At 48.6% G+C, this 71,739-nt stretch overlaps 1 protein-coding gene and 1 long non-coding RNA gene across 2 annotated transcripts; one reads left to right on the top strand and one right to left on the bottom strand.

Annotated features, from left to right (window-relative positions):
- Nucleotides 1-17,435: 17,435 nt before the first annotated feature.
- LOC112125479 lies at nt 17,436-30,341 on the bottom strand. Its single transcript, XR_002909737.2, has 3 exons — nt 30,226-30,341; nt 27,993-28,069; nt 17,436-17,596 (listed from the first exon to the last, which is right to left on the bottom strand). It is a non-coding gene; the product is annotated as an uncharacterized LOC112125479 (long non-coding RNA).
- Nucleotides 30,342-36,863: 6,522 nt separating this feature from the next.
- Nucleotides 36,864-41,331, top strand: LOC112125481 (phospholipase A2 inhibitor subunit gamma B-like). The gene is made up of 3 exons (XM_026662818.2): nt 36,864-36,993; nt 39,198-39,338; nt 41,117-41,331. The coding sequence occupies exons 1-3, from the start codon at nt 36,864-36,866 to the stop codon at nt 41,329-41,331; spliced, it is 486 nt and encodes a 161-aa protein (XP_026518603.2).
- Nucleotides 41,332-71,739: the final 30,408 nt, after the last annotated feature.

Here is a 71,739-nt window from a genome sequence, read left to right as displayed (position 1 = left end):
ATAATGATACAGTTTTCAGGCCATCAGCACAGCTGCATCTACACATTGCTATGCTAGTGGTGTGTGTGTGTGGCTTTTTCACATCCCTGACTGAAAGCTAGTCTATATTACAGAGCATAGGACTGGAAGGGACTCTAGAGGTCATCCAGTCTAGTCCCCTGTACTCATGGCAGAACTAAGTATTATCTAGAATATCCCTGACAGGTGTTTGTCTAACTTGCTCTAAAAACTTCCAATGATGGAGATTCCACAACCTCCGTGGGCAATTTATTCCAGTGCTTAACCACCCTGACAGTTAGGAAGTTTTTCCTAATGTCCAACCTAAACCTCCCTTGCTGCAATTTAAGCCCATTGCTTCTTGTCCTATCCTTAGAGGTTAAGAACATTTTTTCTCCTTCCTCCTTGTAACAACCTTTTATGTACTTGAAAACTGTTATCATGTCCCCTCTCAGTCTTCTCTTTTCCAGACTAAACAAACCCAGTTCTTTCAATCTTCCCTCATAGGTCATGTTTTCTAGACCTTTAATCATTTTTGTTGCTCTTCTCTGGACTCTCTCCAATTTGTCCACATCTTTCCTGAAATGTGGCACCCAGAACTGGACACAATACTCCAGTTGAGGCCTAATCAGCACGGAGTAGAGCGGAAGAATTACTTCTCGTGTCTTGCTTACAACACTCCTGCTAATACAGCCCAGAATGATGTTTGCTTTTTGCAACAGTGTTACACTGTTGATTCATATTTAGCTTGTGATAACTGTGAGCCCCAGATCCCTTTCGGCAGTACTCCTTCCTAGGCAGTCATTGCCATGTTGTTTGTGTGCAACTGATTGTTCCTTCCTAACTGGAGTATTTTGCATTTGTCCTGATTGAAGTTCATCGTATTTACTTCAGACCATTTCTCCAGTTTGTCCAGATCAGTACAGTATATCCCTGAATCAAAATGATGAAGATGTGAAGTCATTCCTCTTTTGTCACCACAGCAGCTCGACATCAGTCGAGTTAAACTGATGTAGTGGCAACATGGACACCTGTTTATAAGTTCTCCCACTGATATCCCCCACTGCACTGCTGCATGAAGAACTGACCTGTCTGGTAACCTTTCTGATTGACACTGGCCAGGCAATGCAGGCGATCCTAAAATCCTGCCCATAGGGTATGTCTACACTGCAATCAGAGGGGTGACTGAAGTAAGTGCAGACATACCTGAGCCGACTTGTACAGCCCGGGCTGCTACCCTGGCTGCTACGGCTACACGGCTATTGTTATTCAAGCTATGTAGATCAAAGCTAGCTCAGGTATGGCTATACATGATGCAGTCACGCCTCTGATTGTAGTGTAGACATACCCACAGTGCACCATATTTATATGGATGCAGCAGGTTGCTGTGTGGAATGGATACATGTTGCAACATGCACTGATGCAAATACAACAGGGTGAATGCACTCAATTGAAACAGTTGTATCAATATAACTAAGCCAGTATAACTTATACTGGCGTGAATTCTGTGTATACAGGTGTCTGGGTGCGTTTGGTGTGTTGATCCTGGGCAAAATGCTGCCTCTCTCAAATGCAGAAGAGAACGGTGCCTCTTGGGCTAAACCTGGAAGGGGGTGTATGGGCCTTGCATCATTTATTTATTTATTAGGTGCATTACTCTAGCTCCAGGGCACTCTAATCATGGGTCAGTACCCACACTGTGCTAGGTGCTGTACACCATTATTGCTATTTATTAGGTGTATTATGTTAGCACCCGGGACCCCCTGCTATGGACCATGCCATTACCCCATTGTGCAAGGCGCTGTACATAATTATTGCTATATATTAGGTGTATTACAGTAGTACACAGGCACCCCAGTGCTGGACCCAGACCTCACTGCACCAGGCATTGTACAGACACAGAATAAAGTCAGTCCTTGCCCCAAAGACCCTCCAGTCTAAGAGAAGAGATGCCAGCTGGACAGAAAGGGAAATCACAAGCCAGTATAGCCCAGCAGGATGTTTATGGGGAGATCCCCCAAGTGTGAAGGAGAGCGGGGCAGAAGGATCACGGAGGGCCTTGTCTGGAAATGTACCCAATGGGCGATGGCGGCTGGCAGCAAGGGCCAACCTGAGGTGGGAGTGTGAACGAGAGAGGAAAGGTCGGGAAGGGATTGACCATGAAGGCCCGTCAGAGTGAAGAGAAGCAGCTGACATTTGAGGAGCTGGAGAAGGGGGAGCCAGTGCGGGGCTGCAAAGCAAAGAGAGGGGTGATGCAGACAAAATGGTGGGCTCGGGAGTGATCTCTGCAGCAGCTTTATGAATGCCAGTATGAGCAGGGATGGTGTCCCTAGCCTCTCTTTGCCAGGAGCTGGGAATGGGCGACAGGGGATGGATCACTTGGTGATTCCCTGTTCTGTTCATTCCCTCTGGGACACCTGGCACTGGCCGCTGTTGGCAGACAGGACACTGGGCTAGATGGACCTTTGGTCTGACCCAGTACGGACGTTCTTATGTTCTTATGTATCTGAGCATGGCGGGATTGCATTTGTCAAGGTTGGAGAAGGGGATGTCACAGCAATCGAGATGTGAGCCAGGAGGAGTTTTAACTCCGTGGATGGATGGGAAAGGCCATTTCTAGGGCCTCTATTTTGGGGGGTTTGTTTTTCTCAGGGTTTATTTTTTAGCAATTTTGGAGTTCTATGTTGAGGTCCAAAAATTGGAATTTGATTTTGTATATACTCTATTGTCTGCATTGCTCATTACAATAGTATATATTTGGACTTGGCAGAATTCAACTAATAATATTGATGTTTATTTTTAAGCCTTTTGTTCGATTTGTATCTATTTAAATTTTCACAGTTGCGGGAAAGTATGAAGGGGGGATCAGATACTAAGTGTTTAATGACAGTCGATGCTGAGATTCAAAAAGTGGAAGCTTTATAACCATTAAAACACAAATTGTCAACATTCCGTGTCAAAATACACCCAGTAAATATCTTAAGTCAAACTCTGATAAGTTCTCAAGCAGTGTTTCTCTGACTCTGCCTGTCTGTACATTTCAGTTATTATCAATGGAAATATTTTTTTCCTCCCTTTGTGGGTGTCTGGTGAAATTTACGCTTACCAACATTTACCAATAAATGCGAATCCTTCCATGCAACAATCTCTCTTTGTAATGTCTCCTGGTGCGTGATTACTGTAGTACTGTTTCAAACAGCACGATGACAAAGAACACTAGCGAGCCTCTAGTGCACACTAGCAGCGTCTACACAGAGAAATTAACATGCCACATTACCGAGCGGTTTAGAAACCACACCCCTGCAGTCAACGTTACCGCTCGGTGCGTTACCACTTGGTGAGATACAAGTAAACGTTTCTGGTGTTCTGGCGGGATGTGCTGGATAAACACCATTTTGGTTTTTATCAGTTCAAAGAGCGCAGTGATTGTCTCGGTTCACCCACATAGTTTTATTGCTCAATATGCTACACAATCTGTCCCCACTTGCATTAAGCTGTGATATTCTGATACCTTTCCCAGACCTGAAGAAGAGCTCTGTGTCAGCTCCGAAGCTTGTCTCTCTCCCCAACAGAGGTGGGTTCAATAAAAGCTATTCCCTCCCCCACCTTGTCTCTCTAATATCCTGGAACCAACACGGCTACAACAACGCTGCAAACAACACCGTTGTGTTGTCATTTTCTAAGATAGTGCAGTGTATTCTCGTTAGCTTTACAAATGGCCAATCCCTCTTTGAATCTTGCTCAACTGTTTGCCTTCACGACATCATGGGGTGGGGAGTTCCACACGCTGTGTGAAAAAGAAGCGCCTTTCCTCGATTTTGAATTCCCAACCTTTACTTTTATTAAATGCCCCCTTGCTCTTGTGTTAGGAGACAGGGAGGACAGAAGCTCCTGATCTCACTTTTCTGTGCCAGTCATTATTTTATAGACTTTTATCCTGTCCCCTCTTATTCGTCTCCTTTCTAAGGGAACCAGGGGTGAAAGTAAAGCCGAAGTCTTGCCAGTACGGGGGCTGGCTCCAGCCCGGGGAAGGGGTGTGGCCTCAGGCAGAAGGGGCGGGGCTGGGGGGTCAGCATCCCCCAGCCAGCCCTTCCATGCTGCCCGGGGCTTCAGCGGCGATTTAAAGGGCCCGGGGCTCCAGCCGTTGTCGCGGTAGCAGCAGTGGTGGCCGGAGCCCTGGGCTCTTTTAAATCGCCATCCCCCGGGCAGCTGCTCCTTCCCCCGCCCCATGTCGGTGGCTGGGTGGGGTGGGATGGGGGAAAGGGGCAACAACATTAAAGCACTGCCGTGGCAGCGCTTTAAAGTTAGCTGGGTACGGGCCAGTACTGGTGGCCACTTTTTACCAGTAAGCCGTACCAGCCCGTACCAGCTTACTTTCACCCCTGAAGGGAACCCCACATTTTTTCAATCTCTCGTCATAGACAAGTTTTTCTCGTCCTTTGATCATTCTCATCATCTTTCTCTAAATTCCATGTCAGGGTTCCCTCCCCACTCTGAACATTAGGGTACAGACTTGGGGACCCGCATGAAGACCCCCTAAGCTTATTTCTACCAGCTTAGGTTAAAAACTCCCCTATTCCTTGGATTAAGTAACGCTGCCACCACCAAGTGATTTAAACAAACATTTAGGGAGGGCCACTTGGAGCCGTACCTCCCCCAAATATCCCCCCAAGCCCCTACACCCCTTTTTCTGGGGCGGCTTGAGAATAATATCCTCACAAATTGGTACAGGTGAACCCAGACCCAAACCCTTGGATCTTAAAACAATGAAAAATCAATCAGGTTCTTAAAAGAAGAATTTTAATTAAAGAAAAGGTAAAGGAATCACCTATATAAAATTGGGATGGTAAGTACTTTACAGAATAACAAAAGACTCAAGAACATAGAGAATCTACCCTCTAGGCAAAATCTTAAAGTTACAAAACCCGAGATAAACCTCCCTCTTCTTACAAAGGAAATCACAAGCCAAAATAAAAGTAAACTAACACATTCCTTCGCTAGTACTTACTAATGGAGTTGGATTGCTTGCTTTCTTGATCTGTCTCCGGCAAGCACACAGAACAGAAAGACAAAGAACAGACAAAACAAAGGCTTTTCCCCCTTCCCAGATTTGAAAGTATCTTGTCCCCTTATTGGTCCTTTTCGTCAGGTGCCAGCTGGGTTACCTGAGCTTCTGAACCCTTTACAGGTAAAAGGATTTTGTGCCTCTGGCCAGGAGGGATTTTATAGTACTGTATACAGGAAGGTGATTACCCTTTGCTTTATATTTCTGACACCCTGTCTAGTTCTCCCAGGTCCTTTTGGAGATTTATATGAATATTTTCGGTATTATAACTTGAAGCAAGGGCTGGTTTCTGACTCTGCATGGCTGCTTTTTCCTTGTGCAGGATTTTTGGGGAACAAGAGCTCAGCCAGGGAAATGACTCCCAAATTCTCGCTGTAACATTTCCTCTAGGAGAGGAAAGTCGTGCCGGCCATATTCAAAGTTAGACAGGAGAAAGACCTGTGGGGAAGTCACCCCTTCTCTCTGCAAGTCTTTCACGCAGGTGTCTCTGATTCCCTGCAGAATTCGCTCTTCATTATAGGTAGAAGGCCAATTCTTCCGGGCACGAAGCAACTCCTGGTCCACCTTGGAGCGCACAAAATAAACCTTCTTCCCTGCTTGCTGGATCTTCCGGGCCAGGCCAGCGTTTGTGACTCTGAAGTGACGGGAGGAGAAGATGAGGAACGCATCGTATTGGCTCAAACTGAAGAGTGATTTAAACAAGGTTCATGTCTGATTGACGCGTCATCGACCCGAACCCTGGCAGGTCCCATATTGTAACATTGGGCTGTTTGGGAAGCTGGTAAGAAGTTGGTACCATTGTCGTTTCCACCACCCCGGTTTTAGCAGCAGCTTCCTCTTCGTCACCCAGGCCTCTAATGGCATTGACAAAGGATGATTTCCCAGCGCCAGTCTGCCCCAGGAGAGCGACACTTCGCCTGGTGTTTTGTGATGACCCCCCATCCTCCCACCATGCAGAATCTGTTTCAGAAAGGTCACTTGCATCAGAACTAAACTTGGAGATACAGGAATTGGCACTATCCCTGTGAGAGCCCAGCAGCTGGCCTTTGAAAAGGAAAAGAAACATTTCAATTACAATTGGCTTTAAAATTCCCTGTCAAACATGAAACTCTCAACTCTTATTTCAGCTTTCAGTGACATTCTGTAGAAGGCTGGCTGGCCTGATCCCCACGCATGGCTGGGACACGACTGTGGGCTGCCAATTTGTGATTCCCTGGGGGGCATTGCCAGCCTCTGTCATTTACAGCATCCATTAGGCAGGGCTTGGAAACATCCAGTACATGCCCATATCCGTACCTGCACCTACCTGAAGCTGCTCGCTTGTTCCCCAGAATCACGGCTTTCCTTTCCCTTTTTTAAAATAACTCTCTAGCTGGTTTGCTTGTGCGTTACTCCCCGTCAGAAATCAGGAACTGGGGCTACGGGTCAGAGCCAGGTACCTGGAGAGGAGCAAGGCTGGAGCAGGGCAGGATCCAAGGCTGGAAACAAGCAGGCACCATCACAGCCAGAGCCGATGTCAGTGTGTTGCGGCCAGGATCCCCACTGACACAACAGCAGGCTGCCTGTCGCTGTTAGGGCCCCGGGCTGGGACGCAGTGGAGTGGACGTGCCTGCGTCCCCCCCTGCCACCCCACTCACGGGTGGCCGTCTCCCCCTCTTCCCAGACGCCCTGACCCAGGAGCCTGGGTTTTTGTTCTGGAACTATTTGCTCAGCCCCTGCTTGAGGGCCTGAGTCCTTGACTGTTTCCTGCCCCACCAGGCTAATTCCCCAACTCCCTGGACCTAAGTAGTGAGGCGGCCTGGCTCCCAGCTGCCCCAGAGAGGGGTGACCCACAACCGAACCCTTCTACACCCACCCATCTCTAACGGCCTCTCCCCCAGTTCCTGGCGGGACAAGAAAGTTACAAATGGAACCAAGAGCCAGAACCTGGTCTCCGGGTGTCTCCTGCCTGTTCAGCTGGATGGGATGGTCGGGAATCGGGGCCTGTAGCAGAGCTGGTCTCCGGGCAACCTAACGAGCGCAGCCTGGAGTAGACTTCCTAATTGGCTACTCCACCTGATTAGCCAGAAGAGTCAGCAGACCGGCTCTGAAGAAGCAGCAGTCTGGGGGCTGCTCAAAGCATTTGCCCACGGCTGTGATGGTGCCTGCTTGTTCCCAGCCTTGGATCCTGCCCTGCTCCAGCCTTGCTCCTCTCCAGGTACCTGGCTCTGACCCGTAGCCCCAGTCCCTGATTTCTGACATGGAGTAACGCACAAGCAAACCAGCCCCTGGCCTTGTATTAGAGTCCAAATACAGAGCGGGGGCCCCTGTAACACTGGGCACTGCCACACCCTGACCGAAATCAGGGCTGCATGGTGCTGGGTACTGCACAGATCCCAACCAGGATCTGGGGCCCCGTGGTGCCGGGCACTGCACAAACCCAGTGAGAGAGATTCCCCTGCCCCTAAGAGTGCCCGATGTATTTAACATCTTCATTCTGATCTGGAAGAAGGGAGCAGCTTGTTAGTTACATGCCTAGATATGAAATTGGGAAGAAGGCAAACACATGTGAGAAATAATACACAGAGACCTAGAGAGTTAAGAAATAATGAGAGGTCTATGAAATAAACATGCCAAACTAGGGTGACCAGACAGCAACTGTGAAAAAAACGGGATGGGGGTGTGGGGTAATAGGCACCTATATAAGAAAAAGTCCCAAAAAAATGGGACATCTAGTCACCCTATGCCTAACTCATTCTTTTGAATTAGTTTTCCTTCTTCTGTGAAAATAGCGCTGCTTACAAGTGGGACTTTACCTTTTCTGCTAGGCTTCCAGGAAATATTTCTGGGAAGCTTTTCCCTTGCAGGAGACTTTCCATGGGAGAACTTTGGCTGTTCAGGCTTCTCCTGTCTTTCATTCCAGGCTGGCGTCTAGAAAAGATTCACATTGGAGTGAATAGAAAGGGTGCATTTACACTGCAATCAGCACAACTCTGATTGAACTAGCTCATTAAAAATAGCAGCATGGCTGCAGGGTACAGGCGGCGGCTCAAGCTAGCTGCCCCAGGACGTGTCTAGGATCTCGGACAGGATTGTACAGGGGGACTACGGCTTGCATCTCCATGGCCCCGCTGCTAGGGGCTAGCTGGATCGGAGCTGGCATGTGCACCATGGGAGCGGTGCTCAAGGCAGGCTGAGGCAGCTGCTGCTGTGCCTGCAGAGGTAGGAGGCGCATGGCAGCCCCCCCACAACAGGTGACTCTGAGGGGGGCCTTATCCTGGCTGGACCTCCTGAGTAGCAGCCTGGGGGGGCTTGAGTGAGTGTCATGCTGGGGGGGCTGGGCGGAGAGGGCTGGGGGAGTCCTCCTCTCTGGCCCCCAACCACAGCCCCAGGGCAGCCTGCCTCCTGCACTCCAAACTCCTCATCTCCGGCCTAGTCCCATGCCCTGCACCCCCTCCCACACCCAAACCCTCGGTCCCAGTCCAGAGCCTGCACCCAGCACCCCCAACTCCCTCCTGCACCCCAACCCTGTGCCCCAGCTCACAGCCTGCACCAAAACTCTGTTCCAGAGCCTTAGGCAGGTGTGTGTGTGTGTGGAAAAGACTTAGACCCATTCTGGGCACCAGCAAAAATTATACAAACCTGCTGTCCCTGATTACTGCAGTGGCTGTAAATCAACCTAATATAGGTCAACTTAAGTTTTTAATGTAGACTTATCCTAAGAGGTTAAGGCCAGAAGGGACCACCAGATCATCTAGTCTGATCTCCTGTATGTCACAGACCACCAGCACCCACACACTAAACCCAACAACCCAAATTAGATCAAAGTATTGCAGCCCCCAGAACTGGACTGTTCTGTGCCACAGGCAGGGAATAGGAGGGACCGAGGTGCACCAATACGTGAGGCCCCTGCAGTGGCAGGGAAATAGTTTACTGAGACACACCCAGATAATCCCGGCAAAAGACCTGCACCCACACGCTGCAGAGGGAGGTGAAAACCCACCAGGGTCACTGCCCATCAGACCTGGGGGGGGAAATTCCTTCCCCCACCCCACCTATGACGATCAGTTAGACCTGCACATGAACAAGAACCAGCCATCCAAGCACTGAGAGAGACAACGCTCGGTGCCACCTCAGAGCACTGGCTCGCTCTGACCATTGTACCGTCTCCAGCCGGGGCCATCCCTGATGCTTCAGAGGAAGGAGATTAAAAAAACCAACAACAACAACAACTCAGAATACATTGCCAGGAAGGGGGAGAGGAGGGAGGAATCCCTTCCTGTCCTAATCCCTGCAGGTAGCCAGCTTTTATGAGCTTTTAGGGGTATAAACATATCCTGAAAGGATTTAAAACTTAAACTCAAATTTACATTTGAAGATGGCTTGACTCCAGATAAAATTAGAGAAAGACACCTATTAACATACAATCATATATTCGTAGAATCGTAGGGCTGGAAGGGACCTCGCGAGGTATCTAGCCCCGTCCCCTGCACTCACGGCAGGACTAAATATTATCTAGAACAGGGGTCTCAAACTCAAATGACCATGAGGGCCACATGAGGACTAGTTCATTGGCCCGAGGGCCGCATTACTGACACCCCCCCTTGCTGCCCCTGGCCCTGCCTCCCCTCCACCCCTTCCATGAGGCCCCGCCCCACCCCACCTCTTCCCACTCCTTCCCTGCCCCCATTCCAACCCCTTCCCCGAAGTCCCCACCCCAACTCCACCCTCTCCCTGCCCCCAGAGGGGGCAGGAGGGGTGTGGCGGGGGCTCAGGGTAGGGAGTTCGGGTGCAGGGTGCGGCAGGGGGCTTAGGGCAGGGAGTTGGGGTGTGGGGTGCAGGAGGGGTGCGGGGTGAGGCAGGGGGTCGGGGTGCAGGGTGCAGCGGGGGCTCAGGGCAGGGAGTTGGGGTGCGGGGTGCAGGAGGGAGTGCGGGGTGTGGCACAGGGTTGGGGCTCAGGGCAGGGAGTTGGGGTGCAGCAGGTGGTTGGGAAGGGGGTTGGGGTGTAGGAGGGGTGTGGGATGTGGCAGGGGGCTCAGGGCAGGGGGTTGGGGTTCAGGCAGGGGGCTCAGGTCAGGGAGTTGGGGTGCAGGAGGGGTGTGGGATGCAGCAGGGAGCTCAGGGCAGGGGGTTGGGGTGTGGGATGCGGTAGGTGGCTTAGGGCAGGGGGTTGGGGTTCAGGGGGCTCAGGGTAGGGAGTTGGGGTGCAGCAGGGGGTTGAGGTGCAGGCAGGAGGCTCAGGGCAGGGGGTTGGGGTGCAGAAGGGGTGTGGGATGCAGCAGGGAGCTCAGGGCAGGGGGTTGGGGTGCAGGAGGGAGTGCAGGGTGTGGGAGGGGGTGCAGGAGGAGTGCGGCAGGAGGCTCAGGGCAGGGGGTTGGGAGGCAGGGTGAAGGAGGGCTTTGGGCTCTGGCCCACAGCTGCTTACCTAGAGCGGCTCCGGGGTGGCAGCGGTGCACACCGGGGACAGGGCAGGCTGCCTGCCTGCCCTGGCCCCTGGCCCCTGGCCCCTGGCCCCCGGCCCTGCACCACTCTGTGAAGCAGCTGGAACCATGTCCCTGTGGCCCCTGGGGGAGGGGGAGTGGAGGGCTCAGCACGCTGCTTGTTGCTCCTCCAGGTAGCTCCCATTGGCCGCGGTTCCCCGTTCCTGGCCAATGGGAGCTGCGGGGGGGGGGGGGGGGGGCGGTGCCTGGAAGCCAGGGCAACACATGGAGCCCTCTGCTTTCCCCCCGACACCCTGGCCTCAGGGACATGATGACAGCCACTTCAGGGAGTAGTGCAGGGCTTGAGGGGGGCTGTAGTTTGCCTACCCTTGGCCTGGAGGTAGGCCGGTGTGTGTGTATGTGCGTGGGCCACGTGTTTGACACCCCTGATCTAGACCATCCCTGACAGATGTTTGTCCAACCTGCTCTTAAAAATCTCCAATGATGGAGATTCCACAACCTCCCTGGGCAATTTATTCCAGTGCTTAACCACCCTGGCAGTTAGGAAGTTTTTCCTAACGTCCAACTTAAACCGCCCTTGCTGTCATTTAAGGCCATTGCTTCTTGTCCTGTCCTCAGAGTTTCACAAGTATAATTTTTCTCCCTCCGCCATGTAACAACCTTTTATCTACTTGAAAAATGTTATCATGTCCCCTCTCAGTCTTCTCTTCCCCAAACTAAACAAATCCTATTTCAATCTTCCCTCATAGGTCATGTTTTCTAGACCTTTAATAATTTTTGTTGCTCTTCTCTGGACTTTCTCCAATTTCTCCACATCTGTCCTGAAATGTGGTGCCCAGAATTGGACACAATACTCTAGTTGAGGCCTAATCAGTGTGGAGTAGACGGGAAGAATTACTTCTCGTGTCTTGCTTACAATACTCCCGCTAATGATCCCAGAATGATGTTTGCTTTTTTTGCAACACTGTTGACTCATCTTTAGCTTGTGATCCACTATGACCCCCAGATCCCTTTCCGCAGGACTCCTTCCTAAGCAGTCATTTCCCATTTTGTATGTATGGGCAACTGATTGTTCCTTCCTAAGTGGAGTACTTTGCATTTGACCTTATTGAATTTCATCCTATTTACTTCAGACCATTTCTCCAGTTTGTCCAGACCATTTTGAATTTTCATCCTATCCTCCAAAGCACTTGCAACCCCTCCCAGCTCGGTATCATCTGCTGACTTTATAAGTGCAGTCTCTATGCCATGATCTAAATCACTGATGAAGATATTGAACAGAACCGGACCCAGAACTAATCCCTGCGGGACCCCACTTGTTATGTCCTTCCAGCATGACTGTGAGCCATTGAAAACTACTCTCTGGGAATGATTTTCCAACCAATTATGCGCTCACCTTATAGTCGCTCCATCTAGGTTGCATTTCCCTAGTTTGTTTATGAGAAGGTCACGCAAAACAGTATCAAAAGCCTTACTAAAGTCAAGATATACCACGTACACCACTTCCCCCTCCTCCCCACCCACAAGGCTTGTTACCCTGTCAAGGAACGCTATCAGGTTGGTTTGACACGATTTGTTCTTGACAAATCCATGCTGACTGTTACTTATCACCTTATTATTTTCTAGGTGTTTGCTGATTGATTGCTTAATTATTTGCTCCATTATCTTTCTGGGTACTGAAATGAAGCTGACTGGTCTGTAATTCCTCGGGTTGTCTTCACATGGAGACTTTAAAACATATATTTTAGTCTAGTTTAAATGCTTCCTTCAAGTTTGCTGTTTTTTTCCCTCCCCACACATGCACTTAGGACAACAGGAGTTTGGGATATGCAAGAAATACAGGACTGGTCTGATTGTTAAAGTGATCTCAATCTCTTGTCAATTAGTGTTTGCTAGGATTAGTGATATGAAATTATAGTAATGCATCATTTCCCCAGCAGGGGGGCGGAACTATCCCCCTTTTAGGAAGAACAATTAATCCCTAGTTCCTTGCTGTACCTAACCATTAAAACAGAAACTGACCATTTTGAGACCAAATACTGCATCCGTTTTTAGGAGACCAAGTTTTCCAGTATTAGACTGTATGCCAAAATTATTATTTTTTGCCATGGATAGTATTACCTTCACCTGGAGGTCATGCTTGACAGTTCAGACAGTATCTCAGGCCAAAGAGATTAACCATCTCACTGCCCAGCCCTGTGCAGGACATGTACCTCGGAACCCAGAGTAGCTCCCTGGAAGCCAATTAAGCCTGATCTGCACTCAAGAGTTGCACCAGTCTAACTTTGGTGGAAGCTGGCATGTATACAGGGCCGTCCTTACCCATACACAAACTATGCAGATGCATAGGGCAACAGGAAATTTGGGGCACCAGCCCCTGCTCCGGCTCTTCCCCAGGGCCCCTGCCTCTTCCGCGCCCCTGCCCAGCCCCGCCTCTTCCTGCCCCTGCCCAGCCCCGCCCCCACTCCCCTAAGGACTGCATCAGGGCCGGGGCTGCACTCACCGGCGGCGGGAGTGCAGTGACCTGGCCCCAGCCGCACAGCTGGTGAGTGCTGGGGGGCGGTTCTCCCCTGCCCCCCAAGCCAGCCCCGCCCCCCCCGTGGAGGCCTAGGGCCAGCCCCCCCGCTCCCTGACGCAGAGGCCTGCCCCCCAACAGGGGGCTGCGTAGGGCCCCAGAATAGCTAGGGATGGCCCTGCATGTATCCACACACATCTCTCTCCAGTCAATATATCCCTGAATCAAATTGGTGTAGTCATTCCTCTTTCATTGCCACTGCAGCTCTACATCAGAGGAGTTAAATTGATGTAATGGCTACATGGACTCCTACTTATAAGTTCTCCCACTGATATCCCACACTGCACTGCTCCATGAAGAACTGTCCTGTCTGGTAACCTCTCTGAATGACACTGGCCAGGCAATGCAGGTGATCCTGAAATCCTACCTGTAGGGTATGTCTACTGCAATCAGAGGGGTGACTGAAGTAAGTGCAGACATACCTGAGCCGGCTTGTACAGCCCGGGCTGCTACCCTGGCTGCTACGGCTACACGGCTATTGTTATTCAAGCTATGTAGATCAAAGCTAGCTCAGGTATGGCTATACATGATGCAGTCACGCCTCTGATTGTAGTGTAGACATACCCACAGTGCACCATATTTATATGGATGCAGCAGGTTGCTGTGTGGAATGGATACATGTTGCAACATGCACTGATGGAAATGCAACAGGGTGAATGCACTCAATTGAAACAGTTGTATCAATATAACTAAGCCAGTATAACTTATACTGGTGTGAATTCTAAGTGTAGACAAGCTCTTGGTCTTCAAGGTATGAGGTCCTGATTCTCAGCTGCGCTGAGACCTTTTTACACTGCTTTGCTGGTGTAAAGGTGCATTTACACCAAAGCTCCTTCACTCTGCAAGAGTGGTATAAATGACCCTGAGCATGAATGAGAATCTAAGTCAAAATGTCTGGCCCCTTACCTTGGGGGAGTCTGCAGATGGACTCTGGCATCCATTCTTTCTGAATTCCTCTAACCTCTTTTCATTCAGTAGAGTTTCCTTGCTGGGCTCAGATTTGGGTAACCGTTTAGATGATTGCCATCTCCGCAGTGGGAAAGAACAACACTTCCAGATGAGAAAGAGTAATAACGGAATAGCTAACAATGAACAGAGCCAGATCCATGGTGACGGGACACTCGGAGACTCTGTAAAAGATAAACAAGCAGAGAAATCCTGTGAGTACAGAAAGGAGAACTCCCCAGGGATTTTAGGCTGCTTCCAGCTGAGGTAAGTCATAGGTCAGGTTATTTGCCCAGGTTCAAATCATCCCTCCCACTGAACAATAAAAATAGGAGGATGGGGGAGAATAGAAAATTGTCAAGATCATTCTGTCAAGGAAAGGTTGAACAAGCCTCTCTTTCATGCCTAATCCTGGGTGGAATTCTCTGGCCTGTGTTATAAAGATGGTCAGACCAAATGATGACAATGGTCCCTTCTGGCCTTGGAATCTAGGAATCTATTGAATGAATAGTGTTCTGCCTTCAAACCCCCTTGAGATCCATACAGGTCCTGGGGAGCTGCTGGGAGCACATCTCCATGGCTATTGTGTGCTTCTGGACCAGTTCCAGAGTCCCTGACACCTTCCTCCTACCCCACAACTTCCCTCTCAGTTACCTCTAGGATCCTCCCACCCACTGAGTCCCACAAGCTAATTCTCGGTTGTGCAAAGAAAATGTCCTTCCTTTCATTTGATGTTAATTTTTCTGTCTTTCCATTTCACTGAATCTCCCCTTGTCCTTCTGCTATGACAAAGGATGACCAGAAGTTCTCAATCCACCTCTATTCCACTCATTATCTTGTGGAACCATAGAAATGTAGGGCTGGAAGGGACCCCGAGAGATCATCTCGTCCATCCCCCCTGTGCTGAGGCAGGACCAAGTAAACCTAGACCACCCCGACAGGTGTTTGTCCAACCTGTTCTTAAAACCCTCCAAGGATGGGAATTCTGCAGTTTCCCTTGGAAGCCGATTCCACAGTTTAACTCTCCTGAGAATTGAGAGTTTTTTTCCTAAAATCTAATCTAAATCTCCCTTGCTGCAGATTAAGCCCATTGCTTCTTGTCCTACCTCCAGTGAACACGGAGAACAATTGATCCCCATCTTGTTTATAACAAGGCTTCATATATGTAAAAGTTATCATGTCTCCTCTCAGCCTTCTCTTCTCTAAACATGTCCAATTCTTTCAACCTTTCCCCATAGGTCATGTTTTCTAAACTTAACATTTTTGTTGCTCTCAACTCTTAATTAAATCATTACAATTTTATTAGAGACCAAGTGGGTGAGGGAATATCTTTTATTGGAGAAAGTTCTGTTGGTGAGTGAGACAAGTTTTCAAGCTTACACGAAGCTTTTCTTCAGGGCTGGCTGCTGTATAAACTTAGAAGATTGTCTCTCTTACCAACAGAAGTTTCTCCAATAAAAGATATTCCCTCACCCACCTGGTCTGTCTAATATCCTAGAACTGACACAGCTACACCACCACTGCATACTACAGTTTTATTCTGCAGACAAACTCTTTGGAGTTTGTGGGAGGCTCATAAGAAGGCACCTAAAATAGAAGAGTCTTGGGGGAAAAGTAGACCCAAGAGTTTTGGACTGAACTGGCCAATTAAAATTGGCAATGCAAAAAAACCTAAAGAGAAAAGAACAAACAAATACTGAAATAATGCCAAACAAACATACAGCATATCAGGTAACCAGTCCTTGCAACAACCATCAAGTGAAAAAACCCCAAGCGACGATAAAGAACAAAAATGCTAAATTTTTCATCAAAAATTTCCAATTAAAAACTTTGGGGGGAGGGGATAGAAGTTTTGGGAAAAAAACAAATGACTTTGTGAACACTTCTGATTTTGAAAAGAGACCATTTCTCTGTGGAAACCAACTCTCTAGATAGATCCTAGCAGTGGGTATGACTCATTCAAATTGTCCCTACTACCCAACTCAGGCTGGTACTACACCATCTGTGAGGAAACATACCCTCCACAATAACTTGCATCTGCGTAGTAAACCTCCCCAGTTGGGGTGTGACATGGCAAGTGTAGACTCCCCCATCCGCCAAGCAAATACTCCTCAGTCTGAGAGATGCATTTCCCTTTGAGAACGCATCTGGATACAGCTGTGTCCGGCCCCTGTAAGCCTCATCTTGTATCTCCAGTTGGTCCTTCCCATTGTAGTAACTATGAACCAGGAGATCTGGTCCCTTGGCTTCTTTCTTCTGCCACGTGATAGTCAGCAGCTGGAGGTTTGAACCAGGTTCAAAGGAGCAGTTCAGGGTGATGTCCTCACCATACTGAGTTATGATGGGCAACTTTGCTGTAGAATCTTAAAGAGAAAGAAGAATTATTCATCCCAGCTAAATTTCAGTTTTGCAAAAACCTACTAACCATGTATACATGCAAACCACATGCATTGGCTGGGGCCAGAATGGGCAGGTTTGGTAACCTTTCGCTGGTATCTACCATCTAGTCCCTAGCATGGAACAATATCTCTCAGAAGTGGGAACTATCTTTGTTTATCTCAAGGGCTGTTGACTCTGTGTCAGCATTGTTAATTATTTTGCTGCTGATCAGAGCACACAATAAAGGAGAGGGACCATAATACTATGAAGATCTCAGTGTTGGAAAGTCTTGCAATTTTTATCATGAGTTTTGCAAAGTTTGGTATTTTTCTGAAGGTCCCAGCTCCTGGAATCATGTTTACACAAGAAACTCAGTTTTCATTTTAAAAAAAATCAGTAAGTTTCTAGCTATTAGAGCTGCAGAAAAAAGCTTGAAAAGTGAAGCGAGTGCAACCTAAATACCCTGAAATTAGAAAGAAAAGGAAAAGAACCCAGAATTTCCCTTTTTATTTGTAAATTGCATGCTTTTGGGGGGGCTGATTCATGCATAAGGCTAAATAGCATCTTAAAGACAGAGCCATCTACAGTGTGGGATCTAAAGGAGCCGCTCTGCCGTTGCAGCTTACTATGGCTAGAGAAGTGGGCAGAGAAGATGCAGTTACAGAAGAGTGTGGCATATTGTTTGCTTTGTGCAGCACCAATAGGGAATTGCACTGTGGCTTTGCAAAGAGGAGAATTACACAGCCACTTGTGCGGCCCTGTAACCCCATTGGCTATGGAGCCTTGATGGTATTCGTCTACAGAGGAGAATGGAAGCACAGCAGATGCCAGAAAAATGCACAGGAAGAGGAGTCGTACTCAGCAGCACTGTGAGGAGTGTTGTCTCAGACCATTCGCCCAGCTCAGAGGTGACGTAGCAGATGTAGGATCCCTCATCCTGGATGCGGACACCCCTGAGTTTCAGGGAGGCATTTCCCTTGGCAAATCCCTCTGGATACAGCTGTGTCCGGCCCCTGTAAGCCTTGTCCTGTCCTTGTAGCTGGTCCATCTCTGCATAGTAGCTGTGAACCAGGAGATCCACCCCCTCAGCATTTTGCATCTTCCAGGTGATGTTCAATCGATGGAGTTTTATCCCATGTATATGGCGGAAGGTGCATCCCAGGATGACATCCTCTGCACACTGAGCTGTGACAGGTGACTGCGCTCCAGTGACCCCTTAAAAAGAAGCAAACGTCAGTGTGAGAGCCTGTCAAGGGCTGTTTCCCCACTCTGACACTTTGAGTGCAGAAGGTGGGGGCCTGCAAAAGACCTTAAAAGTACTTGCCAGTGACTAAAGACTTGCATTAAAGCTCCAAGGTTACAGATTCCCTGGCCTTGGATGGGTATCGCTGCCACCACCCAAATGCAAAAACCAATTTGAGAACCCAGGAAGTCGCACTTGGGAATTCCTTCCCGTGAGGTGCCCTCAAGCTCTTTTAACCCTCCCGCTGAAGAGAACCTGGGAAAAAAATGGCTGCTGCTATCAGCTGAAAATAGATCTTTAATTTCTTAATTATTCTTCGTAGCTGGCTGTGCAGCCTTAGACACGTGCACACAGAACCTCCACCTTCTAGGACACAGGACTCAGATCATGTTCTTAAAAGAGTGATTTTTATTAAGCAAAAAGAAAACAGGTCTGGCAAAACATTGCTTGCTTGCCAGGTGTTCTAGAGCAACTAAAGAAGAAGGTTTAAAAAACACAGAGAATTGCTTCCCTGGGATTCAGCTTGAAAAGTTACAGAACAAGTTACATGTGCTCAGCACAGAGAATCCAACAAATTCAAAATAAAGAAATAAACCTGATCGCGTCTGACTAAACATTCCCTGTTCTACTCACATATCTGTAGTTCCAAGATTTAGTACTTTCCTAGGCATGGATGTCACTGGATTTCCATGCCTGGCCTTTGGGCTTATTTCATGCCCTTTCAGCAGCTCTGCCTCCCAAACACAGGAAAAGAAAGGGCTGCTGCTTCCAATTCAAAATCCCATGCTTTGTTTTCATTGGCTCTCCTGGCCTCCGGCCAACTCACCTCCTGCTTCTCTAAGCATTCCTGGGAGTCTGGGACTCTCTAGGACTCACTCTCTAAGGCAATTAAAAGTTAGGCCTAAAAAGTTAATCACTGACAAAGATTCTAGCTAACTGAATGGCTGGAACATCCAGAAAATGGTGCCCCCCGCCCCTCATTCACCACAGAGCCTTTCAACTTGCGTCCACATTTCCACTCCCTCCCCATTGCATTGACCAGCTGAAAAACCTGATACTGGAGGACATGCACATCCGTAAAAGATGCACCCCATTCCTAGAGACACACAGCCAGTGCAGAGTTACTATTTAATGAGGGCCCTACTTATAGGATGGGGGATTCTCTCCTGGGAAGCAGTGACAAAAAAGATTTGGGGGTCATGGTAGGTAATTAGTTGAACATGAGCTCCCAGTGCAAGGCTGTGGCCAAACGGACTAAGGAGATCCTGGCATGCATCAACAGGGGAATCTCGAGTAGGAGCAGAGAGGTGATTTTACCTCTGGGTTTTGCCCAGGTGCGAGGGCTGCTGGAATCCTGTGTCCAGTTCTGGGGCCCACAATTCAAGAAGGACATTGATAAATTGGAGAAGAATCAGAGAAGAGCTCCGAGAATGCTTAAAGGGTTAGAAAACCTGCCCTAGAGGAGAGACTCCAGGAGCTCCAGCTGTTTAGCTGAACAAAAAGAAGATTATGGGGTGGCTTGATCACAGGCTAAGTACCTAGATGGGGAACAAATATTTGATAATGGGCTCTTCGATCTAGCACGGAAAGGTCTAACAAGATCCAATGGCTAAAAATTGAAGCTAGAAAAATTCAGACTGGAAATAAGATGTAAATGTTTAACAGTGAGAGTAACTGACCATTGGAACAATTTACCAAGACTCAGGGTGGAGTTTCCATTGTCAACAATTTTTAAATCAACATCGGATGTTTTTTCTAAGAGATCTGCTCTAAATGTTGTTTGGGGGAAGTTCTCTGGCCTGGAGGTAAGACTAGATGATCTCAGTGGACCCTTCTGGGCTGGGAATCTATGAATTAATAACAAAAGCATCACAAAATCACAACGTAACATTCCTCTACTAAAACAGCTGAGTGAGTTGCACCTCAGCTCACTGTCCTGGTAACTAGTAATGGCCTTGTCTCCGCTAAAAAATTTATCCTCTAACTCTAGTGGTCTATTTAAAGCATTATAACCCCCAGTAGAGACACAGGCCATGTTTACTCTAGCAGCGCTTTGCCAGTCTAGGCTGTGTCTACACTGCAGGAGCTATAGTGGCATAGATACGGTGTTGTGGTTATGCTGCTATAGGGTGACCAGATCACACCAACAGTAAAATATCGGGACACGTTGGGGTGCCGTCGGCCCTGCCCACAGTCCACCCCCACTCCTCCCACGTTCTGCCCCTACTCTGCCCCAGGTCCCGCCCCCTCCCCGCTCGGCCCCGCCACCGTGCCCCTCCTCACCCCCTGGTCTGCTGCTGGCTTCCTGCGTCCCTCCTCAGTCCCCCACCCACCACTCGCCTCCTCTCACCCCCTCCCACCTGCCACTCACCTCCTCACTCCCCTGCCAGAAACCCCCATGCCCACCCTGAGATTAACCCCCGCTGGCTCACCGCTTCCTTCCTCACCCACCCCCACCCACCTGCCACTCACCTCCTCACCCCCCCTGCCGCTGGCTCGCTGCTCGCATCTTCACCCCTCCTCCCCGCCGCTGGCTTGCTGCTCACGTCTTCACCCCACTCTGCCCACCGGCCGGCCAGCCGCTGGCTTGCCCCACCCCACCACTCGCCTCTTCACCCCTGCCCCCTGCTCACCTACTCACCCCTTCTGCTCACCTGCTTACCTGATTATCGGGACAATTGGCACCCTGATCATACATCGGTCAGGACATGGGACAAAGGATTAAATATCGGGACAATCCCGATTGTATCAGGACAATCCCGATTTTATCGGGACGTCTGGTCACCCTATGCTGCTATAATCCCATAGTATAGATGCAAACTACAGCAATGGAAGGGGTTTTCCCACTGCTGTAGAGCTGGGTATATTGGTTGATCACAGGATGACTATGAGCCATCAATGTGATGTGGCCATGAAAAGGGCTAATGATAAAGTCCTAGGATGCATCAGGCAAGGTATTTCCAGTAGAGACAGGGAAGTGTTAGTACCATTAAACAAGGCACTGGGGAGACCTCATCTGGAATACTGTGTGCAATTCTGGTCTCCCACATTTAAGAAAGATGAATTCAAACTGGAACAGGTGCAGAGAAGGGCTACTAGGATGATCTGAGGAATGGAAAACCTGTCATGAGAAGAGACTCAAAGACTTGTTTAGTCTAACCAATAGAAGGCCGAGGGGAGATCGGATTGCTCTCTCTAAATACATCAGAGGGAAAATACCAGGGAGAGAGAGAAGTTATTTAAATTAAGCATCAATGTGGACCTCAGAACAAATACATATAAACTGGCCATCAACAAGTTGAGGCTTGAAATTAGTTGAAGGTTTCTAACCATCAGAGGAGTGAAGTTCTGGAGCAACCTCCCAAGAGGAACAGTGGGGTGATACCAGTCAGCTCTGTGTTTTTGGGGAACCAGGGTGCAGTATTTAGCCTGTCTGACTCATGAAAGACACCCGCCCAGTCTCTGTTTGAACCAAAACCAATCAAGAAAAGGCTTGCAGAGAGCAGTAAAGGGTGTTGGGAGACATACCTAGACCCCTCCTTCCAAGGGTGACAAGATTAAGACATCTCCATTAGCATACAGAATGAAGAAGAGAGACAACTCCCCTAGCCTCATCTGCGTGAAAGATGGGCCAGGGATTAGCATAGAATGAAGAACAGAGAACTGCACTGAACTCTGGGACCAGAAAAGCAGGGAAGCACTGCATCCTGGGGGATCTCTGCTCCAGATGTTAATGAACACGCACCTGCACACACCCAGCTCAGTAGTTATCAGACCAATTCTAGTAATAAATCTTTGATTGGTATCCAAAATACTGAAGCTGCCTAGTTGCATTGTGAGCTCCCTGGAAGAAAACACCACCCCATAGCCAAGAGTGATCAGCTCCTATTGTCTAGCCTAAAGAAAACCCTTGAGTCATCAGTTTACCCATAAACAAATCTAGTGTTCTCCCTTGAACCACTGTATCTTCTCTACAAAAACCCCTACCTATGCCCAAGTCAGTGTTCTGAGGCATAGACCCAAAACTCTGCAGCAGTTCTACTGGGACTCCATCTCCTGACTGATTGTGCTGGGGGCTCTGCCTGTCTCCATCACTCAGGACCCTGAGCTACCACCATCACCTGGGAACCCCGACCAGTTCAAGCTCTGTGGAGTGGGTGAGATCCCTCTCTCTCTCTCTCTCTGTTTTCTTTTCTACCTCAGGTATTAACATTCAGTACTGTATGTTATGTTTATTTAGGCTCTCCTTGTGTAGTTATCACTATTATTCAATAAATAACTTTTATGGTTCAGCTGGTTGCTTCCCTCCCTCTCTCTCTCTCTGAACTTTACTCTTTTGTGTTTTCAGCTTCCCCCATTCACTCTACAGCAATGCTTCTTTTACCTAAGCTAAAGATCCCTGCAGCGCCCAAAGTACTGTGGGATTTGCTCATCAAGTGGGTTACTGCCAGTACAATTGTAACGTGAAAGTGGGATAGGGACATGTTAAACTTGGGGCACATAAGGGCATGGGGGACAGCTCAAAATGCTGCTCAACCCAGCCTCTTGAGACCAGGGACATATGAGGGGATCAGTTGGACAGTGCTGATTGACTCGGTCTGCTCAGACTTGCTCTGCTAGTGTGTGCGTGTGCGTGTGTGTGTGTTTGTCTGATTCTAGGGCTGGAAGAATCAGCCCTGGGGAACCGAGGTCCTGCAGGATAGCTCCATTGGGAGGGGACTTGCAGCAGGGAGAAGTAGAGCTCCGTATGAAAACACAAGTGACATAAGCATCACATTGATAGAATTACAGAACCACCCCCTCGCCCCCCCAGAAGAGTAACCCTAATTGGATTGCTCTCTCTAAATACATCAGAGGGATAAATACCAGGGAGGGAGAGGAGTTATTTAAATTAACCATCAATGTGGACCTCAGAATAAATACATATAATTGGCCATCAACAAGTTTAGGCTTGAAATTAGTTGAAGGTTTCTAACCATCAGAGGAGTGAAGTTCTGGAGCAACATCCCAAGGGGAACAGTGGGTGCAAAAAACCTACCTGGTTTCACGACTGAGCATGAGAAGTTTATGGCCAGGATGGTACAACAGGACTGCCTACCATGGAGTGTTGCCCATCGGCGACTGCCCGTAGCAAAAATCCCCAACGGCTGGAGACGGGACACTAGGTGGGGAGGGCTCTAAGTTACGACAGAGAATTCCTTCTCACGTGTCTGGCTGATTTGTCTAATCGATCGCCATATTTGGAGTCAGGAAGGGATTTTCCTCAAGGTCAGATTGCCAGAGACCTTGGGAAGGTTTTCGCCTTCCTCTGCAGCATGGGGCAGGGGTCACTTGCAGGTTTAAACTAGTGTAAATGCTGGATTCTCTGTAACTCAGTCTTTAAACCATGATTTGAGGACTTCAATAGCTCAGACATGCATTAGGGGTGTATTACAGGAGTGGGTGGGTGAGGTTCTGTGGCCTGCAATGTGCAGGAGGTCAGACTAGATCATCACAATGGTCCCTTCTGACTTCAGTAAGAGTATCTGAGTAAGAATATATATTACAATTTTAAGCCTAACCAGTGTCCCATTAGTGACTTGTCACAAGATGTCAGAACATATTAGTATTAGAGCCGAGTGGGACTAATATTTATTTAATTTTCTTTCTTAAGATAGAAATTAGATACAATGCTCCTGTCAGAAATTACTAAGTTATTACCTGCAAAAAACACTAGAGATTTCAATTGCCTAAGTGGCCCCTGGAATCACTGTTTAAGTAGCCTCCCCATTTGAAATCACGCCCCTGTGCAGGCACAGAATTCCCCCACCATGCGTGGCCCCATTGGCCTGACTGGAGTCGCCCCCATCCCAATATAGAAGTCAAACTATGCCTATGGTTTAAACCTGCATGTCCCATACTGCTGAAGAAGGTGAAAAAAAAAACCACCGTCTCTGCCATTGCAGGCAGTCCTGTCCATACTATCCCCTCCATAAACGTATCATGCTCAGTCTTGAAGCAAGTTAGGTTTTTTGCCCCCACTGCTCCACTTGGGAGCTTGCTCCAGAACTTCACTTCTTCTCCACTGTCACTTCCAACTAATAAATCCTCAGCTTAAATGCATGGCCTTGCATTTTGCACTACAACAATATCATCCCATTTCTATTATTGCAGTTTACAAAGTCATCCAGATCTTCTTGTATGGTCCTCCGGTCCTCCTCGGTATTGGCAATACCTCCCCAGTTCATATCATCTGCAAATTTTATGAGCACACTCCCACTTTCTGTGCCAAGGTCAGTAATAAAAATGTAAATAAGGTTGGTCCCAAGACGGATCCCTGAAGAACTCCACTAGTAACCTCCCTCCAGCCTGACAGTTCCCTTTCAATAGGACTTGTTGTAATCTTCCCTTCAACCAGATTCTTATCCACCTTTCAGTTTTCCCCATTAATCTCCATCTTTTCCAATGTAACTAATAATTCCTCATGTGGAACTGTATCAAGTGCCTTTCTGACATTCAGGTAGATTAGATCGACAACTGCATTTCCTTTGTCTAAAAATTCAGTTCTTATCTCAAGAAAGGTATTAGTAACTTTGTTACACCTCTTGAACACAACAATTGAAACAACTGTAGAAAAATCTACAATTACTTTCTATCATTTAGGCTAAGCCTACACTGGGAAGTACAAAGTGCTGCCATGGGAGTGCTCTCGCGGCAGCACTTTGAAGTGTGAGTGTGGTCAGGCGCGAGCGCTGGGAGAAGTTCTCCCAGCGTTCCTGGTAATCCACCTCCACGAGGACTTCAGCAACTCAGCCAGAGGTTAGGGGTCTGTTACTGGAGTGGGTGGGTGAGGTTCTGTGGCCTGTGATGTGCAGGAGGTCAGACTGGATGATCACGATGGTCCCTTCTGACTTTAGTAAGAGTATCTGAATCAAGTTATTATGTGCAAAAACACTAGAGTTTTCACTTGCCTAAGTAGCCCCTGGAATCATGGTTTAAGGTGAACCCCCTCCATCCCCATCTGAAATCGCGTCCCTGTGGGGCAGGCATGGAATTTATTCCCCACCCCCACCCCTACGCACGGCCCCCTTGGCCTGACTGGAGCCATTCCCCCAAATATAGACGTCAAACTATGCCTATTGACTCCTAGCTCTGAGAAAGTTAAAGCAATTTGAGAATTGAATGCACCTATGAATGTACCAGAACTCAGATCCATACTGGGGATGGTAAATTACTTTGGGCAATTCCTGTGAGACCTTTCTACAGTGACAAAACCACTGAATGAACTGTTAATGTCCAATGCATCTTTTTGCTAAGGAGCCAAATGAAGAAATTTCCTTCAAAAAGGTAAAAAACAATCTCAACAGCACCAGTTGTCCAGTGCTATGATGTGAACAAAACCAAAACGGCCAGGGTGGAGACAAGCAGTGACAGCTTAGCAGGTGCATTGTTGCAACAACATTGTTCTGAGTGAAAGCCATTTGCATTTTGCTCTCGCTCACTTACAGAAGCAGAAAAACAACATGCACAGATTGAAAAGGGTGCTGAGCAAACGTATGGGCATGTGAGAACTTTTACAGATATCTGTGGGATTGGATTCATTTGCACTGATAACAGACCATAAATTGCCTGTAACCCTCATCAATGGAAAAGATCTGGATGAAATACCCCTGCGATGCCAATGTCTATTGCTAAAGTTAATGCAATTTAACCCAATTGCTAAATATGTTTCTGGGAAAAATCTGGTAGTAGCAGAAACTCTGTCACAGAGACCAGGTTTGCACCCAACTACCCGTGAGCATGACGATGACATAAAGGCAAATGTGGTTGCTGTGGTCACATACAGTCCAATGTCTGAAAAAAAGAGTACATTAGTTGCAAAAAGCAATCTCGACAGACACAAAACTTCAGGCAGATCTAAGGGTACTTCTACACTACCCGCCAGATCGACGGGTAGTGATCGATCTATCGGGGATCGATTTATCGTGTCTAGTGTAGACGTGAAAAATCGATCCCTGATCACTCTGCCGTCGACTCTTGTACTCCACCGCGGCGAGAGGCGGAAGCGGAGTCGACGAGGGAGTGGCGTCAGTTGACCCCGCGCTGTGAGGACGCAAGGTAAGTCGACCTAAGATATGTCAACTTCAGCTACGCTATTCTCATAGCTGAAGTTGCGTATCTTAGGTCGATTCCCCCTCCCCCCCAGTGTAGACCAGGCCTTCGTTACATTGGGGCATCTGACCCAAGTATCTAAAGGACACTAAAGAAGTGACAAGAGATTACTTTGTAGTAATTAAGTGAATCAAGTGGACTCATGATTAAAGGCAAGTACATCGTAATTCCAAATGAAATGCGAGGAGAAATCCTAAACCTTATCCAGAAAGGACGTCCAGAATTAACTAAATGCCATAAATGGGCCAACCAGTTAGTGTGGTGGCTGGACATCACCAAGGACATAAGGAATAAAGTATCTGCATGTCATGGTCATGTTGGACAGTTGACCACAAAGATGTAGAATACCAAGTAGGGAAAGAAGTTATTTAAGTTAAGTGACAGTGTGGACACAAGAACGAATGGATATAAATAGGCCCTACCAAATTCATGGTCCATTTTGGTCAATGTCACAGTTATAGGATTTAAAAAATCATAAATTTCATGATTTCAGCTATTGAAATCTGAAATTTCACAGTGTTGTAATTGTAGGGGTCCTGACCCAAAAAGGAGATGTGGGGGGGGGGGGGCGAGTGTCACAATATTATTGTAGGGGGTGTGTGTCTGGTGTTGCTACACTTGCTTTTGTGGCACTGCCTTCAGAGCTCGGTGGCCAGAGAGCAGCGGCTGCTGGCTGGGAGCCCAGCTCGGAAGGCAGAGCCGCCACTAGCAGCAGTGCGGAAGTAAGGATGGCCTGGTATGGTATTGCCACCCTTACTTCTGCGCTGCGGCCTGCACAGCTGGGCCCTCAGCCAGCAGTCACCACTCTCCAGCAGCCCAGAGGTAATGGTGGCATGGGCCTTCAGAGCTGGGTGTCCGGGCTACAGCCACCACTCTCCAGCCGCCCAGCTCTGAAGGCAGCACAGAAGTAAGGGTGGCTACAATGGCGTGTGGCTGATCTGCGACTGCTAACAGCAAATATCTCCAGTGGCTGGTGATGGGACACTGGGTGGGGAGGGCTCTGACTTATGACAGAATTCTTTCCCACGTGTCTCACTGATGGGTCTCACACACATGCTCAGGGTCTAACTGATCATAAGACTTGGGGTCAGGAAGGAATTTTCCCCTGGGTGAGATTGGCAAAGACCCTGGGGGATTTTCGCCTTCCTCTGCAGCACGGGGCACTTGCTGGTTTAAACTAGAGTAAATGGTGGATTCTCTGTAACCTGAATCTTTGAATCATGATTTGAGGACTTCAGTAACACTCCCAGAGGTGAAGTATGTGGCCTGCGATGTGCAGGAAGTCAGAGTGGATGATCATGACGGTCCTTAAAGTCTATGAGTCTACGAGAGCTGCTGTGTGCATGCTAAGCTGGGCAATCAGGAAAAGGCATTTCAAAACTATGCAGGGTTTTTAAAGTGGGGGAAATGGCTTCCAGTCTCTGTGACCCCTGAGCAGTGGAGTTCAAGAGAGATCAGCATCAGGCATTGTGGGACAACTGCTGGAGAACTGTTAGGGTGGACATAGATCACGCACCATCCACACTTGCACTGTGTTAACCACACTCTGTCGACATACGCGCAACTAGGTCAATGCAAGGTGGCTTATGTCAATCAAACGTGGTAGCGTAGCCCAGGCCTACAGGAATTCTGATACCAGTATAAAGCACAGTTACATTGGTCTAAGGTGTAGTGAGTGTAAACAACTTAACTAGTCCGAAGATGGAATTTGATAAATTTACAAATGGGATTTTATGACAGACCTGCCTACAATAGCAGGGACTGGACATGAGGACCTGTCCAGTGCTGTGTTCCTATAACTGTGTCCACGTGACAGGATTGTACTGCTTTCTCTGGAGCAATTTCAAACTGAGCTAGCGGAAGCAGTATAAAACTCTGTGTCGATCAGCCCTTGGTGTAACTGGGAATCAGGCCCTGGAAATAAGCTGAATAATTTTTTTTTAACTGTGTTAGCGTAGCAGTTTCAGCAGCGAGAGGACTGAGTGGGCCACAGAGACTGATCTCAGGTTTTCTCTGCACAGGGTGCCTACAGGATAGGGGGAAGAAGAACATCACCATGTGATGTGTGTGGGGGCTGGGGGTGGGTGGGAATTCTCCCTGCTGCATTAGGGGAGGCACCTTCCCCAGTGCTAAATTCATTAGGGAAATGGACAATTAAAGTGACTCCAGATGGCACAAAAGAAGCAGGAGAGCAAAGCGGGAACAGGCAGTACCTACCATAGAGAGTCCACAGAGCTGTCAAAAGCAGCGACCAGCCAGGGCTCGTTCCCATCCTGCCTCTAACCATTTTGCATCTGCAAGAGAAGGAGAGAAAATGCTCCGATTAGCTGCATTCCAGACACCAGCCCCTGGGAACAACATTCACACTGGCCCTGCAGCCCCGGGTTCCCTGCAGCCCCACTCACCCCAGCACAAACCGGGAGTCACTCCGCTGAAGGCCGCTTAACTGGGCCTGATTCTCTGTCGCGTCCTGACTCCTTCACCGGGGTCGTGCAGTGACCCAGAGGTTTATAAAGGGGACTTAGGGTGACTGAGAGGCAGGATGAACAGCTTTACACCAGGATTGGAATGGGGCTTGTTTGAGGGTGGGAGTGGGGGCTACTGCCCTCTCCTCACATGGCCGAGGGGGTACGGGCCAACACCGGCCAGCACTGGTCGCAGGAGGCAAATAGTATGCGAAAGCCTGATCCCTGACTGCAGCCTCGTGGTGGGGCAGGGGGAACAGGTGGGGTTGGGATGAGGGAGGTGATGGGGCCCCAGAAAAGGGGTATTGATCATCCCGGCCCATGTGCATGAACAGCCCCAGCCCCACAGTGCTGGGTGAGCTTGTTTCTGTGACCCATCACAGCCCCAGGCCCTCTCCCATCCTAGCCCCAGACAGGAACATGCCCCAGCCCCTCTCCTACGCAACCCCCTAGAGAGCAACAGCCCCCGCCACCCCCTCACAGACAGCAACACCCCCATAGCCCCTTCTTCCACTGAGACTGCTCCCCCATGCCAGACAGCCTGTTCCCGACCCTGGCCTTCAGCGCAGCCCCAGGGACCTGTCCAATCGCCCTGCCAGACAGAGCCGGCACAGGGAAAGCAGACGGGGCCACGCTCGAGGGCTGGAGTCAGTGGGGGGCCCTGACCAGCAGAGACCAGGACTCACGGGGGCATCTTTTCACTCCCTTCCCGACCCTGACCCTTGAGCCCGGCCCCGTCTGCGTTCCCAGCACAGCACTGAAGGAGCAGAGTCGGGTGGGGGTGGGGGTAGGAAAGACGCACCCAGGAATACTGGCCCCCTGCTGCTGAAATACGGGATAAAAAGCATCTCGCACTGATTGAGTATGGGACAGGCCATTTTCTATTTAAATAAGGGACGTCCCATGTAATACAGGACTGTTGGCAACCCTAATGGGGTCAGATCCCCAGCTGGGGTCAATGGGCCGTAGCACCATTGGAATGAATGTGATTATGCCAATCTCCACCTAACCCTTAATGGGGGTCTATAGAAATTACACTCACAGCTCTAGAATCGAATAGAAACTCAAGGCCCCTTTAAAACTCTCTGGCAGCGTCAGTGAGAATAACATTTGCTCCCACTTTCAGTTCCTCGTCCACTGCTACAGCAGAGCAATAGGCCTTCAGCATAAATGAAATCACATCCCCAGATCATTTCTGCAGTTTTTTTTAAACCACCCTATAAACACCGTCAGCTGGAATATAATTCTCTATTGCATTCTATAGGATGCTTTAACAAAAGCATTCTGCTGTTGTGCATTCTGCTCTACTCTGCGCTGATTCAGCCTCAGCTGGAGTCTTGTGCCCAGTTCTGGGTTCCACATTTCAGGAAAGATGTGGACAAACTGGAGAAAGTCCAGAGGAGAACAACAAAAATGATGAAAGGTCTAGAAAACATGAGCTATGTGGGAAGATTGAAAAAACTGGGTTTGTTTAGTCTGGAGAAGAGAAGGCTGAGGGGCAACATGATCTAAGTTTTCAAGTACTGTACATAAAAGGTTGTTATAAAGAGGAGGAGGATCGATTGTTCTCTTTAACCAGTGAGGGCAGAACAAGAAGCAATGGGCTTAAATTGGAGCAAGGGAAATTTCAGTTAGACATTAGGAAAAACTTTCTCACTGCCAGGGCACTTAAACACTGGAACAAATTACCCCAGTGAGTCTCCCTCATTGGAGATTTTTAAGAGCAGGTTGGACAAACGCCTGTCAGGGATGGTCTAGATAATACTTAGTCCTGCCCTGAGTGCCGGGGACTGGACTAGATGACCTCTCGAGGTCCCTTCCAGTCCTACGATTCTATGATTCTACGATCGCCAGTCATTGCTCAGCAGCCATTTTAATGGTCATTTTGCAGCTGCCATTTTAAATGTCTCCTGTATCTGGAAGCAAAAGGCAGCAGCGGCAGCAGCGGCAGCAAATGAGAGCCAGTCTGGAGAAGAGTCTCTTACCTTCCACCCCAAGTGCACCAGACCCTCCGACCTCCTCGATGAACTCAGAAAAGCAGAATAATCCCTGCATGTTCCTCCATCTCCCTCCCTTCCTGTGTCTCTCGGCGTCGCTGAGCTCTGACTCTGAGTAACACGGAAAGTGAAAGTAAATAATGCAACGATCTACAGCAGGAGCAGGTAGCAAAGTCCAGATCTCTCAGGGCTTTCAGGGGAGTAGAGAATCAGAACCGTACATCTGCAGCTTGTCACTTGTGTGTCACCAAACGCATGAGCCTCATGACCAGGGATAAACCCCAGCCCAAATGTGCTGGTGATGTTTGGAATTTACGGCTAGTAATTTCACGAGTGTCCACTTCACCTTTTCAAAAGGGCTTCCTGGCATGTGACACCTGTAAGCATCTCAGGCCCCGTCCGCACTGCTGCTGCGTGGTGTGACTCCAGCCTGGGCAGATGGACTCACACTAGTGCTTGAGCCAGTGTGCTAGAAATAGCAGTATGAACAATGTGGCACAGAGGGGGTGGGGAGAAGGAGCTCACGCTTCAGCTATCTGAGCTTGGATCCAGGGAGTTGGGCGGAGTTGGACTTGGGTGGCTAACGAAGCCACCGTCAGTGCCCCAACATTGACTCTTTTCAGCGTGCTAGATGGAGCAAAGTTAGTGTCTGTCTATCCATGCTGAGAATCCCAGCTGCAGTGGAGACAGACCTCTCCTCAGGCCTGGTCTGCCCTTAGAAGTTAACAGGATCTCTATTTCGGTGAGGGATGTGATTTTTATCTGGCTAGTGGGTCCTTCTACACTGGAGGGGTGATTTGCAGCTCGAGGAAACACCCGAGTTAGCTCTGATAGCCCGTTGGGCGATCGTGGCCACACTTCTGTTTTTAGCGAGGTCGCTTGATCAGAGCTAGTGTGACTAGATCCCAGGAGCGGGAATCACATAGTCTGTTTCCAGTGTAGACCTACCCATAGAGACACCAGTACAACTACGAGTGTGGACGTGGTTATATGGGTAAAAGGTGGCTTATCCCAATATGGCTTATTCCCCTGCTCATACAGGAATAATCTGTCCCAGGATAAAGCACGTTCATACCGATCTAACTACATGTAGACTGAAGAAGCTGCTCCACTTTAAGTACACTTGTATCTTTAACGCAGGGTACATCTACACTTACCGGGGGGTCCGGCGGCAGGCAATCGATGTTCTGGGATCGACTTATCGCGTCTAGTGAAGACGCGATAAAATCGATCCCTGATCGCTCTGCCGTCGACTCCGGAAATCCACCGCGGCAAGAGGCGGCAGCGGAGTCGGCGGCAGCGCGGCAACGGTCGACTATCCCTCGTCCTCACAGCCAGGTAAGCCGACCTAAAATACGCAACTTCAGCTACGGTATTCACGTAGCTGAAGTTGCGTATCTTAGGTCGGACCCCTGCTGTAGTGTAGACCCAGCCGCAGTCTAACTTTCTAGTGCAGACAAGCCCTCAGACGTGGGTCAGATCTCAAGAAAAGCAGAGTTTGGTGCTGTCAACGCTTAGATAGGAGAGAGCCAGAAAAGATCAGGGTGATGTAGGGAACAGGGCGAGGGGCTCAGCAGTCTTGTCTAAACGTGAAAATGAATCTGGTATAAGGTTGGGTGTGAATTTAAAGTGAATTACCTATTCCTGATTAGCTTCAGGTGAGTCCACATGTGGAGTTCCTCAAGAGTATTTAATCAGGATTAGTTAATCCAGAATAACTCCCTGTGTAGACAAGATGTTATACTAAAGCCCCTTACACTGCTCTGACAGTGCAAAAGAGCCCTAAAATACCCCAGTACTAGCACCATAACAAACAAATTTCATTATTATTTATTAGACATATTATGGTAGAGCCTAGGAGCTCCTGTCATGGCCCAGGACCCGATAGAGCTAGATGCTGTACATTATAATTGCTATTTAGTAGGTGTATTACGGTAGCACCCATAAGCCCCAGTCCCACCCAGGCCTCCATCGCGCTAGGTGCTGCACAATACAACGGTCCCTGATCCAAAGTCTTTGCAGTCTAATTCCAGGAGCACCCATGTTAAAGCCCCTTGGGGAAGCTAGCAGGACCTGCGTCCAGAGGAGGGACCAGAGAAGATTCTAGTTCGTGTTGGCAGCTCACAGGAAGCAGAAGAACTGTGTCTGGCAAAAGCAAAAGGACCAAATTCTGCTCCCAGACTGGTGTAAATCAGGAGTAAGGGAGGTTAGGAGGGGAGGGCACTGCAGCGTGGGGGCGCTCTAGGGGTGAAATACTAGTTTGGCCCAGGAGGGGTTATCTCCTGCCCATCAGGAAGGCCTATTGAATCCAAATGGGCCATTGTGGGACATCATAGATCAATGGTTCTCAACCAGGGGTACGTGTCTTCCAGGGGGTGCATCAACTCATCTAGATATTTGCCTAGTTTTAAAACAGGCTACCGTAAAAGCACTAGCATAGTCAGTACAAACTAAAATTTCATACAGACAATGACTTGTTTATACTGCTCTAGGTACTGTGACAAAGCTCTGTCCTTGTCTCCGTGGATCCCGTGATTCCTGGCGGATTTCGCTAGCCTCAGAGGCTCACTGTGGCCCTCCACGTAGCCCTTCTCTCTCTAGAAACAAGGGTCACAGCCTACTGAGCCCTTTTCATCATCAGCCAGCGAGGGAGGTGAGGAGAAGCATCCTTCCCTCGCACAGTCTCTGTTGTCTCCCAATCTCAGAGATTAACTGGAGGGGGGGGGGAGCCCGGGCCCACCCTCTACTCTGGGCTCCAGCCCAGAGACCCTAATAATAGCAGCTATGGTAGCTGACTTTTTGGAAATAGGACGTGTATAATTCCCTGGGGCACTTCCCCACAGCAGCCCCCCACTCAATATCTCCTTCACCATTACCTCAGGGCCTCCTTCCTTGCACCTGATATGGATTTGTACTGCTTCATTCCTTCAACAGCACAGCTCCCTCCTATAGCTCCTGACACCCACACCTCACTGACTAACTGGGAGGCTTTTAACTAGTTTCAGCCCGTCCTTGATTGGCTTCAGGTGTCCCAATCAACCTAGCTATCGCCAAAGCTTTCTAGAAGGATCTTAATTGGCCCCAGTTGTCTTGATTAACCTGGAGCAACTGCCATTTGGTTACCATGGTACCAGGGATTTGTTTAGCCTGAGGCTAACATATCTGTTCCTCACCACTTTACTATAACCATCTGGCCTTGCCCCGTCACAGTACCATACACTAAAATGTAAGTACAATATTTATATCCCAGTTGATTTATTTTATTATTATATGGTAAAAAGAAGAAAGTCGGCAATTGTTCAATAACAGTGTCCCATGACACGTGTGTATGTTTATGTCTGAGATTGTAAGCAAGTAGATTTTAAGTGAGGTGAAATTTGGGGGCACACAAAACAAATCAGACTTTCTGGTAGTCTGGAAAGTTTGAGAGCCGCTGGCCTAGACCAAAGACTTTGTTGCTTGCTCCCCTGCACATCCATGAAGAGGGGGAGGAGCAGAAACGCTCGTCCCATCAGCTTAAACTTGGGGGGAAGGGTCTAAAACTGCCTGACAACAAAAATTAAGGCATCTTATGTCAACCTAACAGTGGAAGTGTCTACACTTCATTTTGCTCCTGCCGACATAACTGTCCTGCTACACCGACTAATAACTCCACCGTTGTGAGCGGCGTAGAGTCAAAGTCGGTGTAGTTAGGTTGACGTAGCATCAGTGTAGACACTGTGTTATGCTTATAAGGAACACACGGGATCTTTTTCTGGGGAAAAGGCAATACGCCACGTTTATTGGAGATATAACAATTAGTATATGCATTCAACCACAGCGCACACACACACACACTGTTCCGCCAGTCAATGTTATAGTTACCACTCCAGAGTCCGGATCAATCTAGTGGCAAGCTAGGTTGATCACTAGTAGGGAGGAACCAAGTTCCGTCCATTGCGACACGATGCTCCGGGGAAGTTTTGTCAGGATGAACCCAAAGTTTCATGGCAAGGTCCCCTGTTTGTATAGTGATTTTCCTTCATTGGGACCAATGAGTTTTGCACCATCATGCTGTAATTAATTGTTGTTTGACAAGTGCTTGTTTTCTTAAATTGTCCTTCTCATTCTTTATCACAGCTATCTCGTCCCCATTGACAGGTGCTTGTCTCATCTTTAGAGTCGTCAATCTGCCCTCCTCTGACATTTCAATAGGGGCGTGTTGCAGCATCCTGGCGCCCTTGCATCTGTCTCTGGTTCCTCCCTCGTACATCTGGTTCAGCGATGGCCTTCACACTTATCTCTATACACACACATTCCTCATTCACACTCAAAACAGAATCAATTTACACAGAACATTTTGAACAGGAACATCAAGTTGCAATGCAGGAGAAAAACAATCCTTGCATTCTTTTACTTACTTTAAAATGCTAAACCTACAACAAAATAGTGACCTTAAAATGTCTGTTACTGCCTTGAAATCAGCCCAGACACAGATTCCGGCTGATGCATCTTTACCAAATGGCCCATTAGGCCATTCCTTTCTCCTATTCAGAAAGGGTGGCTGGCAGGATATGATCAAATCATACACCAATACATTTAATACATGCTACATTATTATCTCATTATTCTTTATCCTTCATTCTAAATCATACAAAATGCAAACATAAAATCCTACTACTACAACTGTGTTGCTTACATCAACTGGCTTTCAGAAGCCATCTCACAATGCCACATGCTGATAGTACAGTCGATAGACACGCTCCTGGCAAAGGCGCGCACCGCCGACACAAGGAGCAAAGTGTAGACACTCACAAGCGATGTAATTACTGCAGCACCTGTATGCCAATCTAAGGTAGGTTGAGTTTATTTTGTAATGCAGACATGGCGGTGCATAGCTGAGTTTTAAGTGTAGATCAAGCGCAAGGTTACAGAGAGCCTGAAATAATCACTTTGAGGTGTGAATTGCCCCGTTCATTCCAGTGGACACCATCATAGGACCTAACCATATCAGCCACACCATCCGGGGCTCGTTCACCTGCACATGTACCAATGTGATATGTGCCATCATGTGCCAGCAATGCCCCTTTGCCACGTACATTGGCCAAACCGGACAGTTTCTATGCAAAAGAATAAATGGACACAAATCTGACATCAGGAATCATAACATTCAAAAACCAGGAGGAGAACACTTCAATCTCTGTGTTCACTCAATAACAGACCTAAAAGTGGCAATTCTTAGAACAAAAAAACTTCAAAAACAGACTCCAATGTGAAACTGCAGAACTGAAATTAATTTGCAAACTAGATACCATCAGATTAGGCCTGAATAAAGACTGGGTGTGGTTGGGTCATTACAAAACCTAAACTTAATTTCCCCAATACTAATTTCTCCCTCCTGTTACTCACACCTCATTGTCAACTGTCTGTAGTGGGCCACTCTGTTACCACTTCAGAAGTTATTTCTCCTCCCTTTGTTTCCTGCTGTTAATTGATTTATCTCGTTAGACTGACCTCACACTTGGTAAAGCAACCCCCATCCTTTCGTGTATTTATACCTGCTCCTGTATCTTTTACTTCATAGATCTGATGAAGTGGGTTCTAGCCCACGAAAGCGTATGCCCAAATAAATTCTTTATGAGTCAGAACTTACGGGTAGCAGCCATTGCTCACATGCTACCTGGAACGTCCTCCTGTAGACTTCTTTTGTGGATTGGAGCCTTCCAAGATCCATGGTGTGTTAAGTGCTTCTTGATTGGGCAATTAACTTGCAAATTCCTTTCTAAAGAAGCTGACCAAGGCTACTTAAAAATGAAATTAGTACACAGCCAATATTCATAACTTTGAATACAACAATGACACATGCATACAAATAGGATGAATATATTCAGTAGATCGTAACCTTTGCAGAGATATGTTACATGGCATCTGTAGCATAAAACATATTCCAGTTATGTCATATTTACATTCATAAGCATATTTCCATGAAGCCCTCTGGGGTGCACTGTCACACTGGGGCATATAAGGGTGGCAGCCTGGAAGTGCTGCTCGACCCAGCCTGCTCAGGCTTACTCCATTCCGGTGCGGTTCCTTTGGCACATAAGGTTGGCAGCTTCAAAGTGCTGCTTGACCCAGCCTGTGAGTTCAGGGGCATATAAGGGGTCAGCTTGAGAGTGCTTATTGACCTGGTCCGCTCAGACTTGCTCTGTTTGTGTGTGTGTGTGTTCATCGGATTCTGCGGCTAGAGGAACCCAGCCCTGGGAAACCTAGGTCCTGCAGGATAGCTCCATTGGGAGGGGACATGCAGCAGGGAGAAGTAGAGCTGTGTATGAAAACACAAGTGACACAAGCAGTACATTGATAGAATTACAGACACCTCCCCCCCGAAGAGTAACCCTAATAAATCAGTGTATCCCAAAGTAATGGGCACATCTGGTAACAAGGCCCTACATGACTTGCTCAGGGGTCTATAGAGTGAGACTACATCAGAGCAGAGGAGGGGAGACTGTTGGGGGCGGGTCTAGATGGGCAGCAGGGAATGGCGCAGAGGAGAAGGGGGAGGGTGTTGTATAGGGTCAGAGCCGTAAGAGACTAGAGGTCCCCAGACACTGACCCCCCCTGTTTTGCCCCCCACAGGTGGGACAAACATGCACACCACCATGAAAGGCTGCGCCACTGAGTCTGCTGAGTTACCGTCCTGCTGGCGAACGTCCTCTCCTGAGCCCCACTCCCGTGGCACAGCCACGCGGCCCTGGATAACCACACCGCAGGTGGCAGGCAGGCGCACCCCCACCAAAGGCTCCCACGCCCAGCTCGGATTCACTTCCCCTTTAGTGGGATTAACAGAATAAAACAGACAGGAGAAAATTGTCGTGTGTGTGTGTGTGTCTGTCTATCTGTAATCACGAATCTCAGATACCGTGTGTCTGTCTGTGTGTCATTGTCAGCGTTGGACTCTGGGTGTATGCAATCATGAGTTTAATATTGTGTGTGTGTGCGAGTGTATGTGATCAGGAGTCTTGGAACGTGTGTGTGCATCTATGTGTGTGATAGCAAATCTTGGATTATGTGTGTAATCATGTCTTGGACTGTGTGTGTATAAGTCTTGGACTCTGTGTCTGTGTCTGTGTGTATGGTGTGTGTGTGTGTATAGTCCTGAGTCCTGGATTGTGTGTGTAACCGTGAGTCTTGGATCATGGATCTGTGTGTGAGATAGTGTCTCTGTGTGTGTGTTGGTGTGTGTCTGGGATTATGTGGGGGTGTTTGTGATGATTGGGCTGATTTCCCCGTGTTTATTTCTAGTGGGGGTCGTGGGGCTATCAGAAGCCTGGTTCTGTAGCTGTTTGGATCTAGGACAACTTCCAGTGGTGGAATCAGAAGAGCGCGCACACACACACACACACACACACACACACACACACTAACTAACTATAGGGACACAGCCATCTCTCATGCCACACCCACCCTCCTACAGATCCTAGAGCCTGTTGGAAAATGGGGTTTGTTTACTGGAGGGGGGTATTTCTTAGAATATTGCAGTGTTTTTGTCATAAAACAGAAAAATGTTCAGCCAAAAAACCCAATTTTTTTTAATTGTAAATATTTTTTTTGTGTGGCAGGACCCACCGAGCAGGGCTGGAGACCCTAAAGGGTTAAAGCGGCTTCCCCTGCCCCCTACGCCGGGGGATGCCAGAGCAGCTCTGCTTCCTGCACAGAGCAGGTGTTGGAAAGATACTGGGCACCAGGATTGAACCTTGGACTTGGAGGGTGGGGGGAGAAATAAACACAGGAGTGTTTAACATTGGAATTAAAGGAGACGCATCTGTAGCTGTGTGTGTGGCATCACAGCTCCCTAAACCACTTTACAGGATCCAGCCACTAGAGGGAGCGAAAGACACACACTGGTATGGATCTGGGTTACATCGGTGCTACAGTAAACCATCCCACCGAGAGGGTGGGGGGAAAGCGAGAGAGCCCTCTAGGATCAACAGAGACTCACCCACCTGGGATAATGTGGACGACTCCTTAGATTTAAGAGGATAAATTATAACTTTTTTCTGTTGAGATGCCGTTAACCTGTGGAACTCCCTGCCATTGGAAACTGCCAGCCCCAGGATTCAGACATGATTGTCCATTTGGACAGACAATGAGATGATCCACAGCCTCATTAGAGAGATGAGCATAAAAGGGACACACGCCTACCTGTTTCTGAGCCCATCGATCTCTGATTGAGGAGGTAGGAAAAAGCCCTCCCCTACGGCCCAGATTATTCCATCAGTGACCACTAGGGGGCATCATGCACCATCCCATGGAGCAGCTGGACCTGGCTTCCCATCAGAGCTGGGACTGGACTAGTGTCTTCCATTCACTTGCTCTGCTCTGGGATTACTCAGGAGGGGGCAGGTATGTAAAATATAGACAGATCCCAGCTGGGGTCAATTGGCCATGGCTCCAGTGGAGTCAATGGGAATGAAGAGAGTGGAGTGAGGGCTGTGCAGAGATGAATTGTGTTGCCTTTCCTATCACAGGGACCTGTGTTTCGTGTGAGGTTCTATACTGACCTTGGGTGAGTCATTCCTCCTGTACGCCCTGCCTCAGTTTCCCCATCTTTAACTTTATCCTGATCTGTCATGTGAAGAGTTGTGATGGGGAGACAACACTGAGTCCCTGGGAATAGTCCTCCGGCCATGCAGGAGGTGCCCCACTGAATAAAACTGAGCCCCTGGCGGGGAGGAGTTTAGTGGGTGGGGCTCTAGCCTGCCCCCAGGTGTGAACCCAGCTGACCCCACTGGGGCGGGATCCAGGGCTCCCTGCTGCAACCCCCTCCCCTGCCCCTGCTTCCTCCAGTGACCCCAGAGCTACAGCTCCCCCTGCAGGGGGCGCCCAGGGCTGAGCTGTGCAGCCCCCAGCTGCTCTTCCTGCCCCGACGCCTCCTGGGGCTCGTCCCCCGAGCTGACTGCGTTTGCTCCGCTTCTTCCCAGTGCCCCCGGCTAACACCACCCTGAACGGCCTGCACTGCCCAGCCTGCTACTCTGTGTTTACCCATCACTGCAGTGAAGAGATCATCGACTGCACAGGAGCCCAGACCCAGTGCATCCATATCAGCGGCACCGTGAAAACCGGTAATTGCCATTTGGCTGTTTCTCTGTTCAGGTTTCCCCATCCAGGAGGGAGCCACGCACACAGGCAATCCCCTGCCATGGGAAGAATTGGGCAGAGTCTCAGCACACCTGGATTCTGTCCCCGTGATTTCTCCTCACTGTGCCTCTGTTTCCCCTATGCACCCCTTGGGGTTTTATTTTAGAATTCACAAGAGTGTGGAGACAGGTGACAAGGAAGGTCTGGAAAAGCCTGCAGAGAGAAGGGAAACAACTGGGGCTATTTTTCCTTGGGAATAAGAGAGGCGACGTGATAGAACATATGAAATTATGATTGTGATAGAGAAGCAGAGAGCTGAACAAATAAGGGAGATAGCTAGATAGATAGATCTTTAGTTCTATGCCAACACCAAAAAAATTGGGAGAAAATAGTTGTTTCGGGTTTAATAGATTTTTTTTTTGGCACTTTCAACCAACTGAAAAGTAAGAAAAAGTTTCATTTTGGGTCAAACGAAACATCTGGTTTTGATTTTGAGGGATTGTTAGTGTTGTTTAAAGTTTTTTTTTTTTTAAATAAAATGTTGTAAGGAAAGGCGGTTTTGTACCAAAATAGTGAAAGGTTTCGATTTTCTTTCCAGAGTTTGTTTTATGGGGTTTCTTCTGACTGAAACCATTCAGCGACTTTGAATTCACAAAACGTTTCCTGGTGGTCAAATTTGCATTTTTCATTGAAAATTTTCACTGAGCACTAAAGCAGGGAGATGGCAAACTTCTGAACACCCTCTGTCATAAGATGGGGCATAAGAGAACATTCAATGAAATTGAAAAGGGACAAGTTCATTATGAAACTGGAAACACTATTCCCAGTCGATAAACCATTAGTCCGTGGAACTCCCCACCAAAGAAATTGCTGTGGTCAAGAGCTGAGCAAGGTTCAAAAAGGGATTGTATGCTTAGCGGAGAGATCATAATAAATGATTGTAAAAATGTTGGCAGGGATATTAAACCTCCTCTTTCAGGTCTTAAGGTGATCTCTAGCTATTAGCAATCAGGACAAGACCTAGAGTAGGAGGAGATTATCCCACATATTGGGCGGTTTTGATCCCTTTCTCTGCAGAATCTAGTGCTGGCCACTGATGGAGACGGGATACTGTCCTATGCACAGCACCCTGCACAATGGGCCCCCAAACTGCCGTGGTGTCTCAAGAGTCTGCTATTCTACAAATCAAAAGTACTACAGAAAAAGTGATGGCACAAACACACCATCCCTGGGACTGCTGCAGAAATCCCCCAGCTGGTTTGACCTGGCAGTCCCAGAGATATTTCTTTCTTACTGGTGGTAGAATGGTACAATAGATGCCCCAACTGAGATCAGACCCTTTTTGATCCGGATGTTGCACAGACCCCTTGGCTGAGATGGGGATCCCTGCTGTGCAAGGTGCTGCATGCCCCCACCTGGCTGAAATTGGGAGTCCCAACATGCCAGGGACTGTACAGACCCCTTGACTGAGAGCTTCTTAGGGATCTCACTCTGCCACCATCGGTGAGCTACACCATTGCCAGGTAAATGGTGGAACTAACGCAGGCCTGTTCCAACGTTCGTTAGGGATCAGGGCCCTACATGACTCATTCAGGGATCCACAGAGTGACACTGCATCAGAGCAGGGGAGGGGAGACTGTTGGTGGGTCTAGATGGGTAGCAGGGAGTGGTGCAGAGGAGGAGGGGGGGGTGTTGTATAGGGTCAGAGCCGTAAGAGGCCAGAGGTCCCTAGACACTGACCCTGCTGTTTTGTCCCCCACAGGTGAGACAACCGTGCACACCACCATGAAACGCTGCGCCACCGAGTCTGCCTGCACTAATATACAACAGTTCAAAGGGGCCTTCGGGGGGTTCAGGGCAGATCTCACCACAGCCGAATGTAGACCAGCCTCCCGTGCGGCCAGCATGGCTCCAGAACCATCTGGACTCATCCTCCCAGCCCTTGTTACCGTCCTGCTGGCGAACGTCCTCTCCTGATCCCCACTCCTGCGGCACAGCCACGCTGCCCTGGATAACCACACCGCACATGGCAGGAGGGTGCACCCCTGCCCAGCTCGGATTCACTTCCCCTTTATTGGGATTAACTGAATAAAACAGACAGGAGAAAATTGGTGTGTGTGTGTGTGTGTGTGTGTCTGTAATCCTGAATCTCGGATACTGTGTGTTTTTTCCATGTGTAAAAGTGAGTGTTGGACTCTGGGTGTGTGCAATCATGAGTTTCATATTGTGTGTGTGTGTGTGTGTGTGTGTGATGAGTCTTGGGGCAACAGAATTTGGCTTGCATGCGGCCATGGTAAGCCATTGTCTTTCGGCTTCTGCCCCCTCCTTTCCCACATACCAAGCAAAGCCTGTTGAGTGCTGCAGTTTTCCTGTTAACCTGCAGCAGCAGAAAACAAACTAACCCCCCCCCATCCAATTCTCTGGGATGATCGCTTTATCCCTCCCCCCACCGCGTGGCTGGTATCAGGGAAGATCCCTGCAGGAACCAAACTAACACCCCCCACCCCGCCACCCCGCCATGAATTCTCTGGGATGATCGCTTTACCCCTCCCCCCACCGCGTGGCTGGTATCAGGGAAGATTCCTGCTAGCCAAATGCAAAAAGCGCAGCGCCAATTCCCCCCCACCCGCGCTTGGCTAACTACAGGGAAGGATTTCTTTTCAGCCACAGGCAAACAGCCCAGTAGGAATGGCCACCACTGTCCCCTTAATTAAATTTCCGTCTTTCAACCAGGTTACCATGAGCGATATCACTCTTCTGGGGATTACACAGCATGATAAAGAACGGATGTTGCTTGAATGCCAGCAAACACCGGGACCATACGCTGCCAGGCTTTGTCAGGCAATGATACCAGATTACTTGCTGCAAGCATGGCGTGGTCAAGTGTCCTACCATGGAGGATGGAATAAGGCTGCACTGCCCAGAAACCTTGTGGAAAGGCTTTTGGAGTACCTCCAGGAGAGCTTCATGGAGATGTCCCTGGAGGATTTCCATGTCATCCCCAGACACGTTAACAGACTTTTCCAGTAGCTGTGCTGGCAGCAAATGCATCCCAAGTCCTCAGGGCTAATTAATCATTAAAAAACGCTTGCTTTTAAACCATGTTTTATATTTTAAAAGGTAAACTCACCTGAGGTCCCTTCCATGGGGTCATGGTCTGGGATATTGCCTTGGGAGGGTACTTCAGTCAGGCTGAGAAAAAGATCCTGGCTGTTGGGGAGAACGGAGTGCTGTGTGCTCTCCGCAAGCTCGTCCTCCTCTTCCTCCTCCTCCTCCTCTTCCCCGTCCGCAGAATCCTCAGGTGCAGCTGATGAGATTATCCCCGCCTCGGAATCCACGGTCAGAGGTGGGGTAGTGGTGGCAGCCCCCCCTAGAATTGCATGCAGCTCAGCGTAGAAGCGGCATGTCTGTGGCTCTGACCTGGAGCGACCGTTTGCCTCTTTTGTTTTTTGATAGGCTTGTCTGAGCTCCTTAACTGTCACGCGGCACTGATATGAGTCCCTATTGTGGCCTCTCTCCATCATGCCCTTTGAGATTTTTTCAAAAGTTTTGGCATTTCATCTTTTGGAACGTAGTTCCGCTAGCACTGAATCCTCTCCCCATATAGCGATCAGATCCAGTACCTCCCGTACGGTCCATGCTGGTGCTCTTTTTTGATTCCCTGACTGCATGGTTACCTGTGCTGATGAGCTCTGTGTGGTCACCTGTGCTCTCCACGCTGGACAAACAGGAAATGTAATTCAAAAGTTCGCGAGGCTTTTCCTGTCTACCTGACCAGTGCATCTGAGTTCAGATTGCAATCCAGAGCAGTAACAATGGTGCACTGTGGGATAGCTCCCGGAGGCCAATACCCTCGAATTGCGGCCACACTAACCCTAATTCGAAATGGCAATGTCAATTTTGGCGCTACACCCCTCGTCGGGGAGGAGTACAGAAATCGATTTTAAGAGCCCTTTATTTTAAAGTAAGTGGCTTCGTTGTGTGGACGGGTGCAGGGTCAATTCGATTTAACGCTGCTAAATTTGAATTAAACCCTTAGTGTAGACCAGGCCTTTGTTTTTGATAGGCTTGCCTGAGCTCCTTAATTTTCAGGCGGCACTGCTGTGTGTCCCTTTTGTAGCCTCTTTCCATCATGCCCTTGGAGATTTTGACAAATACACCTCTACCTCGATATAACGCGACCCAATATAACACGAATTCTGATATAACGCGGTAAAGCAGTGCTCCAGGGGGGCGGGGCTGCGCACTCCAGTGGATCAAAGCAAATTCAATATAACACATTTTCACCTATAACGCGGTAAGATTTTTTGACTCCCGAGCACAGCGTTATATCGAGGTAGAGGTGTATATTGGCATTTCATCTTTTGGAACGGAGTTCTGCCTGCACGGATTCTTCTCCCCATACAGCAATCAGATCCAGTACCTCCTGTTTGGTCCATGCTGGAGCTCTATTGCGATTCTGGGACTGCGTGGTCACCCGTGCTGATCAGCTCGCCACGCTGGCCAAACAGGAAATGAAATTCAAAAGTTCCCGGGGCTTTTTCTGTGTACCTGGCCAGTGCATCTGAGTTGAGAGCACTGTCCAGAGTGGTCACAATGGAGCACTCTGGGATAGCTCCCGGAGGCCAATACTGTAGAATTGCATCCACACTACCCCAAATTTGACCCAGCGAGATCGATTTTAGCACTAAACCCCTCTCCAGGGAGGAGTACAGAAATCAATTTTAAGAGCCTTTTAAGTCAACAAAACATGCTTGGTCGTGTGGACGGGTGCAGGGTTAAATCGACGCTGCTAAATTCGACCTAAACTTGTAGTGTAGACCAGGGCCTGGACTGTGTGTGTGCATCTGTGTGTGTGATAGCAAGTCTTTGATCAGGTGTGTGTAATCATATCTTGGATTGTGTGTGTGTGTAAGTCTTGGACTCTGTGTGTGTAAGTCTTGGACTGTGTGTGTGTGTGTGTGTGGTATGTGTGTATAATCCTAAATCCTGGATTGTGTGTGTAATCGTGAGTCTTGGATCACGTGTCTGTGTGTGTGCAGGGCTGGCCCAAGGGTTTTGGGCTCCCGAACAAAACTATGACTTTGGCACCCCCTCCCACCAATTCAATATAGAGAAAAATGAGTTCAGAATGAACATTTATCTTTATTTACTTGGCATTCGAAATGAACAATGTAAAATAAAAATAGATATTTTTATTGATTTTTTTTTCTTTTCATTAATCCTAACACAATTATACTGTATAAAAAAATTTACTTCCATCAAATTTGGCACCCCTGCAAGCTTGGCACCCTAGATGACCCACTTCATTCGCCTATATACTCTGGCCGACCCTGTGGGTGTGTCTGTGCGTGTGTGGGTGTGTGTCTGGGATTATGTGGGGGTCTTTGTGATGATGGGTGTAAAAGGGACACACCACTGCCTGTTTCTGAGCCCATCAATCTCTGACTGAGGAGGTAGGAAAGAGCCCTCCCTCATGGCTCAGATTATTCCATCAGTGACCATTAGGGGGCATCATGCACCATCCCATGGAGCAACTGAATTAATTAAATTAATGGACAGCAGGTTTAAAAACAAATAAAAGGTAGTTCTTCTTCACACAGTGCACAGTCAACTTGTGGAACTCCTTGCCTGAGGAGGTTGTGAAGGCTAGGACTATAACAGCATTTAAAAGAGAACTGGATAAATTCATGGTGGTTAAGTCCATTAATGGCTAGTAGCCAGGCTGGGTAAGGAATGGTGTCCCTAGCCTCTGTTTGTCAGAGGGTGGAGATGGACGGCAGGAGAGAGATCACTTGATCATTACCTGTTAGGTTCACTCCCTCTGGGGCACCTGGCATTGGCCACTGTCGGTAGACAAGACACTGGGCTGGATGGTCCTTTGGTCTGACCCAGTACGGCCGTTCTTATGTTCTTATGTTCAGAGCTGGGACTAGCTAGTGTCTTCCACTCACTTGCTCTGCTCTGGGATTACTCAGAAGAGGGCCAGGTATGTAAAAAATAACCAGGGTCCCAGCTGGGGTCACTTGGCCCCAGGAAGGGGGAGAGAGAGAGCTGTATCTCAGGATAGATAGATAGATAGATAGGCTGGGGATCTATCACGGACCCTGTCCATCTGTGACATCCTGTCTCTCCGATTGTCCCCCACCCCTGCAAGCCGGTATTAGAAGGATGGCTTGAACGGACTGCCTGCCCCACAGACCCTGTGGCCTAGTGGATGTGGGATCCCTACCCTCAAGGGCACTCGGTCCGAGACCTATGGCCTCCCTCTAGCTGTGCCAGAAGTAAACAGTAATTATTATTGATCCACTGACTGATTATTGGGGTGAAGAGAAGCACCCCTCATCTTCTCTCCTCCTGGGGGGATTCTCCCTCTTCTGCCCCCCCCCCCTCCAGGCAGGAACTTCCCCTTTCAATTGTTTTTCAAAATAAAACAAACAGGTGAGAGTGAGAGAGAGAGAGAGAGAATCCAATTCATGTCAGAACTCCTGGGTTCTCTCCCCAGCTCTGGGAAGGGAGTGGGGACTGGTGGATAGAGCAGGGGGGCTGGGAGCCAGGACTCCTGAGTTCTACCCCCACCTCTTAGCCTGCAGTCTCTCTCTGTGTCAGGTGCTACCCAAATTGAGAGCAAGGCAACCATTGTGCCAGGCATTGCACAGACCCTACTCGAGACTGAAACCTCTGTGGTGCCAGGTGCTGTAAAGACCCCAGCTGAGATCAGGGCTTCAGTTGTACGGGATGCTGCCCAGAAGCACAGTGAGGAGACAGACCCTGTACTGAAGAGCTTGCTGTCCACACAGACAATGTGGGGTGAGGGGAAACTGAGGCACGGGGTGGGTGGAAGGATGCGACTTGCATGAGGGCAACAGGAGAACCAGGACTAGCACCCAGGAGTCCTATTTATGTCTTTCTACAAAGAAAAAAATTCCTAGGAACTGACTGGGGAAGTTGTCAGGGTCTGAAAGCAGGGGGTGAAGAAGGGAAGGTGTTTGGGAAGCTCAGCTCCAGGGCACACATCCAGGTGGCCCGAGAACAGGGAGGCCTTACTACACTGAAGGGGATTTTTTTGTGTGAGGTTGCTGGACACAGACTGACCCGGCAGTTCTCTCCATCTCGAGCTCCCAGCCCGCGATGCGTCACCTCCCCATAATAATATTGGGGGGGTGTCTCACACTTTGGTGCACCCATCAGCCAAGTGCATTGCCGACCCCAGGGGCTTCCTACAACCCTCCATCCCGTTCCTCATATCAGGGACTCTATATGCCCCCCCTTCCTCATGCCAGGGGCCCCCATGCCCCTCCTCCCCATGGTGGATTAAATATCAAGGGGACAGGCTGTTCCACCCACTGCTCCCTTTTGGGGTCCCCAAATGAAGATTTTGGGGTGAGACTCAGCTTGTTTGACTGCAGCTGCTGGCTGGGAGGTGGTTGGACTGGAAGGAATGAGCTTCACCGTCATAGTTTCCATCCCCAGTCTCCTGGGACTCTGACACCATGACACTGCTGGGTTAGGTCGAGAGGTGTGGGGCAGCAGTGAGTATCATCGCTCCTGGTTCTATGCTGACTTTGTGTATCCTTGAGTGAGTCATCCCCTCCCAACGACTTGCCTCAGTTTCCCCATTGTTAGCTTCATTATAATCGCACGTGTGAAGAGTTGTGATGGAGAGCGGAACCAGCGATATCAGCAAATAAAGCCTCATCTTCTCTTCCTCCCATGCTAACTGCCCGAGCCTCAGCTGTGTGGGGCTGGCAGCCCAAGCCCCAGCCACCCTGGGCTGAGAGTCTGAGCCCTTCTCCCATCTTAAAATAAGGGATAAAAACTTCTTTGCCAATTCTCCTGGTTATCTGAATTTTTGATTTTCTGGTCTGGCCCCGGTCCCAATTAGATGAGACAAATGGGGTTCTGCTGTAATAATAATAGTAAGAGTATAGTCATACCCCGATATAACCATACCGTGTTGATACTCTTATTCCAGTAAAAGAGTGGCTTTTTTCAGTTTAGCTTTCATTGCATCCCAAGCAACATAAGTGAAACTGAAAAATGCCCACTGTTATATCAGCAGAAAAGTCTTTCTACAGTTAAAAAGTTTCCCCCATTTAGCAATAATGGTATTGATACAACCCCTCAAGTGTGGAGTCAGTAATATTGGTATAAAGATGCTTATACCAGGAAGGGGAATAAACTATACTGATATAAGACACCAGTAGAGCAGTATCCATACTTGAGGTTGTAGCGGTATAACCCCATCGGTATAAAAATCACACCCCTAACCAATGTCATTATATTGGTACAACTTTCTACTGCAGGCAGTCTTCTTCTTTCGTGTGGCTTAAAAACAGCAACGTTACATGTTGAAGTCTAGGGTGTGGATCCAATGGATTGCTTCCGGTGATACGGCGTGGATGGCCAAGATACCGGGATAGGATCATTTGAGCCGTTGGCCGATGAGTTGTGCCATAGTTTGAAGTGTTTCTGCTGCAAGGAGGACTGTGTTTTGTTCCCATTTCGTGAGAAGGTGGGTGCATCTGCTGTGGGATGTGTGGACGCAGTTCCAAGTGGACCATATACTTCATGGGAGTGAAAAGCCACCGGGGCAGGCGATGACAACTTTCTCGTTGTCTGCCCTGTTACGTGCTAAGGCAAAAGCAATGTCATCAAAGCGGCATCTGATGTCATTCAGTGCAGTTCCAGATCGAACACTAGTGGAGTTACTCTAGTGTAGTCCAGAGAATGTGTGTGTGTGGGGGGGGGGGGGGGGGGTTTATAATGGAATAATTATATCAGTTTAAATTCACACCTTAGGTTCTATTGAAAAAAACTTTCCCATGTAGGCAAGGGCCTCCGTTTAAACACTGATTGAAACACTGATTGAAGTTGGACTGGTGCAACCTGCTCCTCTAAAACTTCATTCCAAAATGGGACAAAATCCAGGCTGTATTGAAGCCAATGGGAGTTTTGCCATTGACTTCAGTTGGGTCAGGATATCATCCACCTTGTCCTTTTTTAAAAAAAAGGAGGGAGAGATGATCCCAGGCAGGAGATTACATTTTGGTCTAAAACAAAGGACATAGCACCATTAGGACTGACCCAATGTCCATCTAGCTCATATCCCGTCTCTGACAGTGGCCAGCACTGTAGCAGATGTTGGCTAATCTGCCCCTTACATTAGGTCTAATTGATTTAAGCCCCACAGCATGTGGTTTAATAGCCCTCCCCTAATTGTTGTTTTTAATTATAATAACTGGTTATTCTGGATGCTTGCTAGCCCATGCCATCAGTGAAATGATATGAAAGTCAAGGAGACGCATCCTAGGAAATTCCACTTTCAAAAATGTATTTAATAGACATTGAATGACATTGTTGCTATAGTTACATGCATGTACATAATCCTTGCAATCCATAGGACTGGCAGAATTCCCACCGGGACTTAAAGGTTGTAACAATGTCATGCATAGACAGGCTATTTTACATCAGTTTTAGAGATTTGTATGGTTCCTTCTGTGTAGAGCTGGGCAAATTGATTTTTTGGTTCAGTAGCCAAACTGAAAAATCAGAATTAAAAAGAAAAGTTTCAGGCCCACGTGAAAACAAAAATGTTTCAGTTTTTCTTGCCAAAATGAAAAACCAAAATGTTTTTGTTTCTGGTCGAATGAAACCGAGGGGTTGTACCAATTTAATTACTTCAGTAGAAAATCACAGCGGTAGCTGCAATGGTTAACTCAGTGCCATGACATGGTGTATAGACCAGGACTGATTCCTTGATGCTCCTTTAAAAATGTCAGCTTAGGCTGATACATGGGTTGGTGTTTATGGTGTGGGTGGGTGGGGTGTATGTAGCGGGATAGATAGATAGAGGGTTAGAATGTACGGCAAGGGGAGAGGTGTACAATGGAAATTAACCACCTAAATACCTTTGATAATCTGGGCCATCATCCATGGGGAGCCAGATACCCCTCTGGGGCACAACACTCATTGTGCAAGGAGTTGTACTTTGCGACAGCCCTCAAAAGGCTGCAGCATCCTCCCCCCATATGCAACCAGCTCTGGGGCCAGGGGCATGGGGTTGTAAGCAGAGTCAGGATGAGCTCTACCCTGACATCTGGTGGTGAATTATGGCGAGTGTGGAAAAGAACTCCAGGGGCGGATCTTGTTTGCATAGGCACACCCACACGCCTAACATGAGCCCACAGCAACCGAAAGTGGTTACTTTGGCTGGTGTGGGATCCCCAGTTTCTCTGTTATTGGGGCAGGAAGAATAAAGTTTTGTTACCCTGATTCTGTGAATCAAGGCCAGTGGAACTGTTGTGTGACAGAAGGACTGAGTGAATCCTTCACCATTACCTAAGTAGCATTTGCTTGTCAAGGGGCATGGGTTACAAAACCCAGCAAATTGAGAGAGGTTGGGGGCAGGTATTGGTACCTGGTGGTGTGGGGCCCCTGTGTGAGCCTGAAACACCAATTGCACCTTCTCCTCTCTCCACTGTTGAATGTCAGAGCTAACTTTGATTCCCTTAGGAGTCTAGTTACAGGCTGCTGAGCTGAGTTCACTTTGGGCCACTAGTGCACCAGCACTGGGGCTCCCCTATTACGAGCTGAAATCACTATGAGCTGAAATCACAAAAGAGCTGAAGTTACTAAGAGCTGAGATCACTGAGGCTGTGTTAACTAGTGGGGGAGCCTGAATTGCTAAGCGGTTGGCGGAGCAGTTTGCGGGGACGGCTGGAGGAGCAGCTAGCCGAGTGGAGCCTCGCGGGGACGGTTGGAGCAGAGCGGAGCTGAGCGGCTCACAGGTCGGTGAGCGGACCAGAGCAGCTGGAGGAGCGGCTGGCAGAGCGGAGCCTTGCGGGGACAGTTGGAGCGGAGCGGAGTGGAGCCGAGCGGCTCACAGGTCGGTGAGCGGAGCAGAGCAGAGCGGAGCAGTTCGTGGGACGGCAGGAGCGGCTCACGGGACAGCAGGTGGAGTGGAGCGGCTCGTGGTGAAGGCTGCGGCGGAACCCCACGGAGAGGCGGCCGGTTGGTCTCGGATCACGTAAGGTGCCCCTTAACACCCTGCGCCCCCCCCCCCGAATTCTGGGGCTGCACTGACCAGGGACAGAGACTTTGGAGGGGGTTGTTGGACTTTTGGGACTTTGGTGATTCTTGGGTTGCTGGACCCAAGAGACTTTGGGGTTGTTGGACTTTTGGGACTTTGGTGATTCTTGGGTTGCTGGTTTCAAGAACCAACGGGAAAGGACACGGCCAAATTTGCTGGGGTGGGTCTTCGCTCATGGTTTGGTCTATGAACTCTAGTGTGGTGTTTTCCCAATTTAATGCTATGTCGTTTACCTCATGTTATTAAACATTTTCTGCTACACCGAGGCTCTGTGCTTGCGAGAGGGGAAGTATTGCCTCTTCGAGGCACCCAGGGGTGTGTGTAAGATTTTCCCAGGTCACTGGGTGGGGGCTCGAGCTGGTTCTGTGTCACGCTGTTGGGAAGGGACCCCTATGTACTGAACCCGGCCCTTGCTGCTATCAACTTGGCCTGGCAGAAGGGTTACAGGGTGATGTGGAGCCGTTACTCCGTTCCCCACCCACTGATACCCAAGGCAGGGACAGAATCCCAGATTCCTAGACCAGAAGAGACCACAGGTAATGTAGCCCCATCGCCTGTCTATCACAGACCAGCAACACCACACAGCACCTGCACACTAAACCGAAATTAGATTAAAGCATTACAGTCTTCATATCCCAGAGTATCGGGGCTTCGCTCCTGCATTCCCCTAAGTGCCAGAGAGTGCACGCTCTGAATTTGCCATGCTCATCTTGTTGTACTTAAAGTACTGCATGGGATCTTTTCAGGGAGAATAAGGCAAAGTGCCACATTCATTGGTAATACATGCATCAATCAACACTGTATCATATGCATATGATCTAGATTACACTCAAGCACTCACATACACACACACAAGCACACTCCGTCTTGTTGTTGTTACCAATTAGTTGCTCCCCTCAACTTCACTGGCAGGTGAGTTAGATGGGGGAGGGGTGGAGCCGGGCTTGCAGCTGTCTGGAGCTGCTGCCTTCCATGCCTCACTCATTCACACCTCATTCATTCAACAGGGCAACTGATTAAAAGGGGGGAAGATCTTATTCTACTCAGGGCCGGCTCCAGGCACCAGGCACCCAAGCTGGTGCTTGGGGCGGCACCTGGAGGGGGGCGGCGCGGCGCTCCGGCCGCCGGGGAGCGCAGGGCCACAGCGGGGGGCGGCCGGTGGCTTTTTTGCCTAGGGCGGCAAAAAAGCCAGAGCCGGCCCTGATTCTACTCCGAGCAAAAAGACATTTCTCTTCTACCTTAACTATCCTTAGGGGCTATAACATTATACCAAGGCTCAATACAAAGTTTCTATATAAGGATCAGATACAAAGTTTCTATATCAAAGGACTTAATACAAAGTCATATGAAAGTTATGTGAAGATGCTTAATGCAGAGATTTATCTACAATCTCGCCATCAGAGAACAGGGACCAAATTCTGTTGTCAATGATCCCAGGGTAAATCCAGTTCTGTTGATTTCATTGGAGTCCACTGGCTTCGCACTGATGAAACCAAGACAGAATCTGGTTCTAGGTCTTTCTTGCACAACAAGTGAATTGAATTTTTTGTTAGGTTACTCTGACTTTCTCCCTTTTCCCTCCAAAGCCTTTCTCAGAACGCTGTTGGTATTTTCAGTTAGGTCATTCAAAAAGCGGAGCATCACACCACCTGTTCTTGCCATACAAAAAGCTCCACCTAGCACTGGTACCCGCCGGAGAACTTTACTCTCTATAGGAGTATATTTAATCAGTATATCACTTATATAATTGGTTGTTATTTCGGAGGCCTGTGGACATGTCATCACAGCCTTCAGATCTTTGACATCCTGCCCAGTGTGCCCAGCGAGTGTAGAGAGGGAGTCATCATCCAGGCCATAATCTTTATAATAGCCTTTTATGATATCTATCACGATGTCAGCATCATAATTATCAAAGGGAGCCAGCCAAACAGCAGTAGCAACCCCACCTGCCTGGATGCTTTTTCCAATTGCAGGCATCAATTTTTCTTTTTTTTTCTCTTGCAGAGTGGACCGCGAGATGTCCAGTAATTTCTCTCTCTCCTGACTTAAGATTTTGTTGAATAAAGTTTCTTTCAGGAGGGGAAAATCATAACAGGAAAGTCTACTGCTGGATATGAGAAAAACCTGGTGGTCAGTCAGACCCCCTATTCGCAGGCGCTCTGTGCACTCCTCTCGGATCGTTCGCAGGGCGCTCTCCTCAGCCATTTCAAATAACACATCGTTGTCCACTTTGGAGCGTACAAAGTAAAAGTTTTTTCCCCTCCTCTGAATTTCCTTAGCGAGTTCAGTATGGATGTTTATGAAACGCTCAGAGGCAATTATGATGAAAAGGTCATATGGGTCAAAGCCTACCTGCTCAAGATACTTGTCTGCTTTAAAATCTGAACATGAGATTTCTGGCATGTTACAAAAGTACAATTTAGGGTCTCTAGGATGTCTGTAGGAGGTAGGCCTTCTGTTTGTCCTGTTCCCCACCAATGCAATTTGGGCAGCTCCTGTATCATAATTCTTCAGATCCTTGATTGCATTGATAAAGGATGATGCACCAGAGCCAGCCTTTCCAATGACAGCAACGTCAAATCTGCGATCCATAATCTCCTGGGCTATGGAGATGGCACTGGAAAGGTTCCCTGCTTTCACAGCTGCCTTGAAATCTTCAGTGGACATAATGGACAGATTCTTATTGTCTGTAGGGAACAAAATGTAACTTCAATAATTTCCCCTCAAAACTAAGAAAGCATTTAATTAATATTACAGGGCATGAGAGAGAGCATTTCCCACTGTTAAATGCTTGATTAAATATTTGAGATTTAAATAATGATGCTAGCAGTGTAGTCTGATGCAGAATTTACACACATGCTGGTTGACTGAGGTTCATACTTCAAGCACCGGTAAACGAGATCTTTAAGTGGCTCAGTGAGAAGGCCGGGAACAATCAGAAAAGGCTACAGTTTTCTGTTTGTTTATTTCAGGCCAGGGACTAGAACAAAGGGAAGAGTGAAGATGAGTAAGCACCAGAAAAGGCAGGAGGAGCAAAGAAGCGGATGCTGAGCTCCCCTAGAAGCAGTCAGCAGAGCTGTGTGCTGAGATCTGTCAGCAGCTGATCACAAGCAAACAGAGCGATTGGCCATGCTGCATGCATATACCATGAGGCAGGGTGGGGCACCTGCTCCAAACCGGAGAGCAGAGGGGGGTCCCTTTTTCTCTTACAGGGCATGCAGGAGACCAAGCAGACGGTTCCCCGGATGATCTGTCTATAGGCTAAATGACCCTTGCGGTCCCTTCTAACCCTATGGTGCTATGATTCAGCAGAGGTAGCGGTGATGGTTCAGAGCTGGGGAGCCTGGAGTGGAAAAGGCTTCTAGTGGAGGAGAGACAGACAGAGCGGGAGTCCAGGTGTCTGATGGCTGGTCTACACCACACAGTTAAAGGCAGTTTATCTAGACCTAATTATGTCAATGTCTACACTACAGCCTTGTTCTCACCGATGTACGTGCTCTACTACACCAACATAATAACTCCACCTCCACGAGACGTGTAGGGCTTATGTTGGTGTAGTCAGGGTGATGTATTGTCCCTGTAGACACTGCATGCCTTACCTCAGCTGTCCTGTCAATTTCAAGCCTCCTGCCATGAAATTGACAAGAAAGCTTTGCAGCTAGAGCCCAGCTGTCCACCCCGCACCCCCAACTCCCCTGGAGAGCTGGGTGGCTGTACTGTGCTCCCAGCTGGGAGCCAGGGTGAGAAGCAGGAGCAGCCCCTCCTGCCTGCTCCATGCTGGGAGCCGGCAACCTTGTCAATTTCATGGCTCCCTGAGCTGTGAAATTGACAAGGCTGCCTGGTCCTGGCAGGGAGCGGGTTGGGGAGAGGGGGCGAGAACCTGGGACAGCTGCAGGGCCACCCAGAGGATTCAGGGGGCCTGGGGTCTTCAGCGGCGGGGGTCCTTCTGCTCCGGGTCTTCGGGGCACTTTGGTGGCGGGTCCCGGAGCGAGTGAAGGACCCACTGCCGAATTGCCGCAGAAGACCCAGAGCAGAAGAAGCTCCGGGTCTTTGGCAGCGGGTCCTTCACTTGCTCCGGGTGTCTTCGGCGGCACTGAAGGAAACTCTCGTGGGGGCCCCTGAAAACTCTCATGGGGGCCCCTGTGGGGTCCGGGGCAAATTGCCCCACTTGCCCCCCCCCGGGCGGCCCTGGGCAGCTGCACCCCACTCCCCAGGGGCAAGAAGCCCTGGGCAGGTTCCCCCGCTTCCTGGGGGAACGAGGAGTGTGTGTGGGGGGGGGGCACAGCCCGCCAGAAACCCAGGAGCCTGTGGGTCTGCTGGGCTCCTGACAGGGAGCTGCCAGCAGAGCTCAGAGATCAGATTCTCAGCTCCCCACTCTGTCCATCTTAGGTCAGTGAAAGAGCTTCTGGTGAAGACTCGCACCACTGACCTAAGAGGGGTAGTGTGGACATGCACCACTGCAGTAATTACTGCGGTAGCTATCAGTCAACTTAGGTTTGTAGTGTAGACATAGCTTGAATGAGGCGGTAGAGCTGGAGCGACAGAAACTTACTGACCAGAAAGCACAGGCAGCTTAGACAGAAGAAAAGGGACCCAGCAGGAAGGACATGACGGTGTGCCTGATCAAGAGCTAGCAGACCGCCAGATGTGGGTTTGATTGACCCCATCATCCTGCCTGTAGCCCCACGGCCCCGCTCTCCCGGCCGGAGCGCTGCAATCCAAAGTGCCACCGAAGACTCGGAGCTCCACCCGGTGAGTACAAGCCCCACAAATTGGGCCCCGCACTTGCTAAAGCCGGCCCTGCTGGGGGGGGGGGGGGGCGGGGGAGGGGGAACGGGGGGTTGGGTAGGTGTGGGAGTTCCAGGGGTCTGTCGGGGTGGTGGTGGATGGGGTCGGGGCAGTCAGGGGACAGGGAGCGGGGCGAGTTGGGTAGGGGGTGGGGTCCTGGGGGGCAGTTAGGGTGGGGGGTCTCGTGAGGGAGTGGTCAGGGGACAAGGAGTGGGGGAGGTTGATGGGTTGCGGGTTCTGAGGGGGGCAGTCGGGGGCAGGACGTGGGTTGGGGTCGGATGGGGAGACAGGCACGTGGGGCTTGTACCCACTGCCTGGTTCCCTACCGGGTCTTTGGCGGCACTTCGGCGGTGGGTGAAGGCTGCCGAAAACCCGGAGCAAGTGAAGATTTCCGCCCCCTGCCCCCCCACCGCCGAAGTGCCACCGAGGACCCGGTAGGGAACCAGTTGTTAAGATTTTGGCAGCTCATCACTGGGTCACTAACGGTCATTCTGGGATTCTGGTTATGGGCATGGTGAGGCCCTGGTACATCTAGGAAACGCTGTGGTCCATGACACTGCTGGGAGCAGGGCAGACTCAGAGTGGTAGAAGAGCTGACTAAACACCTTCAGGGATGACAGAACCTTTTACTGGCCTGGCTGACCCAGATGAGTGTGAAGCAACCACTGGTGGAGTATGGATGTTAAAGAGGTGGAACGGTGCCCCTGATCTATGGGTCTAGGGTGGTGATTTCAGATGTAATGAAACATATTGAGAGCAAAGGTAGCTGACACCCTAGCCATAACAGAGGCAGCAGAGGTAAAGCCTATGTCATGGCCAGTGGCCAAAACTCCAGCATCTAACTCACAAGGGATGTCTGACAATCAGGACCCAGACACTCAAGGGGGAATACAGGGGGTCTGAACCCCAGAGAATATGAACTGACTGAACTGATGGCGTACAATAGTGTAAAAGTATGTGGAGTAAGGTCTTCAATGAAAGCCCATGACACACTGGGGACTAATATCACCGTGAAATGTCTGTATTAACACTATATAAGGAATTATGGATACTCACTGGTATTATGCTTTAAAGTCTGTGACCAAATAAAGGGAGAAACAGATTTTCTCCCAGACAGGAGGGAAAGTAGCTATCCACCTCTCTCCAACGTAAATTAAGCATTATGAAATCAAACCAATGGAAGTCCCATTTACACAGAGCTAGTGAATGGGAGCTGCAAACAGGGGTGTTTTGCATGGGGAGTTCTCCAGGTGAAGGAGGAGTGACTTTGTGACCCTTGGGGTGAGTTTGTCATCTGTTTGTTGTGTGATTGCTTGATTAAAGAGTATAGTGTGGTTTGTTGTGTGCTGAGCCTAGCGGCCTTCTAGGCTGAGAGCTTCCCGCTGAGGCTCTAGCCTGTCATCCTTTGATCTCTGATGCCTTTAGGATCTCTTGAAAAGGGGCATCGCTAACTCAGGGAGAACAGGGGTTTAAAAAGCCAGCTACTACAGGAGCCAGCTACTACATGTTACTACAGGAGCTAGCGAACAGGGGAGCTTTGCAAGGGAGTGTGAGAGGCAGCTACACCTAACAAACATACTCTGAACTTAGGCCAATAAACTCCCTCGCAAAACAATGAATGAAGAAACAAATAAACCCCTGCAGGAATAAAACTAATGCAGGCAGAAGTCCAACGGCAGAGTGGGACTATTCAGTTTATTGCACTGAATGCAGCATGTACGACTACCTGCCTTGTGGGCAGGTGACATATGTGTGTATTCAGTGTAAGGAGCTCCTAGCTCTCAGAGACTGTGTACAGGCTTTGGAGACCAGGGTGGCTGAGCTGGAGGAGCTGAGGGAGACAGAGAGGTACATAGATGAGACTTTCCAGGACACAGTAGAACGGTCCCACCCCCGGTCTGGCAGCCTCTGTGGTGTTGAAGAGGATGAAAGTCTTGGGGGGAAGGAGAACATTAGGCTGGAGTGGAAGAAAATGATCCCATAGGTGGGACCCTCATTCCAGATGATGTCATAGTACCCTCTTGCATTCAGGATACTCCTCTGGGGGTGGGGACCTCAGTTATTAGGAAGAGACAAATATTAGTAATGAGCAATTAGTTCATTAGAAATATAGATAGGTGGGTTTGCGATGACCGGGAGAATTGCATGGTGACTTGCCTGCCAGTGCAAACTTTGTGGATCTCTCAAGACATTTAGGCAATCTTAATGCAGTGCTTGGTAGGAGCTGGTGGTTATGGTATGTAGGTACCAGTGACATAGGGAAAGACAGGAGAGAGGTCCTGGAAGGCAAATTTAAGCTACTAGGAAAGTGATTAAAATCCAGGACCTCCTTGATAGCATTCAGACAGTGGGGCCACTGGATGATCATAGAATCAGGTATCAAAGGGGTAGCCATGTTAGTCTGGATCTGTAAAAGCAGCAAAGAGTCCTGTGGCACCTTATAGACTAACAGACGTATTGGAGCATGAGCTTTCGTGGGTGAATACTCACTTCTTCAGATGCATCCAAAGAAGTGGGTATTCACCCACGAAAGCTCATGCTCCATAGAATCAGAGATGTGTAGGATTGGAAGGGGCCTCGATATGCCATCTAATCCTGTCCCCTGCACTCATGGCAGGACAAAGTATTATCTAGACCATGCCTGGCAGATGTTTGTGTAAGGCTGACAGACCCAGGTCATCAGTGAGTGGGACTGAACCTGGACCTTTGAAGCTAAAGGCATGAGCCTCTAATGCATGAGCTAAAAGCTGATGGGCTCTTAGCTGAGGCTGTAGAGCAGACTTCACTCAGTGGCTCCAGGTTACATTTGTCCAACCTGCTCTTAAAAACTGCCAGTGTCAGAGATTCCACAACCTCCCTAGATAATTTATTCCAGTGCTTAACCACCCTGACAGTTAGGAAGTTTTTCCTAATGTCCAACCTAAACGTCCCTTGCTGCAATTTAAGCCCATTGCTTCTTGTCCTGTCCTCAGAGGTTAAGAAGAACAATTTTTCTCCCTCCTCCTTGTAACAACCTTTTATGTACTTGAAAACTGTTATCACATTCCCTCTCAATCCTTTCTTCTCCAAAATAAACAAGCCCAATTCTTTCAATCTTCTCTCATAGGTCATGTTTTTGAGATCTTTAATCATTTTTGTTGCTCTCCACTGGACTTTCCCCAGTTTGTCCACATCTTTCCAGAAATGTGGTACCCAGAACTGGACATAATACTGCAGCTGAGTCCATACCAGCATGGAGTAGAGCGTAAGAATTACTTCTCATGTCTTGCTTACAACACTCTTGCTAATACATCATAAAATTATGTTCGCTTTTTTTGCAACAGTGTTGACTCGTATTTAGCTTGTGATCCACTATGACCCTCAGATCCCTTTCCACATTGCTCCTTCCTAGGCAGTCATTGCCCATTCTATATGTGTGCAACTGATTGTTCCTGCCTAAGTGGAGTACTTTGCATTTGTCCTTATTGAAATTCATCCTATTTACTTCAGACCATTTCTCCAGTTTGTCCAGATCATAGGTGCTGAGTTTCTAATCTGTTGGGGGGGATTCGCCTCAGCTCTGCCAAGGCCCCACCCCCACCCCTTCCCCCAAAGGCCCACCCCCACCCTGATTCTTCCCACCCCCGCCTCGCCTCTTCCTGTCCTGCCTCTTTCCCAACTCCTCCCTGCCCAGTTCTGTCCCCTCCCCCAGCGCGCTGTGCCCTTGTTCCTCTCCACTCCCCTCTCCTCTCTCCCCCCCCCCCAGCGCTTTCTGATGCTGCAAAACAGCTGATCCATGGAAGGTAGTACGCGCTGGGAGGGAGGGGGAAGAGCTGATCAGCAGGGCCTACCGGCGGGCAGGAAACTCTGTGGGGAGGGGCAGGTTCTGGTAGGGGACATGCCGGTGGATGTTCCGGAGCACCCGTGGAGTTGGCGTGTATGATCCAGATCATTTTGAATTTTCATCCTATCCTCCAAAACACTTGCAACCCCTCCCAGCTCGGTATCATCTGCGAACTTTATAAGTGTCCTCTCTATGCCATACTCTAAATCATTGATGAAGACATTGAAAAGAACTGGACCGAGAACCAATCCCTGCGGGACCCCACTCATTATACCCTTCCAGCATGACTGTGAACCACTGAAAACTACTCTCTGAGTACGGTTTTCCAACCAGTTTTGCACCCACCTTGTAGTAGCTCCAGCGAGGATGAGAAGGGCATGCAAGACTATATCAAAAGCCTTACTAAAGTCTAGATATACCACATCTACCACTTCCACCCTATCCACAAAGCTTGTTACCCTGTCAAAGAAAGCTATCAGGTTTGTACTTGACAAATCCATGCTGGGTCTTACTTATCACCTTATTATCTTCTAGATGTTTGCAAATTGATTTCTTAATTATTTGCCCCATTATCTTTCCTGGTACAGGAGTTAAGCTGACTGGTCTAATTCCCCGGGTTGTCCTTATTTCCCTTTTTATAGATGGGCACTAGATTTGCCATTTTCCAGTCCTCTGGAATCTCTCCTGTCTTCCATGACTTTTCAAAGATAATCGCTAATGGCTCAGATATCTCCTCAGTCCGCTCCTTGAGTATTCTAGGATGTATTTCATCAGGCCCTGGTGACTTGAAGACTTTTAACTTGTCTACGTAATTTTTAACTTGTTGTTTCCCTATTTTACCCTAAGATCCTACTTCATTTTCACTGGTGTTCACAATGTCAGATGTCTAATTGCTACTAAACTTTTTGGTGAAACTGAAACTAAAAAGCATTTAGCACTTCTGCCACTTCCTCATGTTCTGTTATTGTCTCCCTCCTCCCTCCCTCCCTCCCCCGGTGACCCTGAGCCAGAAGGGGTTAAGCACTAGCAGGCTAACTAACCCAGATTCAATCTTTAGAGACACCTTAGCAGATAATGATTGTATTTTTGTGTGTTTACGTATATATTGTTGGTGGTTGACAATGTAACCAACAGTTCCTGTCTGTCGCTGTATTCTGTTAATTCAGAGATCAAAAGGACATATTAACGTTTAGATGAACCATGACTGGGGCAATATCATTGTCTTTATTTCTCTTCGATGTGTGTAGTAAAATACCTGTAAATGGTGTGAGATGGGCAGTTGCCTTATGCTAATCCATGTAGCTAATTACTGGTGGTGCTTAGGAAATAGGAGGTCTTACTTCAAAGCCACGATGATCACCTATTATTCATCCAAGGAATACCTGATGTCAAGAGGCTGTCAGTAGACTGCTAGAGATCTATAAAAGAATTATTGGGCCCTGATCCTGTTATCTAAGATCTGCTTACGCTTAGTTAGGAGAAGTTTAAGTCACAAGACTGAGGTCTCCACCTCTAGTCTGGATCACCCTGATATTGGACATGGTCTGTCTATTTTGGACTATAACCTATGGAACTAACTCTGAAAGAACTTTTTGCAACTCTAAAGCTCACCACCTCTACTATGAAACTGACCTAAGAACTCTACTTATGTCTGTCTGGATAATGATCTTTTAACCAATAACCTCTCTTTTTTTAATAAATCTTAGTTTAGTTAATACAATTTGGCTGTAAGCATGTATTTGGGGTAAGATCTGAAACATTCATTAACCTAGTGGGTAATGTTTTCATTCCCTTGGGATTGGTAGAACTTTTTGTATGATGAACAAGATTTTCAGTAATCCTCATCATATTTGACTTGGCTGTCTGAGTGGGAGCCCAGGGCTAGATAGCTTTAAGGGAACTGTGCTTTTCTGGGTTATCAGTAAGGTAATGTAGAAGCTGTTTTGTTGCTAACTTAGTGAACCTAATTATTAGAATAACCACCAGTTTTGGGAAGTGTCTGACCCATTCCTTGCAGCTTACCCTGATTGAGCATCCTCGATGTGGCCCCGCTAGGTACCAACGTCAACCCAGCCCCCCCATCCTCTCATTGAGTAATGGGCCTACTCTGTCCTTGGTCTGCCTCTTGTTTCTAATGTATTTGTAGAATGTTTTCTTGTTACCCTTTATCATTGAGGTACTAAAGGAGCACTCATGAAAGACAAGGCTGTTGCAGAGAAGATAAAAGAATTCATTGTGTCAGTCTTCACTGCAAAGGATGTGAGAGAGATTCCCACACCTGCACCATTCTTTTGTAGGGGACAAATCTGAGGAACTGTCCCAGATTGAGGTGTCATTAAAGGACATTTTGGAACAAGTTGATAAACTAGGATGATAAACTAGGAGCAACAAGGATGATTAGGGGTCTGGAAAACATGACCTATGAGAGAAGATTGAAGGAATTGGGTTGGTTTAGTCTGAAAAAGAGAAGTCTGAGAGGGGACATGATAACAGTTTTCAAGTACGTAAAAGGTTGTTACAAGGAGGAGGGAGAAAAAATGTTCTCGTTAACCTCTGAGGACAGGACAAGAAGCAATGGGCTTAAATTGCAGCAAGGGAGGTTTAGGTTGGACATTAGAAAAACTTCCAAACTGTCAGGGTGGTTAAGCACTGGAATAAATTGCCTAGGGAGGTTGTGGAATCTCCATCATTGGAGATTTCTAAGACCAGGTGTAGTGGACCCTCACTCACCCCGGAGGAGGGAGGACACTCAAGGGCTGGCTTTGGCCTGGGCGGGGCTCAGGCAGCCAGCAAACAACACAGTCTTAAGGGTGCCTGGTAAGGGAAGTTCTTCTTCAGAGCCAGAGCCTCCTTGCACAGGATGGAGGGTCAGCCATCCCGGGGTGGGGTGGCAGGGGGACCTGGGCCCACCCTAATCCACTGTGTCCCAGCCCACGGCCTTGGCAGGGGAAGACTCGGCTGCCCCTGCATCGGCATGGATCCAGCCACAACATGCAGACTCAGCTGCTTCTGGCTTTGCAGCCGGCGGCATGGTGGCTTCCCCTGGGCCACTTCCTGCCTCCGCAGGGGTCGGTACCTCTGACCTCCAGTTCTCGTCTGGCTCCTCCGGGTACACGGCGGCGGGCACTCCAGGCCAGTCCTCATCAGCATCCAGGGCTTGGGCACAGCCAGGCGTAGGATCCCCTCTGGGCTGCTGCAGAACCAGCGGAGCGTCCTTCTCCTTTGCAGGTTCTGCCCGCACTGGGGTGCAGGGCCGGCCTTTTATAGTTCCGGCCATGCCCCTGTACTTCCGGGGAGGGGGGCGGGGTGACCTAGGCTCCGCCCTCCAAGGGGAGTGTAGTGGACCCTCACTCACCCCGGAGGAAGGAGGCCACACCGCCTCGCTACACCAGGTTAGACAAACATCTCTAAGGGATGTTATAGATGGTGCTGGTCCTGCCATGAGTGCAGGGGACTGCACTTGATGACCTCTCAAGGTCCCTTCCAGTCCTATGATTCTATGATCTATGAACTAAACAGTCATAGGTCACCAGGACCAGATGGTATTCACCCAAGAGTTCTGAAGGAACATGAATGTGAAATTTCAGAACTACTAACTGTGGTTTGTAACCTATCATTTAAATCAGCTTCTGTACCAGATGACTGGAGAATAGCTAATGTGACACCAATTTTTAAAAAAGGCTCCAGGGGTGATCCTGGCAATTAGAGGCCATAAGTTTAAGTTCAGTACCAGGCAAATTGGTGGAAACTGTAGTAAAGAATGGAATTATCAGACATAGATAAACATGATTTGTTAGGGAAGAGTCGACACAGTTTTTGTAAAGGGAAATCATGCCTCACCAACCTATTAGAAATCTTTGAGAGGATCAACAAGCATGTGGACAAGGGGGATCCAGTGGATATCGTGTACTTAGATTTTCAGAAAGCCTTTGACAAGGTCCCTCATCAAAGGCTCTTAAGCAAAATAAGCAGTCATGGGATAAGAGGAAGGTTCGCTCATGGATAGGTAACTGGTTAGAAGACAGGAAACAAAGGGTAGGTAATAAATGGTCAGTTTTCACAATGGAGAGACATAAATAGTGGGGTCTTGATTAATTTTGTATCAGGTGCAAAATGTTGCTACCTCACTGTTCACTCCCTTTTCCAGAGCATTTATGAATATGTTGAACAACTAAGGTCCTAGTACAGATCCTTGGGGGACTGGATGCTCAGGGAGATGTCTTTGGGAGACTTAGAAGCTGGGGTTCACTGATTGTTACCTGCAAGGCTATGTTTAGACTGGTTCCCTCCCCCCCACGACTGGGCCCTAGGCAGGTGCCTAGATTGCCTATGCCTTAATCTGGCCTCGAATACCATCGCACCTAGGACCCCCCCCAATCACAGCCCAGGACCCCACTGCACCAGGTGCTGTACATTGTGATTGCTATTTATTAGGTGTATTACAGTAGAGTCCAGGAGCCCCAGTCATGGCTGTGGACCTCACTGCTCCAGGTGCTGTACAGACACAGAACAAAGAGACAGTCCCTGCCCCAAAGATCTTCCACTCTAAGTATAAGACAAGAGACAGCAGATGGAGACAAATGGACAGCAGATGGGAGGAGACAGCACAAGGAAACAATGGGACAATATTGGTCAGCATGCTGGGCAGTGGGCTTAACTCACCAGGTTCCCATTGTCTTCTAACCAAGTTTAGTAAAAAATGATCCCAGACATCCAGAAATTAAAAGAGAATTAAAGCCCTTAGGTGTAGAATAGGATACAATTACCTTAAATGATCTCATTATTAACAATCTGGTTCTAATGTATTTTCTGTGGACTCCTATTGGTTTAATCCTTGTTAAAGTCTAAGGCCTGAATCCTCAATTTCACTAAGCCCCCTTCACACAACTCTGGCAATGGTGTAAAGAGGCTGTAGTATAACTGAAAACCAGGCCCTATGTTCTAATATTGCCCTAATGCCAACATCACACGTTATGAAATCATCCCGAAAGCTCCAAAGAAAGGCATGTTATGCGTGTTAGCTGGCTGCCCACAGCCTCACAGTACCTAGGGCTTCCCTCTAACTAAATTCATTACCAGAAGGAGTCATCACTCTGTTATGATGGCAGAATTCAGTTCTGTGAGACGGGTAATCTCTGATCAGTATTCAGCAGCCATTTTAAGTGTGCACTCACTGTGCGACAGCTGTTTGAAATGTGTGTTCAGACTTTATGGAGACAACAGCAACTAAAGGACACACTGAAAAACAGTTTAAGCAGCCACAAACCTGGGAAGAATCTCTTACCTTCTGCTCCCAAGTACCTCAGTTAAGTTCATCAACTAAGCGAAACACGTCTGCTCTTATTCCTCCATTCTCTGTCTCTTGCTGACTCTTTCCAAGTCCAGCATCTGCCTAATAAAGAAATTGAAAGCAAATGTTTTTTGCACGGTAGCAAAGTTCAATGCCTGCAGTGCTGGCTTCCTTATAAGGAAGTTTTAACAAACTGGCAGGGTTAACAGGGAACTGAACCATTAATTGCAGCCTACTGCAAATTGAGTAAATGTTGGGAGCATAGCTGAATTCCCACATGTTGCTACCGTCATTCAGAATTTCATGATTTCCCTTCAGTTAGTGCTGACCCCAAAGCTTCAACGCAGCAGTAGGGGGCGAACTTCAAGGAGCAGGGTGGGAGTTCTCCCCTGGCAGGCAGGGCTGCCCCCAATGCCCCAGCATGGCATTAGGGGGCACTGTGCTGCAGGGGGAAGGGTGGGGGCTCTCCCCTGGCAGTCAGGATGGGCCCCGCTGCACTAGGATGACACTAGGGGGCACTGTGCTGTGAAGGAGGGGCTCTCCCCTGGCAGTTAGGGCTGGCCCCAATGCCCCAGCGTGACACTAGGGGACTGTAACAAGGGGGCATGGTCTCCCAGCCTGCCAGACAGGGAGGGACCCGCGACCGCTCCCTGGTGGGCAGAACCGGGACACCCGCTGCAGCGGGATAAGAAGCGGGACTATAAAAGGCCAGAACTCTAGCTCAGTTGGGGAAGAGCTGTCATAGGAGCCGGATGTCTCTTCCCCGCTGCTGGAGCCTGGAGCTGATAGAGACTGCTGACGTACCAAAGATCCGGAAGGACTGCTAGAGCTGCCGGACCCCAGTGACACCGACGAGCTGCTGGGGCTGCCACTACATGTCTACTCATGTGAGACCAATGACAACACCAGAACCCAGGTACCCCAGGACTGGGAGGGTTCGAAGGAGCCCAGGGAAGGAATTGGGTCTGGCTGTGGGATCATTTGTAGACTGGCCAGCGTGTTGCAGGCAGATCCCCACTGACCTAGTGGCTATCCCACCACTTATAGGGCCCTGGGCTGGGACTCAGTGGAGTGGGAGGGCCTGTGTCCCCCTACCCCAGTCACCCCATTCCTGGAGAGTGGCCACCTACCCACCATTAGGCCAGGAGGCCTGTGTGATGGGTTCGGTCACAGACTCCCCCTTGGGACTGTCACCTGACATGCTGAAATTAGCTCTGAGCCCATTTTCCCTGCCAGCCTGGGCTCCAGAACCCTGCCTTGTTGAGCCAGACATGCTAGCCTGCTCCAACACAGACCCAGGGTCTGGGCATCCCCCTCAAAGCTGCAGACCTTAACTGAAAACAGTTCAGCAGGATACCTGTCTCCAGCACTCAGACACTCAGTTCCCAATAGGAAATAAATCCAAATAAATCCATTTTACTCTGTATAAAGCTTATACAGGGTAAACTCATAAGTATTTGCCCTCTTTATTACTGAAAGAGAGATATACACAGACTGTTGCGCGCGCGCCCCCCACGCCCCCTGGTAAAAATTACTTACACTTGGTTTATTAATAAACAAAAGTGATTTTATTAAGTATAAAAAGTAGGATTTAAGTGGTTTCAAGTAATAACAGACAGAACAAAGTATGTCACAAAGCAAAATAAAACAAAACACGCAAGTCTAAGCCTAATACATTAAGAAACTGATTACAGGTAATATCTCACCCTCAGAGATGTTCCAGTAAGCTTCTTTCACAGACTAGATTCCTTCCTACTCTGGGCCCAATCCTTTCCCCTGGTTTAGTCTTTGTTAGTTCTAGAAGACATCTCAGATAGTAAGAAGGGGTTTTCTCATGACTGGCAGCCCCCTTTGTCCTGCTCCACCCCCCTTTATAGCTTTGGCACAAGGCGGGAGTCTTTTGTCTGTGCTTGGTCCCCACTCCTGCTTCTGAATGAAAAGATACAAGGTTTAAGATGGATTCTAGTATCAGGTGACATGGTCACATGTCTTCTGTAAGACCCCAGTCTCCGTTCTTCCTGGGCTGGCCCACACATACACAGGAAGGCTTTCAGGCAAGCAAAGCCATTTACAATTCATTGTTTCTGAAGCACCCTTAATATACAAATGTATATCTTATTTTCCTAGACATAGAAATAATACGTGGAAACATATATGATGAACACATTCGTAGATTATAACCTTTCTAATGGTATGTTACATGGGGTATTTAGCATGAAGCATATTTCAGTTATGTTATATTCATGTTCATAGGCATATTTTCATAAAGCATGAGGAGTGCAATGTCACAGTCTGTATTGGTCTGACATCAGAGCTAGGGCACCAGATATGTTTGCTGTTGCTCCCGCCTGGGAGCTAATTCTCACACTGAACTGCTGGGCTGTTCTGCATGGACCCAGCCTAAAGCTATTAACTATTAGCTGCCCTGCCCTGATTGAGGGACCTGGGCAGAGGGACTAATTATTGCCGGGACCGATTGCCAGCCAGGACCATTAACTCTTGGCTGCCCCACCCTGACTGAGGGTGCAGGGCAGGTAGACACCCGGCTGCTTAGCCTAGCCACAGAATAGAGCCAGGTGACTCCTCACTTATTCCCCTGACTGAGTTGCTCCAGGATGGTTCGTAGCAAGGGGGCTTGATCTCCTGCCCTGGCAGACAGGGAGAGACCCACAACCATCTTACAGGGGTGCTGAGCAGCAGGGAGCAGGGTGGGAACTCTCCCCAGGTAGTCAGGACTGTCCCAAATGCCCTGGCACGGTGCTAGAGAGGGCTGTGCTGCAGGGAGCAGGGTGGGGGCTCAGTAGGGGACATGCTCCCCTTGGAGTTACATATTGAACACATTGTTTGTAGTCCTGGTTCAGAACTGCCACTCAATATAGGTTTCAGAGTAGCAGTCGTGTTAGTCTGTATCCGCAAAAAGAACAGGAGTACTTGTGGCACCTTAGAGACTAACAAATTTATTAGAGCATAAGCTCAATATAGGGGGATTCATCAGCTGTTATGAGCTGCATCAGATGTCTCCACTCCTCCTGCTGTCCATGCAGCTTGTGTGATGTTTAGAGAAGGTTTTGCAGTACCTCATGGGGCAAAAATGAGTTGTGCAGGGGTGACTGGGAGCATGACTTCACATCCCATAATGCAGAGTTGTCCATCCCATAATTTCATCTCCATGTTTTCTGCCTCTTTTCAAAATTCCCACAAACCCACATATCCCTCATAAGAACGGCCATCCTGGGTCAGACCAAAGCTCCACCTAGCCCAGTATCCTGTCTACCGACAGTGGCCAATGCCAGCTGCTCCAGAGGGAATGAACAGAACAGGGAATCATCAAGTGATCCATCCCCTGTCGCCCATTCCCAGCTTCTGGCAAACAGAGGTTATGGACGCCATCCCTGCCCATCCTGGCTAATAGCCATTGATGGACCTATCTTCCATGAATCTATCTAGTTCTTTTTTGAACCCTGTTATAGTCTTGGCCTTCACAACATCCCCTGGCAAAGGGTTCCACAAGTTGATTATGTGTTGTGTGAAGAAATACTTCCTTTTGTTTCTTATAAACTTGCTGCCTATTAATTTCATTCGGTGACCTCTAGTTCTTGTGTTATGAGAAGAAGTAAATAACACTTATTTACTTTCTCCATCCCAGTCATGATTTTATAGCCTTCAAACATATTCCCCCTTAGTTGTCTCTTTTCCAAGCTGAAAAGTCCCAGTCTTATTAATCTCTCATCATTCAGAAGCTGTTCCATACCCCTCATCATTTTTGTTGGTCTTTTCTGAATCTTTTCCAATTCCAATATATTTTTTCTGACATGAGGCAACCACATCTGCACGCAGTATTCAAGATGTGAGCGTAGCATGGATTTATATTGAGGCAATATGATATTTTCTGTCATACCGGGCTCTCAGGTCCCCACACTGCCCCTCTTAGGTCAGTGGAAGTGTCAATGATTTAGAAGCCTATTCCCGAGAGTGAATTGATTGCTATACGCTTTTGTAGAACACAGAATAAAAATGCTGTACCATTAAATACCTTAGCCTTTATTTATTGTTAAAAAGGGTAAAACCTCACAACTGTGTGTAGCTCCAGCTATCATTGTGCAAGCTGTGAGAGGGGGTGGAGTGATGGGAAAACTCAGGAGTGCTGTGAAGTGAAAAGCAATGTGTGGGCACAGAGGAGGGTGGGTTGGCAAAGAATTGTGCATCTGCTGCAGTGGCTGTCGAGCTCTGATCTGCTCAGTGTGCAGCTGTATCAATGACTTGAGCATCTCTGTCTGATCCTCCATCACTTTTACCATCTGCTCTGTCGCCTGCCTAGCAAAAGCAGCATTCTCTTTTCTGTCCTGCCTGTTGGCTTCCCAGTATGCTTTCTGTTCCCTGGTCTGTCTCTCATTGCGCTGCAGCACCTCCCGGAACACGTCTTCTTTGCTGCACCTAGGGTTCTTCCCTATCTGCCGAAGCCAGTTGGCAGAGGTGCGTGGTGTGTTCCTCAAGGTCTGTGCTGAACAGAAGAGGGATTGTTACATTCCAGCAAACAACTGAAACATTTTAGTAAAAAGGGCATATTGATAGCAGAAATCACTTTCTCTCTGAGACTCTAGGCAGGCACACAGCTCCGCAAGCACCCCAATCATGGTGAGTGTCGGGAGTGGGGGGAAGGCGGTTGTGCGTACGGACAAAACGGTCACGGCTTGCAGGGCAGCTTTGCAGGGAACTCATTCTAAAATGATCCCACACTTTTTCACAGGCGGCCAACCGCTGGCTGACATCTCGCTGCTGCAGGTGACCAGAGAAACCAGGGCTCAGCTGCTGAATGCTTGCGGCTTTCACCCCAGTCTATATCCAGCTCAGCTATGTGCCGCTTTGGTCCCAGCCCCAGTGATTGCTAAATGGCAGGGGACAGTTTCCTACAATGGGGGAAACTAACAAGGCTGCAATCCCTTGGAATCTGCCGCAGAGGAACAACAAGTACCTCTTGGAAACTTTCCAGAGCCTCTCTCTGGAGGATTCCCTGCAGCTCTCGATGTCCATCCACACCCTGCTTAGCCATGCAGATTAGCTACACAGGGCAACGTCCAGCTCACAGAGAGCACTACGTGCCTCCCACTTTTTGATGCCCTACACACGCCACAGCAACATACCCGGCGTCTCATCTGCTTCCTGCTCCCCATACAGCACTTCTGGAGAAAAGTTCCTGGCTGCCTGCCCCACTGGCAACCTTGATGGGAGCTCCACGGCCTCTTCTAGCTCGACTTCTTCATCCCGAATTTCAGCCTCTGGGTTACCCCCTCTTTCTGCTGCCTCCGAAGTATCCATGGGGCAATCGGGGATGGAGGTGGGGTCACCATCGAGGATAGCAGTCAGCTCCTTATAAAAGCCGCAGGTCTGAAACCTGTCACCGGAGCGATGATTTGCCTCCCTCGCCTTATGGTACGCCTGCCTCAGCTCCTTTATCTTCACTCTGCACTGCTGTGTCCCCAATCATAGTCCTTTTCACACAAGCCTTGAGAAATCTGCCCATATGTGTCCCAATTCCTACAGGTCAATCACAGCTGTGACTGAACAGACTCCTCTCCCTATATACTGATCAGATCCAACAGCTCCGCAGTGGTCCAAGCAGGAGCGTGTTTGGTGCGATAGCCAGCCATGCTCACCTGGGAAGACACCAGGACACCTCTCCATGCTGAGCCAGCAAGGAGGAAATGGGATTTAAAATTCTCAGGACTTGCAAGGGGGAGGGGCGAATTGGCTACAGAGCAGTGGAGTTCAAACCGCTGACCAGAGCGGCAGCATGGGAATTGTGGGACACTTTCTGGAGGCCAATAAAAGTGAAAAAAAAAAACAGGAGTGGTGTCTACACTGCTTGTTTGTTGACAATAAGGGGGGGGGGGAGACAAAAGTCTCTTGCAGGGGTGGAAGTTTTTTGTCACCAAAACTGGGCGGTTTTTTTCGACAAAAGTGCCTTTGCAGTGTGTACGGTCTCGCAATTTTGTCACCAAAAGACAGTTTTTGGCGACAAAACTTGGTAGTGTAGACAAGGCCTAACGTGCCACAAGACTCCTCCTTGTTCCAGGAAGGTGGATTTCCTAATCCAAAAGTTCTGCAGTCACTGCTCATTATCCCAGACCTGCATAATGATGTGATCCCACCACTGAGTGCTTGTTTCATGAGCCCAAAAGTGACGTTCCACCATATTCAGCTGTTCCGTGAATGTCAAAAGTAATCTGGTGTTTTTTCTCTCCATGGCACACAGCAGGTCAGGAAACTCTGATTTCTGTTCACATTGGGGGTTCATGATATACTGAATAACCATCTGTGATGTGCTCATAACAGTGACCACAACTGTAGAGAGCAGTGTGGGATCCATCCTTTCAGACACAGGTGGCGGGCACACAGGAAGCAGTGGCCATTGAAAAATGCTGTGAAATGCAGTCGGAAGCACTTGGAATTCTGGGAAAGAAAAAACTGCTTCATGGACATCGAGCACACACCCATGATGCACCGCGATCCACTCAGCCTTCCCACAACTCCTTGCGGCAGAAGGTGGCGAGTTGCACAGTGGGATAGCTACCCACAGTGCACTGCTACCCACAGTGCACTGCTACCCACAGTGCACTGCTCTCACTGTGGATGCTAAAGCACGAAGGGTGGATGCGCTCTGCTGGCACACGGAGAGTAGTGTGAACATGCACTACCAATGCTGTTAGAATGCTTTTTGGTCATCAATATAATTTTTGTTGACAAAACTCTGTGGTGTAGACCAGGCCTGAGTTTGCAAGGTGCAAGCAATGGAGAATCTTAAATCACTCAGACAGCGCTGTCTGGTTTACAGGGAGCTTGTGACAGTCCCCGGAGGCAGTCTGGAGAGTGCTTTTTCATCTGACTCTGATGGAAACTGAAAGCAATGGGGTGAGCTGCCCCTTTCCCAGAAATGGGAGATAGTCAGGAAGTGGGGCTGACTCTCAGTCGCAACTGAAAGTCCGGCAGCCCTTCTCTTGCAAGCAAACACAGGCACCAGACCCTGCCAGAACAATAGATACAAAACCTGCAGCCATATCCCCATGGATACATTTATCAATACTGCCCCCCCACCCGCAACTAACTTCTCAAGATCCATGGTTCCTACACACGCCTATTACAACATGTGCACCTCATCCAGTGCACTAAATGTCCCAATAACAACTAATGTGGGTGAAAGCAGACAATCACTTCTCTCTCCAGTGAACTCTCACTGGAAATTGATAAAAGAGAAAAACACCCTATCAACTATGGGTGAGCACTTTTCACAAAGCAATCACTCTCTATCTGACTGATCTGTCCCCATCTTCAAAGGAAACCTGTACAACACTTTCAAAAGACGCGCTTGGGAGCATAAGTTCATAACTCTGCTAA

This window comes from Terrapene carolina, unplaced genomic scaffold (genome assembly GCF_002925995.2).
Source record: "Terrapene carolina triunguis isolate 2854851 unplaced genomic scaffold, T_m_triunguis-2.0 Scaffold30554, whole genome shotgun sequence".
Lineage (NCBI taxonomy): Eukaryota > Metazoa > Chordata > Testudines > Emydidae > Terrapene > Terrapene triunguis.
This window is presented reverse-complemented; position numbering and strand designations above follow the sequence as displayed.

Excerpts from the sequence above, each read along its gene's own strand:
- LOC112125481 (XM_026662818.2), top strand. The coding sequence starts at position 36,864 with ATGCACACCACCATGAAAGGCTGCGCCACTGAGTCTGCTGAGTTACCG. Across the intron at positions 36,994-39,197 it reads AACCACACCGCAGGTGGCAG|TGCCCCCGGCTAACACCACC; the intron begins GCAGGCGCACCC and ends GCTTCTTCCCAG. Across the intron at positions 39,339-41,116 it reads CAGCGGCACCGTGAAAACCG|GTGAGACAACCGTGCACACC; the intron begins GTAATTGCCATT and ends TGTCCCCCACAG.